This window comes from Stenella coeruleoalba, assembly GCF_951394435.1.
Source record: "Stenella coeruleoalba genome assembly, chromosome: 13".
In the NCBI taxonomy this organism is placed as follows: domain Eukaryota; kingdom Metazoa; phylum Chordata; class Mammalia; order Artiodactyla; family Delphinidae; genus Stenella; species Stenella coeruleoalba.
In genome coordinates this window covers 79,855,778-79,927,866 of record NC_137159.1, presented here as the reverse complement: position 1 = coordinate 79,927,866, position 72,089 = coordinate 79,855,778, and the positions used below count along the sequence as shown (strand labels likewise).

Sequence of the window (72,089 nt, the reverse complement as noted above, 5' to 3'; positions counted from 1 at the left end):
GAGTCAAGATGAACAAGGCAAGGGAATCATAATAAGAGCTAAAGTTTTATTGATCACTTAGAGTAACTTATTCCTTCAAGCCTTTTAATAAATTTAGGAGTAGACTCAGCTATCATAAATGAGGTTGTTTTAGGTGTCGGAGTGACTAGATCATGCATTTCCACGTGATTACAAGAGGTTTGGGTTTTTATCTTGAGCGTGGTGTTCCAGACAAGGACATAATACGATCAGGCTCACATTTTAGAAAGACCACCCGGTTTTGTGTAACAAGTAAAAATCTGATTAGTAACTCCCTTATTTGAAATCTGTTGTTCACTTTTTTCATGGTATTTTGTAAGAAGTGGATGGATCATGGGTCAAAATCTAAATGGACTGCCTGAAATGTAGTAAGTCCTCAATAGATGGTGGCCTTTCTGTTTGTGTAATATTCCATGGGCTGTCTTTGGCTCTCCCCTAATCTCATCTCTGGCTGCTCTCATTTTGGTATTCAACATACCACCTGCTTGGAGTATATTTCCAGAGGAAGCATCACTTTCCTGAAGTTTACCTGCTGAACTCCTAGGAGACTTTTATAACAGTGGGGGCTGGAAGAGAAGCCATAGCTGGAAGAAGAGTTTTCATCACTCCCATTTCAGGATTAACAGTTAGAGGGGTTCAGGAGGACATTTCCCAAAGGATTCACTGAAGAATCAACCAAAGAAACTGTTGGCTGTAAATGATTACCAGGCCTAAAAATCATGAGATCATATGATGATGTGAAAAACGTTCTGCCCTCTTTTCCTCTGCTGACTGCCTACTTTTCAGCCCAAAGGGGTCAGCCAGAGCAGTGTGAATACGGGTGTAGGTTAGGGAGAAAGAAATAAAGCTAACTAGATACCTTCCATCTTTACTAGTTCAAATTAGGGAGAAAAGAGGCTTTAAACTAGGGATAATGAATTTATCCAAGTTGTATTTAGTATCTGGAAGAGAATGATTTTTTTAAAACAATTGAGAATATGGTGACAATTAAAAATGACCATGGAGCTTGTCTGTTTTCTATGAGTAATCATACAATTTGGGGAACTGCTTGTGTTTTTATGAAATGGCAATTGAAAAAATTTCCTTACTGAATATATTTTATGAGAAAGTAAGAAACAAAACACAGTTATATATTCATTATATTCTATTAATTGTATTCTTTCTAAGTCCTAAAAATAGAATTTTTGAGTACCAAACTTAATGGGCTTGGATGGAAATGGAAAAAATGAAAAAAGATGATAAACTCTTAGACACATAGCAGTAAGGTGAAACTTGAGACCTGAATTTTCTTCAAGTGATTATGCTGGGATAAAAAAAGGGAAATGCATAATTCATGCATGTCTCACCAAGACTGTATTAAAGATTAATCATAGGGGTCACAAACCAAAGATGCAGTGATTGGAACACGGAGAAAGATGGAGAGTTTGAAGCTCTTTACCTTTTTACACATCTTGCTTCATATACTCAGCACAACCCACGTTTTCAGCCCCTTCTTTCCATAACTTCATGCTGCATTTCAGGTCCTTTAGGGAATAAGTCAAGCCTGGGTAGCCATTCTATCTTTGCAGTATTGTCTCTTGGCAAGCTAATCTCCTTCCTAATCCCGCCTCCAAGCCCAGACCCTGCCCCACTCCAAAATAACCCAAACAAAATCTTCATTTCAGTTACCCTGGCAACTCATTGCTCTTAGCTTTGCCTGACACAGACTTTTTTTTTTTAACATGTTTATTGGAGTATAATTGCTTTACAATGGTGTGTTAGTTTCTGCTTTATAACAAAGTGAATCAGTTATACATATACATATGTCCCCATATCCTTTCCCTCTTGCGTCTCCCTCCCTCCCACCCCCCCATCCCACCCCTCTAGGTGGTCACAAAGCACCGAGCTGATCTCCCTGTGCTATGCAGCTGCTTCCCACTAGCTATCTATTTTACGTTTGGCAGTGTACATATGTCCATGCCACTCTCTCATTTTGTCCCGGCTTACCCTTCCCCCTCCCCATATCCTCAAGTCCATTCTCTAGTAGGTCTGTGTCTTTATTCCCATCTTGCTCCTAGGTTCTTCATGACCATTTTTTTTTTTTTTTTAGATTTCATATATATGTGTTAGCATACGGTATTTGTTTTTCTCTTTCTGACTTCACTCTGTGTGACAGTCTCTAGGCCCATCAACCTGACTACAAATAACTCAATTTCGTTTCTTTTTATGGCTGAGTAATATCCCATTGTATATATGTGCCACATCTTCTTTATCCATTCATCTGTCGATGGACACTTAGGTTGCTTCCATGTCCTGGCCATTGTAAATAGAGCTGCAATGAACATTGTGGTACATGACTCTTTTTGAATTATGGTTTTCTCAGGGTATATGCCCAGTAGTGGGATTGCTGGGTCGTATGGTAGTTCTATTTTTAGTTTTTAAAGGAACCTCCATACTGTTCTCCATAGTGGACACACAGACTTTTGACACACTATTCCCTTCACTGGGTGTATTTTCTCTCTCACTGCTGAGATTTCATTCCTCAAGACTCATTTTTTTCTATTCTTATAACACTTTATTCTTACTTACAATGAAGTAGTTTGCTGCTTTACATCATAACAGAGTCTTTCTGCTTATCCTCATAGACTGTAGGTTTCTTTGAATAATAAAATGTAACGAAGGGGGTTAGACTTTTATTTACAAGCACTTGCAAAACACCTCATTTAATCTTCAAAATGACCCTATAGCATATATGATCGTCTCCATCTTACAGATGAGTTCACCTGCTCAGTAAGTTAATCAACTTCTCCAAAGAGATGCTGCTGGTAAGGATATAAATTGAGACTTTTCTGACTCAGAGTTACTGCTCTTTTCACTATATCACCACATATTGAGATCATGAGTCAGAGTTTCTTTATTTTTGCACCTGGACTTTGTACTTTCTGCATCTGGATCGCTGTCTCCCTCTGTCTCTCTCTGTGTGTGCTTCCCTGTCTATCTCTTCTGGTTACTATTTATATTTCCTTAGAACTTTACAAAGAGTTTACCATACATATGAGTGTATAAGGGGCTCACAAGAGGAGTTCACCTGAAGAATGACGTGGGAAGCTGCAGGAGCAGACATGATGGTCTAAATAGACATAGACAGAGACTTGCCACTCTAATGACCAACCAGTATAACAACTGGCCACTGTGGTGCCAGGGAGCTGATTCAAAGGGAGGACCCACGCGTTCCAGCCTACATCTCAGTAACACCAGACACTAGGCAGGTAGGGCAGCATCTGTAGCTATTTCACAGGTCAAGCCCATCATCCAGGATACTCCCAGAGAACCAAAGCTCTGTGAAGATGGACAGTGTTCTACTGGTTAGTGAAGGAAGCAAACTACAGCCCTGTTAGCTCACCCCTAGTAAACCATTCCTCAACTACCTACATATGGGGAGATAGAGTGGTAACCATTCAGCTTATAAGCTTGTATAGACTCTCTGCAAATCACTTTTCCCTCTTGTATAATGAAATTATGCAAGATTAGCCTTAGATTTGTTTTCTTGACCAAAAAAAAAAAATTGAGGTTCTATTAAATAAATGGCTGTTTGTCTTTTTTTTTTTTTTAACTCTGTTTTACTCTAAGGAAAATTAGTAGAATCTCCCATCTCTACAACACCGTGTTTCTTAAAGGGCCTTTATACCTATAACTATGTGACAATGGCATCTCTGTCCATATTTTTAGTTGAGGAGACTAAGGCCCCAAGAGATAAGATGGTTCCAAAGTCACGGAACAAGTTAAAAACAGAGCTGAGGTATGATCCCAGGTCTCTCGACATTTCTTTTAATGTTCTTTGCATCCCATCTCTGTTGATTAAAAAGAAAGAAAGAAAAAGAAATAGTACAAAGAATCATCCTGCTTGAGCTTTTGACAAGGCTTATACCCTGTGGAGTTATTAAATGGAAGCTCAACACCTGAGCTATTTTTGATCACTTGATGGCCCTAGTGACAAGGGTTTGAACAGTTCAGAATGAGACTGGTTAGGGGAACAGCATCTCTTTTTACATGAATCACAGCCATGAACATTTTCAGCATTTACCTACATCAGGCACACACATGAAAGACTCTAAGAAATCATATATGAAAGCTGGTGTTTTTTAAGCCCCTTCTGAATATTTGTGAAAATTGATGACACTAAAGGACATTGTTTTTCAAATTAAAAAAAAAAAAAGGTTTGAAAAGGAGATGGAAGGGTCTTTTACTCAAGGTAGAAAGAATCCATTAAAAATCTATTTTCTTGTTTTTTTCAGCATGCCTGATGTGATAGTGATCATTTATTCAGTTTCAGATGAAGTCCAGAAAGTTGCCACTTTACAGTCCGCACATTGGAATCTTTAGACTTCTGTCCTTCAACTGACATTCAAACTAGCAATAGGAATTTCTCTGAGGTATAGGTGTGTTATTTGTGACTGTGAATGTCCTCAAGTTCCCCAGTCCTCAGCGGTCACCTTTCTGCTTAATACCTAACTGCACGATATGAGCTTCTACCCTATGTGACTATAAGGGGCCCCATCTTTCACTGGATTCTCCTCCCTCAGTCTTTCTGAAATCATCAGAGTGCTTCCATATCGCCAAAATCAGTCTTCTGGCATGGTTATAACATGCTATGAAGAGCTGTCTGCTCTACCATTAAAACAGTCAAACAAATAACAACAAGATGAAACAGGTGTTTTGTATCCCTGAGCCCCATAATTTATCTGCTTATGTATTCCCATTCCTGAGTTAGTTCGGATCTTCTCTGTCATTAATGATTTCTATTTCTACAACATTGTGTAGTTTTCTTCATATTGTAGTCCAGATCAATTAATTTCATTTTTTTTGTACTAGAGAAGTTTTCTGATTGTCAATCACTATGCTATTTATGCCTATCTTTTTGCAAGTATAGTAAATCTTATTATTGTGAGTGGGAGAAGCCTTGATAATTGGGAATACATCTTCAATTTGCTGAGACTTATCTACATTAACTTCAACTCTCCCAGGCTTGATTGAGGGTTTCCTGCTCACTCTACAATCTTGAGCTGCTTCCCAATTTTATCTACTTTTTCCCCATCTCTTGAATTAATTTTACACTCTGACTGTTTCCCCTATAACACTTCTCTGTAAATAGCTTGACTGTCATTAGCTTTAATTGAGACTAGTTTGCTAATCTCAGTTCTCTGGCTCGGTTATAAGTCAGGGTTCAATCAAGAGAAAGAAACTGCCTAGTATTTACTATAGACAAATTTAATGTAAAGAATCATTATCGCTAATTAGAAGAAGGAAACTATAAACAGGCAAGAGTTAAAGGAAAAACAAAACATGGAAATGATCAACTTGGGAGGGAGTGAAGAGTTCCTTTCCAAAACTAGGATTCAGACCCCGCAGAAGGTTTAGGTGTTGCTCCCAACATATGCAAAATTTCTGTATGTTGCTCTAGGCCATCACTGCTCAACAGTCACTGGACAAGTAGAAAACATTTCTCCTGGGTGCAGGGAGGCTGAGGCTTGGGAACCAACTGCTGGGGTGCCTGCAAGGCTCCCTAGAAATTTACCCACAGGGAGTCACTGAAACCCAAAGGGAAATTTTTCATTTTGACAGTTCAGCCCCCATATTACATTATGCTTATTTTAATAGCCCTGTTCCTTTAATAATACTTCCCACAGGGGCTAAAATAAGCTGGCATCATCCATATTCTCTCTCTGTTTCATTGTGAACCATTCTGTGAATTGTTCATCTTTTTTTTTTTTAAGACAAAGAAACAGAAGCCAAATATGCTGTGGAACGTGTCTGCTTCACTCATTCAAAGTAGCTGAGAATGATTTAAGCAAACATTTGATCTTCTGAGAGCAGTAAAAGCCCTATGTTCAGTCATCCCAGTTTGACCCATGAGAATCTGCCGTAGTCAACTAACCAAGAAGCATTTATTTTTTTGTAGACTCAAAGTACTGTTTTGTTGCTGTTGAGGACAAGGGAGAAGTAAAGACATCAATCAACAAATTTACCAAAATTTGTCAGCCTTCAGAGCCTGTGCTCTTCTCTAAGTGCATGGCTAGAATATAATTTTTTAAATCAAGAACTTCACATCAGGGAGAACAAATGATGTCCCACTTCCCCTTCCCTCTCCATGTCAGGATATTGCTAGGTGTTTATTTATACTTCATTTCCTCTTATCACAGAAAAGATACTGCTTATGGAATTATATCAGGCATATTGGATTGGATTCAGGGTCATTATTAGAAAGCACCAGCTGTTTTGTATTGGACAAATCAATTTACATCTTCAAATCTGTTAAATGGGGAATTTATATCTAATTCTCTGATGACTGTTATAGTCACATATCGTTAAGAGATAGTTTCTGTTTCCCATGATAATATCTACCAGGAACCTCAGGATCTGCTTCAACTCCAGCATAAAGAAAGGTTGGAATAAATGGACCTACATGACATAAGGGTTTGAAAGATTTCTATATTTACTTGCAATAGTAGAAAATTAACTCTAAGCAGACTGAAAATTATACATATTTCTAATCCTAGAGCAACTACCAAACGTGCAAAAAAGTATAGTTTACAGTCAAATAGATAAAATGGATTTATGAAAATATTCAAATACACATGAAGGTAGGAAGAACAGAGAAGCAAAATCAAGATGACTAATAATAAAATGATTAACGTAAGTTCAACCTTATCAATGATACAAGTGGATTAAATACTCCACAAAGAAAACATTTACATAAGAAAAACCTCAGGACCCAGTTGGTTTATCTGATGAATTCCAATAGTCCATCCTCTTTTTAAAAAATGAGGGAACACTCCTGGACTCATTTTAAGAGGTCAACCTAAGTCTGATGATGAAACCTGATACATACATTATAAACAATACAAAAGAAAGAAGAGAAGGGAAAACAAATTAAAGGGAAACATCCCTCATGGACACAGATTACAAAAATCCTACAAAATAGCAAATAAAAAACATTTTTATTCGCTATATAAAAAAAATTGATATACAAAAATTGATATATAAAACAGATAATGAATCAAGATCAGAAAAGGTTTATCAGAGGAGTAAAATATTGCTTTAAATTTTGAAAAAATAATTAATTTAATTAATCATATTAACAGAATAAAAGGAAGACGAATATGATTACTCAATAGATGCAGAAGAACTATTTTAAAAAGGTAAAATGCTCATTCATGATGAAAACAAAAACAAACCTCTCAGCAAAGTAGGAATAAGATGGAAGTTTCCCAGCCTAATGAAAGATATCTTTGAAAAAGCTACAGCTAACATCAACCTCACTGGCGATTCTGTTTTTTCCTAAAGATCGCATCCCTTCTTAATATTCCTTTCCCTCAACGTTATGCCCTTTCAACTAATCTCTGCTTTTTCCTAAAGAATTCTCTCCAAAGGTTAGTTTATATATTTTGTCTCTGTATTTTCATTATTTTTTCTCTTCTCAATTCCTTACAGTCTAACAACTTCACCCATCAGTTCATGCTGGGAAGCTCAAATCTGTCAAATGCTCCACAGCATTTATTTTTCTCATGCTTGGCAATCTCTAGGCACTGGCTGGGCCTCCTCAGCTATCTTCAGCTCTGGAATAGTCTAGGCAGATTCTGGAGTCTTGCTTTCCTCAACTCTAACCATACCGCCACATCTTTGTCATGTTAGTTTTTTCTAGCCAGTAAGAAGGGAAAATTCAGTAAGACCAAATTGATTCAGCTAGCTTAAGCTGTGGTTGTGTGACGTCAGCCAACTGGAGCAACAAGATTTCCTTCTGTTGATTGGAATCTTCCCAGTTCTTTCCTTCTACTTAGTTCGAGATCCTTTCATGTAGATCTAGCCCACTGCATTCATTGCCTCTTAATTTGCATACTCACAAACGCTTTAGTCTCTTCCGGTCCATCATTCACATTTCAAATCACCAGTCTGATGGATGGTCCTTTATCCCCTCTGCTGCCTCTGCTTACACATCTGTCTTCCATTGCACTTCAGATAAAAAAACACACTCCTTACTGGAACCAACTTTGTGTGCCCCACAGAACCCTGAATGTAATTCTAGCTTCATCTCTAACCATAATGTTCTAGCCATTTCCCCCAGCCCACTCCTGCCATAGTTTCTTTGCAATTACAAGTGTCTTCACCTAAAATTTCTTTTGCCATTTTATCTAATTTCTAATTTTCCTTCTGATTTTAGCACAAGTATCACTCAGGGAACACTTCCATGACCTTCCTGGCTCAAATCTTCTATCAAATATTCTCACAGCATCTTGAACCTCTCCTTTGTAAAACTTATCAGAATTGCAGTTTTATATTTATGGTGTAATTTTTTGTTTGTTCTCTATCGCCAACCAGACCATTTACTTGAAGAATTCAGTGGCTATGATGTGTTTACTTATCATTGTACTCGATAATCTAGTTAGGGTTGATAATCTTGATAATCTAGATAGTCCCTTTATTCAGAAAGGGACTGTCTATCCACCTGTCTCTCTGTCAGTATTTCTGCCTTTTCCTAGGACTTCGTGATGACTCCTTGTTCAAGGACTGTTGGCTTACCTGGTTCTTACCAGTTCCTGAGTTTCTTAGTTTGATTCCCTGCCTCTGTCACTTGATTGCTCCTCTTTTGATGAACACCAGCCCTGCCTGTGCTGGTTTTCTCCCCTCAAAGCTGGATCCTCTGACCCACATCATTTGTAGTTCTCATCAACTTAAAGACTCTTTCTCACCTTCAAAATCACGTGTTTTTTTGAGGCACTTGTTTAAAATCTTTAGGATAAGGGGCTTGCACCTGAGACACACTCAGAGCCACCCTTCCAGTTCTCCTCAAGACCACCTTCTCTGTTCTTTGATTCAGAGCCTCCCTGCCTTTTCATAACCTTCAGGAAAGTTCCCAGTTTCCTTACTTGCAATTGCAGCATTGTGGAACTTTTACCCTTTAAAGCACTATCACAGCTCAAATGAGGAATCCAACTCCATATGCCGAAATCTCATCAGCTCAGCACATAGACCTTGCATATCTATTTAAGATGAAGCTCTTGAGACTGGCATGAGCATCTCAGAGTTTTGGGAGCTTAGTCAGTGAGTGGGAAGCAAGCTATAGAAAGCTGATATCATTAATGATCAATGACAAATCTCTTAAGAGCATCTGAGGAGCTCAGTCTTAAAAGGCCCTCTTTTCTAATATTTTATTTTGTTTTATAAGTAGCGATTTTAATGATAAGAAATTTAATTTTTTAAAATTTATATCTTCCTGTGTTACACTAATCGAATGTGGAAACAGTCTGGGAGTTTTCTTCTTCCCTGTACTCTCTCAGTAGGATATCAGTGATGCTGAAAAAAAACAAAAAATAAAAAAACACACCAAGCAAACTTGAAGGGTTTGTGATCGTCTGGAACACAGAAGCCCAGCAAATAGCATATTATAGTTGTGCTTCTACTTCTAGAAATCAAAATAGTTAAAGGAGTCTACAAGACTCTGCCAGTTACATAATCTCAGGCAAGTGATTAATTCTTTTGGCTTCAGTTTCCTCATCTGTAAAATGAGAATATCACAGTACTGCCGTAGAGGGATGCTGTGAGAAGAAGTAAGGGAGTTCACGTGTGTAAGTGCTGAGAACAATGCATGCTATTTTCCTGCTTCCTTTTGTTTACAAGTCTGGCATTTCCCATCAGGGTGTCAGATTCATCAGATCTATTCATTTTGGTTCACCTCTGACCCTGACAGGAGGCCTTCGTATAGACAACAACTTGTCCTTGAGGAAAATGCGCACAAATCATCAATTAGAGAATTTGCAATGAATATCCCCTGATGTGGATCTGAGACTGTATTCTGTCTTTAGTTGGAGCATATGCTGTGCATCTCACAGACTTTCAAACTCCCAGATGCCCAAGGAATATTCAGACCATTAGTTCCCTTTCCTTCTTGGCTGACTGTGAAATAAATATGCTGTAGTGAAAAAGCACTGGACAGGGATCCAGCAGGTATGGCTCTGCCAATAAGTCTTTATTTTGATTCTTTCAGAGCTTCGTTTCCTCTAATGTGAAACCAAGAGTCCATGTCACGCATTTGCAGAAAGGCTTTGAGCATCAAACGCAATCATTACATACATGCAATTTGAAAATAGCAAAGTTTTGTATAAATTTGAAAGCTAATAATACTGATTAGTAACACTGTTAACTGTTATCATTACAACTAAAAGCAGAACACACATTACCCCGTCTATACTGAGGGTGCCTATGAGTTGCCTCTTCTCCAGGTTTGAAGATAATGTGATAGAAGGTTGTTAGTTTCCCAATCAAACTCTGCCACAACAGCGGTAGAGCCATGACCACAAAGAAAGCATATGGATCAAGGTGTCCTGATCCTTCCAAGAGAGGTAGATGCTAAAAGAAGTACTCACTGTGCAGGCTCTGGAAGGGATTCTGATCAACCATCCCCCTACAGCAATTAAACTTGAAGTTGGGTCCTGACAGGTACAGCAAAATTTGTGGAAGCTGAAATTTTACTGTGATCCCAAAGACAGAAACAACCTGTTACCATGTGAGATCAAGACTGGATGACCTTTGAGGCCTTTCAAACTCTTACATTTTTGGATGCAGTAACTTTATAACCATGAAACAACAGTGACAACAGCTAGTATTGTTCTTATATACCGCTTTACATGTCAAGCACTATTTTTAAGTGCTTTGCGCGTTACTCCTTCAACCAACACAACAACCCTATGAGGCAGGTACTACTAGGATCTCATTTATAAATGAGGAAGTGGACGCACAGAGAAGTTAAGAAACTTGCCCAAGGAACAGAGTCACCATCAGCAGAGCCAGGATTTGAACCCAGGTAGATTGCTTCAGTGTCACAATCCTCACCACCACTTTCCAGTCTTGGAGTCAAAACTGAATCTTTCCATCAAAACTAACTTCATCTCTCTTTTCTCAAAACTAACGTCATCTCTCTTTTTTCTACTTCTTTGCTCAAAGGAGATATAGATTAGATCATCTTCAAAAAAGACCTTTTTCTCTAAGAACATGCTGCTTTTAAGTCTGCTGTTATCACAATGTCTCAGAAAATGCATCCTTCTAAATAAGCAGGTTCAACCATTAAGTCAACAGATAGTGAGCACTGGATTTCTTGGTTACTGTGCTGGGGAGAGAGGACTGAATAGGACGTACTGACGTTTCTCATGACTCACACAATCCATAAGGGTAGAAAGAAAAAGTACAATCATAGTGGAAAATTAGTGGTTCTACAAAAAGTCATGTTTATAATGTCATAAAGACCCCAAATCCAGAGCACTCTGCCTCTCATGGGAATGCCTCATAAAGGATGTGGATTGACTCAAAAGCATTTCTCCCACTGGCGAGTGTCTCTAGTGTGACTGACTGTACTTCCGTAGTGATGAACTGGTCCTAGATAATGGATCCTTGAGATCCAAGGAACTCCTCAAGTGAAATTATCATACAAAAATTGGAGAAAGCATTCTCTAAAAGAGGCTTATCCCCAGTGGGACTAGTCAAAGGTGACAATAAGCAAATGGCACTGTATGCTGTCCTTGTAATTTGAGATGAGTTTGAGATACCCCAGACCCCATGATCTACATGAGGAATACTCAAAGGATCACAGAACTTGGGTCTCTGCTGGGCCTCCAAGTTGACCTCATTTAACATCTGAGGAAGCATGCTGGTGATTCATACATTCTCTGTTTGAGGTCATTTAGTGTCTAAGAGATGACTGTCCTGTAAAGTGTTCCTGGATATACTTAAGTTTTAGAAATAAGTACAATGAGCCAATATATTTCTCTCTGTAACATAACTATTGGCCTTTGGGTCTTCTTGGAATGAGATAAGTATCTATTTTACTTCTTATTTTTTATACTCCCCACCTTCCAAATCAACATTTAACTAATTAACATACAAATTTATATATTCATTTAACACACAGGTATAAGTGCCCACTCTAAAAGTCTATCTAGTTAGTATGGGTGGAAGAGGAAGCTGGGCAGAGTCTTGCTACCCCCAGGGAATTTAACAGCTTCATATCTGATTCTGATTTGTTTTAAGGCAAAGAAAATATTAAAAGGGTGGAAAATGTCACAGGTGTCAGATGACATAGAAAAGGCTGAGTAACATGCCATAGGTGAGAGCGGATGGGGAAGGACTCTGGAGCTTTAAAAGGACAGGGAAGGTGGCCCCTCTGATATCTGTACCATTTTCATAGGTACAGAAGCTCTCCTTCCCTCTGGAAGCAGAAGGACAGTCTTTTTGTCCTCATCACAGAATTGTATAAATATTTTACCCGTAGTCTGGCTATAACACTCATGAGCTTGCCCAACTGCCCTGACCTCAATCACAGAAGCCTCCACCCAAATATTTGATTTCCCGACTGCTTGTTTTGGTGATAATTTACTTGGGTCTAGGGCACTTTGGGTGACATTTTCTTGTCACCCAAAGGAAGGAAGATTTTCCTTGAGGAAGGAAGTTTCCTTACTCAAAGTGAAATCATGCATTTAGCATAGGCAGACTACAAATCGCTCTTGAAATTCGTTACTTCTCTTGAATCTCAGTTTTGCACTCCTCAGTTCCCTGTTTTTCACCAGCAATCTCCAGCCCTAAACTTCATTCTGGGTTTTGCTCAGCTGATGTACTGAATCTAGAATACACACACACACACACACACACACACACACACACACACACACACAGAGTGTAAATTTACTTCAGATTCCCAATTTCCTTTAAAACAAAGAAATAGCAACATTACTTCAATATTGGCTCTCAGTATTTAAATGGTTTTCTTAATGACTATTTCTAGAGTTAGTACCCAGTATGATATGGTGAAGAGATGACTATGTTTGGTATTTAATACATGACTTTTTATTTTAAAAAGTTACAGGTGGCTCTATTATTCCTTGATGGGATTAAATAGCACAAATTCCTTGATGGGATTAAATGGCTCCTGCAGTTGCTTCCATCTTTCTAATTGAGGGATTTCTGCTACTCACCCCCTTCATCCCTTTCTCAATTTGGCATTTTTACAACTGGAATGAAGACAGGAATTAGTGTTTTGAAATACTGCATCTACAGCTTATTCATAACACAGTTCAGCAGGAAGAAGGAAAGGTCAGATGATTTTAGGCTTGCAATTTGGATAACTAAGAGCTCTAAGTTGAATTCCCTAAATTGTACTGGTCCTTCTTTATTACTTATTAAGGCTTGACATGATTGAAGCATCGAATGACATATTTTAAAGCTTAGGAGCTTCTGTAGTGAAAGGTCTGGGGTAAAATGAAAATTCACCTTGATATTCTACATCAGCACCAGCATAAGTCCAGTGACGACAGACAGCTATGTCTACTGGAAAGTTTTGCTGAATTTGCCTTTATTTCATCCTCACTGTCACTGTCTTCTTTCAAGACTTTTCATTTCTCTCCTAGATTGGTAAAAAATACCAGTTGCTACTTCTCTTCAGTATTATTTTCCATTTAATTTCCATATTACTATCAAATATTTTGAAATTACAATCCTAATGATTCTCTCACCTTCTTAAAGCCATTGAATGGTTGTTGCCTTCACAATAGAGTTCAAACTCCTTAGTAGAATGTACTACAGTGTTAATATTTCATGTCCTAATGAGCTCTTGGACTTCTAATCTCACATGTCCCTTTAAACATCTTGAATTCTAGCTATGCTGAAGTAGTGCTCAAACATTACAGTATCCTCCTGTCTCTGTGCTTTACATGTGTTGTATCCTAGCTACTTGAAAATACTTAATCCCCTTTCCTCTTACCTAAGAGCTATGGATCCTATAAAAGTGTCCTTTCCGTTGAGTGGTTTTGTTTTCATTTTTGTTGTTGTTGCTGCTCTTTTTTAGTTTGAGTTGGGTGTTTTCCCATTTTGTTCTCATCACTCCTTGGGCTAGTCTGCATCATTGCATCCATGACACCATATTATAATCCTCCACCTATATTTCTGTCTTCCATGGTAACCTGTAAGCTCTGTGAGGTCAGGGACTATGCTTTATTTACTTTATTCCCTAGTATATTGCACAGTACCTTGCACACTGAAAGCCAGGTGTGTTGAATGACTTAATAGATTTCTGAGTTAACCAATTAATGAGATGGTCATTTTTCAATATGTAAAAGCTGGTTCAGATAATAGCACTTTATTGCTACACTCCCCATTATGGAAGCCTTGAATGCCAGGATGGTGTCCATGCAGATTCTTGGTTTCTCCTGGGTGTCCTGCCATTCACTCAGGACAGATGATGTTTGGCTGCAAAGTCTTTGATCCACATCCATTTTTTAAAAACTATTTTAGTTAAGTATAGAATTAGAATTTGATCATTTTTTTTCTCTTTCAGTGATTCAGAGATAGCATTTCACTTTCCTCTTTTGAATAATTTTTGTGGTCATTCTTATCTTTCTCTGTACAGAAACAAAGTTGCTTTTAAGATTTTTTTTATTGCTGATTTTCAACAATTTCATTATGATATGCTTTGGTGTGACCTTATGTTTCTTCTGTGGAGTTCATTGAAATTCTTGGACATATGGTTTTATAGTTTTTATCAAATATTAATAAATTTCAACCATTGTTTCTTCATATATTTTTTTCTGCTTCATCCCCCTTTCTGGGACTCAGACATTTCAGACTACTTGAAACTTTCCTATGGTTTATTGAAGCTATATTTATTTTTTGTGGTCTCTTTTTTTCTCAGTACTTCATTTTCAGTAAATATTATTGTCAAGTCTTCAAGTTTACTGATCTTTTCTTCTGAAATATTCAATCTCCTGTGAATCTGATCCTGTTATCTTTTATAATTTCAGATGTTGTATTTTTATTTTTTAAAGTTTCATTTGGTTCTTTTTTATATCTTTTCATTATGTTAATGATTTCCCTTAGAGTGTTATTGGACTCAAGTCATATTAGACTTGATGATGGATAATATGTACCTATTTATAACATTTTATCTTAATCATGTACCATCTTGTTTTTAGATATGCCTCTTGAAATATTGTAAACACTTGAAAAAAATGTGTAGCAATGCCTTACTGTACATGAGGCTGTCATGTTGTTCACAGGCTTCATTACTTTCTCTCTCAATCAGATATAGAATACCAGTAAACAGTTGTAGAGGAAATACATAATTTTTAAAGTATAGTTGATTTACAATATTATATTAGTTTCACATGTGTGACATAGTGATTCAATATTTTTAAAGATTATACTCCATTTAAAGTTATTACAAAATAATGGCTATAGTTCCCTGTGCTGTAAAATATATTCATATTGCTTATCAATTTTATACATAGTAATTTGTATTTCTTAATCCCATACCCCTATCTTGCCCCTCTCACCTTCCCTCTCCCCACTGGTAAGCACTAGTTTGTTCTATACTTGTGAGTCTGTTTCTGTTTTGTTATATACATTTATTTGTTTTATTTCTTTCTAGATTTCACATGTAAGTGATAACATAGAGTGTTTGTCTTTCTCTGTCTGATTTATTTCACTAAGCATAATACTCTCTAGGTTAATCCACATTGTTGCAAGTGGCAGAATTTCATTCTTTTTAAAGGCTGCATGATATTCCATTGCGTGTGTATTTGTATGTATGTGTATATCTATAAATATCATTTCTTCTTTATCTGTTCATCTGTTGATAGACACTTAGGTTGCTTTTATATCTTGACTATTTTAAATAGTGCTGCTGTGAACACTGGGGTGCATGTATCTTTTTGAATTAGTTTTTTCATATTCTTCAGATATATACACAGGAGTGGAATTTCTGGATCATATGGTAGCTCTATTTTTAGTTTTTGAGGAACTTCCATGTTGTTTTCCACAGTGGCTGCACCAGTTTACATTTCCACCAGCAATGTATGAGGGCTCCCTTTTCTTTTCATCCTTGCCAACATTTGTTATTTGTGGTCTTTGATGACAGCTGTTCTGACAGGTTTGAGGTGATAGCTCAGTATAGTTTTGATTTGCATTTCTCTGATGATTAGTGGTGTTGAGCATCTTTTCATGTTCCTGTTAGTCATCTGTATATCTTTGTTCATTCAGATCTTCTGCCCATTTTTTAATTGAGTTATTCATTTTTTTGATACTGAGTTGTATGAGCTGTTTATATATTTCAGATATTAATCCTTTATTGGTCATATCATTTGCAAACATTTTCTCCCATTCAGTAGGATGTCTTTTTTTTTTGTCAATGGTTTCCTTTGCTGTGCAAAAACCTTTAAATTTAATTATGTTCATTTATTTTTGCTTTTATTTATTTTGCCTTAAGAAATAGATTAAAAAAATGTATATTGCCACAATTTATGTCAGAGTGTTCTGCCTATGTTCTCTTCTAAAAGTTTTTAATGTTTCTGGTCTTACATTTAAGTCTTTAATCCATTTTGAGCTTATTTTTGTGTATGATGTTAGGGAGTGTTCTAATTTCATTCATTTACATGTAGTTGTCCAGTTTTCCCAGCACCACTTATTGAAAAGACAGTCTTTCTCCACTGTGTATTCTTACTTCCTTTGTCATAGGTTAATTGACCTTAAGTGTACAGGTTTATTTCCGGGCTCTCTATGCTGTACCATTAATCTATGTGTTGGTTTTTGTCAGTACTATGCTGGTTTGATGACGGTACCTTTTTAGTATAGTCTGAAGTCAGGGAGGATGATATCTCAAGCTTTGGTCTTTTTTCTCAATATTGCATTGGCAATTTGGGATCTTTTGTGGTTCCATATAAATTTTGGAATTATTTGTTCTAGTTTTGTGAAAAATGTCATGGTTATTTTGATAGGGATTGCATTAAATAGGTAGATTGCTTTGGGTAGTATGGGCATTTTAACAATATTAATTCTTCCAATCCAAGAACAGGGAATATCTTTCCATTTCTTGGTATCATCTTCAATTTCCTTCATCAGTGTTTTATAGTTCTCAGAGTATAGTTCTTTCACTGCCTTGTTAAGTTTATTCCTAGACATTTTATCCTTTTTGATGCAGTTTAAAAGGGATTATTATCTTGTTTTCTCTTTCCAAAAGTTCATATTTAGTGTACAGAAAAGCAACAGATTTCTGTATATTAATCTTGTATCCTGCAAGTTTATTGAATTTGTTTATTAATTCTAATAATTTTTTTCATGGAGACCTTAGGGTTTTCTATATATAGTGTCATATAACCTGCAAATAGTGACAGTTTTACTTCTCTCCCAATTTAGATGCCTTTTATTACTTCTTCTTGTCTGATTGCTGTGGCTAGGACTTCCAATACTATGTTACATAGAATTGGCAAGAGTGGGCATTTTTGTTTTGTTCCTGATTTTAAAGGAAAGGCTTTCAGCTTTTCATCACTTAGTATGATGTTAGCTGTGGCTTTGTCATAAATGGCTCTTATTATGTTGAGATATATTCACTCTATACCAACTTTGATGTGAGTTTTTATCATGAATTGGTGTTGAATTTTGTCAAATGTGTTTTCTGTGTCTACTGTTATAATCGTGAGGAAATAACTCTTTTATTTATGATTGCTACTGGCAAATACATATATTGATCATAATGTAGTCATATTAATCAGAATTGGGCTAAATGTATTCTTTAATTTGTAGACCTATATATCATTTATTAAGTGTTTTCATCTAAATTTTCTCATTTGATAGCAGCAACAGTCCTATGGTATATAATATCCTTTTCTAGGTTCTAATTATGCTCTCCTTTTCATTTGGGGAACAAGAAATCAGAAACAATAAGGAATTGTACAATGTTTATTATTTTACCATGGTCTTTTGATACCTAATGCACACTTCTGTTTTAAAAAATGTTACAATATAGCAGTAACTGTATTAATAGGAGGTAAATAATAGTAAGAAAATATTACCCATTTTATTGTCACACCAAAAACAATTAATGACTAATGTTATACATGCCCCCTCTTTGCTTTTGTTCATGTGTCTATGTCATGTTTATAGCAAGGATAAATCTTAGTGAGATATTTTTGGTTTGTTTTCCTTTGTTCATGTTATGTTAACCTTGTATCATTTGTTCAGTGATCTTTTCATACAATAGCATTGTCTCTCCAGACATGAGTCATAATGTGAGTTGTTTGTACAATAGAGGTTCTATTTATTGAAAATTTGATTTGGAGCAATCTGAAAATTCTATGACAAAAGTGTGAATTTATAAATAAGAAAATAATACTCTGAAAGCCCATATAACTTTAATATATAAAAGCAACCCTCATTCAGAAATTATTGATTCTTTGTTGGCACAAATTCTAGTAAACTTGGTTTCTAGATTTCCTAAACCATATCACATTTACAACACAAAATGTGTCAGTGATAACTGTGTCATTTTCACTGAGTATTTATTGATTAGTTGATATAGGTGAAGCCCTGCAGTATACTCTGCAGCTACAAAAATGTAGAACACATGGTCCTATCTTCAAAGATCTCAGTATAAAGTTAGAGAAACTTCACATATATAAAAATACTAGTAACAGTAAAAAGTAGAATACTCAGACATCAAAAAACAGTTACAGAGGAATGTTTCCAGGTATTAGAAGAGGGAATAGAATGAAAGAATTAAAGTCTATAATTAAAGAGTGACATAAAATCTAAAACAAAAACAAAAGCAAAACAGATATCACCAGGACTTCCCTGGTGATGCAGTGATTAAGAATCTGCCTGCCAATCCAGGGGACATGGGTTCAAGCCCTGGTCTGGGAAGATCCCACATGCCACAGAGCAACTAAGCCTGCAAGCCACAACTACTGAGCCTGTACTCTAGAGCCCGTGAGCCACAACTACTGAGCCCACGTGCCACAACTACTGAGACCCGTGCGCCTGGAGCCTGTGCTCCACAACAGAAGCCACTGCAATGAGAAGCCCGCGCACTGCAACGAAGAGTAGCCCCCACTCACTGCAACTAGAAAAAGCCCGTGTGCAGCAACAAAGACCCAACACAGCCAAAAATAAATAAATTAATTAATTAAAAAAAAATAAAAAAACCAACACAGCATTGAAATATGAGGCCATGTTCTTTCCATTCACTGAGAAACAACATGACCTCAACTGTTTCACCTCATCTCTTTTTAAGGATGTCATCATAAAATTTATATACAGAACTTGGTTAAGAAAGCTAGTTAGGCCCATATAGTACAAACAAAATCAGCTCCATAGCAACAGTAATCTAACATAGTGGTTACAAGGGTCAAGGATGGGCTCAAAAGTCATACTGCCTGGGATTGACATCCCAACTTCATCAACTGCAAACTTGGACCAAGTTTTAACCTGTGTCTTGATTTCTTCATCTGAAAGGGAAAATAAAATAAGAATACGTTCATTGTGGAGTTATTGTGAAGACTGAAACAAAAATTGTAAAGCATGTAAAACAGTATCTGATACACAGGTAAATTTCAATACATGCTATTACTTAATAATAATACAAGCAACTGTGTCAATAACACTTACCTATGTACCAGGCACAGTTCTAAATTTTTACATCTTTTAACTCACTCAGTCCTTGCATCAACCCTAGGAGGGAGTTACTGCTATTATTCCCATTTTCCACTTGAGAAAACCAAATCTCAGAGATATAAATAATTTGCTCAAGGACTACCTACTTAAGTAGAAGAGTCATCATTTTAGCCAAGTGCTTTGTCCCTAGAGCCCTTTGTAATGTTGCCACCACAATATTGTTCATAACAAAACATATAAATATTGGAGCCACCTGAAAATATATTAAGCCACTGATTTCCTGAGGCAGTGATCATCTCTTCACCAAAGGATTCAAAAAAAGGCATCCAGTTAGGTGGCTGGACTATATAGTCTGCGTAGCTGCTAAGTATTTATTAAGTTAGTGTTGGGCCATGGTCAATCAACAGTAAAAGAATGTTTTATTTTTATTGTTTAAGGATGTAGGTATGTTTATACCCACTGAAGAATGTATACTCTCAGAAATTGCTTAAATGTGGGGTGTAAAGCTCCAGTTATCTCTCAAAAATATATCTATAATTATATATATGATTTATATATAATTTTATATATACAATTATATGTAAATTTTCATTCTCCATATATACAGAAAAAATTTCTTCACCAATCCAGGAGGTGCTTTAGTTTATTGTTTTAACACACAGGCTCTAACATTAGACAAATCTGGATTTGTGATCTAGCTGGATCACCTATTTGTGTAAATTTGTCATTGTGAAATGGGGGAAATAACAATATATACACGATAAAATTATTGTTAGGAATCACTGAGATAATTCATTAAAAAGTATCTAACATAGCGCATGGCAAGTGGTAAATACTCATTAAGCATTATTATTCCATTTTGTAAATGAAATGTTAATTTATTAGTAAGTGCAAAGGCAAACACATGGGAATATTTGTCAATAGCAATTAATTTAATAATGAACATTATTCTTTATTTTATGCTTTTTATTACCAAATATAAAACCCATACAGAAAAGTAGACAAATCGTGAATGTACACTGTGTGTGTGGGGGGGGCAGGGGTTGGGGATGGGAAGAGATCCAGTGGTATGAGAAAAGCTTAGTCTGAGAATCAGGATATCTAAATCCAGATTTTAATCTGTCCCCAACTCACCCTGTGACCTGGAAACAATTACTTTCTCTCTCTGAATATTTATCTTATCTCTAAAATGAAAGACTTGGGCAGGTTGATTCCTATTTCAAAGTTCTGGAACTAAGTGGTTGAGAGACAAGAGAAAGTATAAGTTTAATGCATATAAAAAGGCTAGAACTGGTTTAGATAGCACAGTGGATTCCTGAATCCGTAAGTTAAATAAAGGGACATTTGGGCCATTGCCACTCTCATTTGAGAACTTTGTCCAGTAAACAGTTCCACTTGGACAGTAGTCTTGGCATTTCATGTCAGGTCTAAAATTATGAAATCATATTTTCGTGCCAAAGGGTAAAAGAGCTTTCCAAGCTAGAGCATTGCCAAAGGTGTCCTAATAAAGATATACAGCCCAATCAGTGAGTTTTAACCCCTTCAAAGCCTTTTAAAAACTTGACTTTGCTTTCATGTATTGCAAAATTAAATGTTTATTTCTGTTGACAATGAACTCCTTCAAGTCCTGTTTTCTAGGTAATCTAATGGAAGTTAGAGCTCAGTCACAAGAATATGTTTGTAATATTAAAAAAAGATGAGGTAGCACTTTGCAGGCTAATATATCACTTTCCTTAAAATATTAAAAAATATATTCAGTTACCTAAAAAGAACCTTTATGGAGGGGTAATCAAGTACTGTCAAGGGAAGCTTTGTTGCATTCCTCTATTTACCCCTGAAGTTCATCTTTCCCTTTCTTTAGATTTCTCCTTTTTAATTTCAAAAACAAACATAAATAGCTTTATTGAAGCATAATTGACACACAATAAATAACTCATACACAATTTGATCAGTTTTGACAAATGTATAAACCTAATGAAACCATCACTACAACCAACATAGTGAACATATATGTAAACCCCTTTTGAAATCCTCCCTCACCACTCATTCCCTGGTTCTTTCAATCAGGTACAACCGATCTGCTTTCTGGCACTATAGACTAGTTTGCATTTCTAGAGTTTTACAGAAATGGAATCGTATTGTATGTACTTTTTTTGGTCTAACTTCTTTCACTCAGCATAATTATTTTCAGATTCATCCATGTTTTGTGTGCATAAATAGTTCATTCATATTTATTGCTGAGTAGTATTCCATTGTATGAATATACCCATAATTTGTTTAACCATTCATCTGTTGGTGGATATTTGAGCCTTTCTCAGTTTTTGTTTATTGCAAATAAAAACTGCTATACACATTTGTGTATAGGTCTTTGTGTAGTCATACGCTTTCATTTTTGGGGGGTAAATGCCTAACAGTGGGATGACTGTATTCTATGATAGCTGTATGTTTTACTTAAAAAAAAAAAAAGATTGTGAGTAAAGGCAATTTTATTTATTTACTTTCAGTCTGGATGTTTTAATTTATTATTATCTTTTTTTTCCTTTTTTCACTGATTTAGAACTTCCAGTGCAATGTTAAATGGAAATGGTGAGAGATAGACGTCTTTGCCTTGTTACTGCTCTTACAGGGAAAGCGTTCAGTCATTCTCCATTAAGTATGAGTTTAGCTGTAGATTTGCCATAGATGCCCTATGTCACTTTGAGAAAATTTGTTTCCATTCCTAGTTTTCTGAGAGTCTTTATCAGAAAAATATTAGATTTTTAGTAAATGTTTTTCTTCATTTATTGAGAAGATCATATGTTTTTTTCTCTGCTCTCTCTTTCTCTTTTGGAGAGGTTGTTAATATGGTGAATACATTGAGTTTTGTGTGTTATACCAACCTTGAATTCCTAGGGTAAACCTCCACTGATTATGGTATATTATGCTTTTAATATATTTGTGTTTCAGTTTGTTAAAACTTTGTTAAGAAGTTTTACATCTATAATCATGAGGGATATTGATCTGTAGTTTTCTTTTGTTGTAATGTCTTTGTCTGCTTCTGTTATTAGGTTAACACTGGTCTCATATAATGAGTGTGATGTATTCCTTTCTCTTCAATTTCTGGCAAAGTTTGTGTAGAATTGGCATTATTTCTTCCTCTTAGGTAGAATTCACCAGGGAGACCTTCCAAGCCTAGAATTATTTTTACTGAAAGGTTTTAAACTACAAATTCAGTTTCTTTAATATATATAGAACTAGTCAGTTTATCTATTTTTTCTTGAATGAGCTTTCATAGTTTGTGTCTTCCAAGATATTTTTTCATTTCATCTAAGGTATCGCATTTATTGGCATTAATTTGTTAATATTACATTATTATCTTTTTAATATATGCAGAATCTGTAATGGTGTCACCTCTCTTGTTTCAGATCTTAGTAATTTGTGTGTTTCTTCCCTATCTTTTCTGACTAATCTGATTATAGGTTTATCAATTTTACTGGTCTCAAAAATTCATCTCTTGGCTTAATTTATCTTTCCCATATGTTGTCCTTTTTCCTATCTTAGTTTTTTCTGTTTTGATCTTTATTACTTCCTATCTTTTCATACTTTGTGTTAAGTTTGCTTTTTAAATTCAATTCCTTAAGGTACAAATTGAGATCATTAATTGGAGGTATCTCTTCTTTTTAAATATAGGTGTTTATTACTATAAACCGCCCCTCATTTCCCTTGATATATGACAAGAAATAAAAGTGAGGTTATAAAAACAATGAATAGTAAAGAATTAAAATTTATCATTATTATGGGAGAATGATCATAGCAATTAGTTCATCTTAGGAAAGTTTTAAGGTTACTTGCAGTATATCTGATTTTACGATGAAGTTTAAAATGTGTTCAAAAGTGTTACACTTCTTTAAGATGGAGGAAGCCCCAGGAATAAATGTAGCAAGGTTAAATACCAATGAAGAGAGCACATCTCAGTAAAATTAGGTCTTTTTTAAAAATATAATTTCCATTAAAAGTCATTTTCATTTGTTTATGTTTCAATAAATGTATATATTTTATGTGTTTTAAAGCATCAATAAATATTAAAAGCAAGCTGATGTTTACAGTTAACTCATCTATACAAGTGTTAACTGTCCTGAAAATTCCTGAAGGGAATCTGAGCTAACATACTTGTCTTAAATATGTCATCCTCTTAAAACAGTTGATTAATAATTTAAGATATATGGTATTTTCACTCAAAGTTGCCCATGTAAAATTTGTTAGTTAAATGCAGTACTGTTAGGGAACACTTTTTTTTTTCCATAATTATGATAACCCATAAAGTAATTTAGGAGAGAGAGGCAGACTCATGGGGTGATCAATTAGGACATCATACATATGACACCCAAACTAATTGTCAACCTGCTACTAAAACATTAGACCAAATAATCACCAGTCTGACCATTGGGAAGAGTCTTCACTCTTCACTTGGACCATCATTTACATTCCTCCAGTGACAAGATGTTCACCATTCCCACCTTCGGTCAACTCTGAAGGTCAAGTTTCCCCCTTTAGATTTTTAATCTCTATTTTTTCCTTTCATGAAGTGGGAATAATACTAATCTTGACTACTCCACTGACTTATTTTGAGGCTGAATTTAGGCAATAACTAAAAGTCCACTGGAATTTGTATGAAAGGACACAAATTTGAGGAAGGATTGACTGTTTGAAGTAAATTCAGTACTACCATGCACTTGTCTTACTGCTCAAATCCCTCAGTTATTTTATTTTTAACCTGTGTGTGTTAGGTTACAGAAATGTAGCTTGGATTAGTCTTTCTGACTAACTCCTGATTTGAGATCAAACAAGGAAGGAAATGTCACTCAGGAAAGCAATATGATTGCATGGACAGGAAAAATCGGGTAAACTTGCTCTCCTGTTTGTGTCACTGGCCTCGTTTGTTTCAGAGCTGTGATATAAGACACTTAAAGCACTTGATCAATTTATTTCTTGATCAGTTTTAAACGTCCTAAAGTGTAAACAAAACACCTCTGAAGGGACTGAGCAGCCCTAGTGACAGGAGCCGAAGAAGCAGTGCAGGTTGTCCCGTTTCCCCTCCCCCTTCCCTTCTCCGGTTGACTTCTTGGGTCCCCTCACTCCACAGTCCCGATCCCACCATGTCCCAGAAACAAGAGGAGGAGAACCCTGGGGAGGAGACCGGTAAAGGAGAAGCAGGACACACAGGAGAAAGAAGGTACGCTCCCTGAGAGAGCCAAGGAGGCAAAGTTAAAGGCCAAATATCTAAGCCTAGGACAAAAGCTTGGAGGCTCCAACTTCCTCACGAAGAGACTCCAGAGAGGGCAAAAGTACTTTGACTCAGGAGACTATGACATGCCCAAAGCCAAGATGAAGAATAGGCAGCTACCAAGTACAGGACCAGACAAGAACCTGGTGATGGGTGACCACATCCCCAGCCCACAGGATCTGCCCCAGGGAAAGTCCTCGCTCATCACCAGCAAGCTTGCGAGGTAACTGGGGCCCCCTTCTGCTTCCCTTCCTCACCCACCGGACTTTTATATATCATAGGCAGGGATGCAATGGGCACCTAGTTATATCTTCTCAACTTGCTAGCCAGAAATGACTGTGATTCTCCTGGAGGCTGCTGAGAAGGTAATGTGGGCTGAAGAGAGGTTCTGAGTTCATTTCTTTGGATAAATGGAGATTTTCACACCCTCATGTGGCCCAGGTAGGGGCTCAGAAATGGGAGACTAGGATTGGATAATGCTGCAAACTCTTTTTCTTTTGTACAAGAAACTGGGGAGATGTGATTTCTCCTTTTGGAAGAGAATATCCCCAAATTGGTTAGCCTAGGCCTTGGGAATAATATGACAGGTTTAACGTCCCAAGGCTAACCTGACGTGGTTGGGAAAGGTAGATTGAATGCGATCTGTTTTCTGTGCTTTAAGTGTTTTGCCCCTTGGGCTGCTACTGCTTCATGTTTCCATTATGACTGGTTTAGAGAAGCCTCAAAAAGAAAAACTGATTTCCTTGCCTAAAACTATAGTGCCCACTTAACCTCCTTTACTCAGTCAGTGTCTTTTACAGTTTGCCCTGGCTCTTAAATAACGTAAAGATTGGAGGATATAATTCACATAAAATGGGCACGTTCTCTCTCTCTTCCAGCATGTTGCTTTTTGAAAGTATCATGGGATAGTGGAAAGAACACTGGTTTGGGAGTCAAGATATCTGGGTTCTAGCTCCACTCAGTTTAGGCAGAACGGACGTGTAACCTTGGTCAAGTCATTTAACCTCTCCGGATTTCTATTTCCTCATCTGCAAAACAGAGTTGAATATAGGTGATTTTGATTCTGATTCTAAAATCCTGAAAAAAACTGTGCTGTTCATTGTAAAGCCAAAAGTGAGGAAGGCCCATAGGTGAGCCTACAGAGGGGAGCTATTTGAAGACTACATGGGGAGAGAAGTTGAGGTTTGGGGGTTATAAATTCAGGCGAGAGGGGGCTCATCAGGATCATGGTCTTGAGGGTCAAGAAAAAAAATTCTAAGCAGCAAAGCTCTTGCCTCTGCCCTCACCTGCTTTCCTACAATCTGGGCCCTTGCTGCTAAAAAGCTGCGCTGACAGCCAAGCTGTGGGCCTGGAGAAACATGCTCAGTCGTGCACAGGTGGAGTCCCACATTTCAGATGTTGTCAGCTGCCAGGCGTATTGTTAGGGAGACAAGAAGAAAAGGGATGAACTGAGCGAGCCTCCAGGGCTTAGTGCTACAGCAGGGCTGGGGCAGCAGGTTCTCAGGAGATGACTCACCTTGGAGGAAGCTGGGGAAGGTGATTAGGGAGAAAGGGAAGAAGCACTGAGAAATCTCTGCCTTCCTAGAGCTCAGTCACCCAGCTCCTGTGCTCTGAGAAGCAGAGTGCTGATCGTGAACCAGGCGGAGGAAAGGGGCTGCAGAAGGCCAGCATCGTCAATCTAGTTATCAGTAGCTTGGCCTGAATGTTACTGAATGCAACCTGCTAGTGATCACAGAGACGGCAGGGTGGGAACTAGCTAGCCGTTCAAGAGAGGAAGATTCTATAATCCTCTCTCGCCCTCTCAGCTCACCACTTCTGATACGCCACACATCTGGCGCAATGAGAACAACTGATGAACTTGCTGATGCACATGGAGGGGGTTGGGGGTGCCTCCACTTCTTTCCTGACCAGCCATTCACTTTTCAGGCCATCATTCCAACTGGATAGGAAAACGTTGGTGAGGAGGGAATGGAAAGAGCAGGATCCTGTGATTCCCTGGCCCCCAAACTCCTTGGCTGTCGCCTGTAATTGTATATAATTTTTGTGTTTCTTGCTCCATTTCCTTATGCTGTCTTCCTTAGTCTAAAATCCATGTGGAAAGGGGAAAGTGTTGCACATCCTTGTATAGTTTCCTCAACTGTCCCAGACATGTTGTACACAGATATGTTGTGTTTATTATATATGTAAATATATATATAATTTTGTATGTTTTCATCTCCAATCTTCTCGCATTTTGTACTCTTTTCTTTTCTGTCTGAGCTGTCTTCTCTATCGGTCAGTATGACTCCTCAAGACCGAGGCCACAGCGAGTCTGGTTTTTAGGAAGGAATAGAAGAAATAGGGAAATCAGAAAAATTTTTGGTCTCTTTCTCCACCTGGTCATCTTCAAGGCTAAGAAATCAAAGAAGCAAAAGCTACCCTCTCTATATGCCACCTGTTTCCACAGTGTGAAGTGCATAGTTTCCATGGCAAAGAAGGGTCATTTCAAAATCCAAATCCAAATTGCTCTGATTAAACCTAGATTATTAAGTCCACTCAGAAGAACATGTGTGCTGTCTGGCCCTGACCTCCGGGAAGTTACCACCTGATCACTGTGTGCCCCCAGTCCATCTCCGCTGCTGCAAGTGGCTCTGACCATGCCTCTGAGACCAAGCCTGCTCTGAGCCAGGCAGTTTACACCCCTGAAAACCTCCAGTTATTTTGATCTTGTCTAAATAATTTTTTTTCTGTTTTTGTTTTCATGGATATCTCCAAAAAGAGAACATTTTGTTTTGAAGATAGGAAAAGACTGAAATTTTCTCTCTCTCTTTTGTTTTAAACAACTCGCTGGATAAGATTGAGACATATGCCAGGTAGCCCTGATTGTTAAGTGCGGAAGAGTGATGGGGTAGAGACTGGGGTGGAACTTAGGGCTCTTTCCCTTCCTACTTGACAGTGTTTTCTTTTTCTTCTGTGTTGGTCCGCAGCGGCCAACTTGAATGATGCTGCCCGGGGCTCTGCCAGATACTGAGACGTTGCCCCCCTGGGTCCTGTGCTGGCTCCTGGCCCTCCCTGCTTTTGCAGCCAGGGGTCCGGAGGTGGCTTGGGTGTGGGCTGGAGAGGCAGAAGCCCCTGCCCTTGTTGAGAGACGTCTCAGTGAAATCCTGGGGGTGGGGGTGGGAATGGGGGTGTGAGAGGGTGGAGTGGAGATTTGGGGGAATATGAATTAGGGCTTGGAGTTGATAAAAACATTCTTGACTATCCTCCTGCTTAACCACGTGGCTTCTGTGGGGTGGGTGTGAGGAAGAGGACATAAAGTGGACTAAAGATGAGAGACTCTGATTCAGCTCTGTAGAAGAATGCCTTGTTTGCTTGGATGTGGCCGGGGACCTGGTGTCAGATAAAGGAAACTGTCCGTCTAAATATGAAAGATGCAGACAGCTCCTCTGCAGAGCAAGCTGAGAACTCGATGTTAATTGTTCATAAAAAAAGAAAAAAAGAACCTCTAAGGGGACAGTCTATTAGGATGTTTGCCTAGTCACTTCCTGCTTCATGCCCACATCCTCCTATAACCGGTTGTTTCCTCGCAAGAGTAAGTCCCTGCTCAGGTATGGACAAAAATCCCCTTATTTTTCACCTGAAATTTGCCGTGGAGACACTTAGTTCACCTTGCGTAATCCCACTTTCCTTATTACTTCTTTCTAGCAGTCTTCTGTCTAGGACGGTAATCCCACAGCAGGGGCCATAGTCTCAAGATCTGGGTGTGTGTATGTTTTGGGGGTGGGGAGATGGGGCTTCAGGACAGGATTTAGAAGTTTAATGCCCAAGAATCTTGGCTGTAATTTTTACAAACTATTTATTTTTTACTGTTATGTGAAGAGGACATAATATAAAACTTACAGAATTGTTGAGCAATGTTATATAAGGCAATATAAGGCATGTCGCGCAGAATACATTGATCTGTCTTGGGAACAGGACTTCCGTTTTGTAATTGAACGGTTCTTAATTGTTGAGTATAGTAGTACAGAGCTTAAAACAGCCTCTCTCTTTTCTCTCCATCTATTGATTCTGGTGTTTTCTGGGGTGAAAGAAGGTATATCTAACTCCTCTTGGTTTTATGAATCTTCTGAAGCTTTGTGGAGAGCCATTTGTCACTTTCCTCTGTTGCTGATTAGCCAAGGACAAAGGAAAAGGAAGTAAAGGAAGGGCAGAGAGATCACGTCACCCTCTATTGGAAGTTGGCCCATGTTTCTCAGCTAACTTTCTTTTGATTGAGAGTCTTATAATTATATTTGGGGCTGGACTCCAGGATACAGAGTGATGATTATTTGTCACTGATAATTTAGTAATTATCATTTTGCCTGAATGGAGAAGAACCCAAACATTTGCTGGGCACCTCAGGAGGAGGCAGTGAGTGGGGCAGCCATCCTTCTGAAGGCAACTTCTCCACGGCCATGTTATAACAGTAGCTCCTGTGTGGGTTCTCACGGGCGCTTAAAAAAATCTCCAAAGCCTTTGAAAATGTACTTTCCCCCATTTTAGACCGGTTTAAGTTATTTATTTTTTAGTGATATCACAAAGGACAAACTCCACGGTTTTTATTTCTGAGCCAGATGGGTACATTGTATTTTTTTTTCAATATGAGGCAGCAAAATTATTCTCCAAGCAGCAAGATTATTATGCTACTCGTTCATATTCATCATGTTGGGATTCCCTTTCTTGCTTTCAGTGTAATTAGTTTGGTCTGTATTTCTGGATGCTGAGGAAATGCACAATAAACATGGACCCTTGCAAGCATTTTAAAAATACCGTTTTCTCTAAAATTCTTATATCCAAGGAAGCGTGTCTCATTCTCCCTTCCGTTTATTAAGAATAAGGACAGCATTTCCACTCACTGCAGTGTTAGCAGGAGATCTTCTAGCAGCAACTGCGTCTTACATTATTAATAGCCTCACAAAAACTGTGCTGTTGCCGTGGTGGGTACGTATCAATTTGTACCAGGGTAGGACGTTTTCTCAGACATGAATAAAAAACCAGTTCAGGATGCAGGATGTGTATAATGATATCAGGACTCACAGTGTAACAGACTCATCAGCATCCTGGTGATGTGGAAGGAACACTGAGGTGGGAGTCTCGGGTTGGACAATCAAGTCTGCCATTCATATGTGGTGTGAGCTTGGACAGCTGCTTGATATCTCTTAGCCTCAGTCTTGGCATTTGTAAACTAAGGAGATACTCTTCGTGCCCTGCTCAGATCCCCTCATATGCATTTTATCATTCTGGATACAAGTCCCCTCACCTCCTGCATGCTTTGTTTCTACTGGCAGGGCCTGCAGTTTTCTACAGGGGACCACCTTTGACTCATGGTGCCTCTTGCTTCATCCTTACTCACAAAAGTGCCAGGAGTTTATCTGTTCCCCACTAGGCCTCCTCTAGCCTATCCAGTGACAGGCTGATCTAGTAGTATGAAAGCCCAGCTGCCTTGCCGTCAGGGTGAATACATTCTGAAGGTATAATATCCTCCAGGGCTTCCTATGCTATTGCTGGGACTATACCTGAAATCTCAACCTTGCTTGATGTCTCCCCTCCCTGCTCTTCTCTCACCTCCTTACTTGTTTCCCCAGGGAATCGTTTCTTAAAAACCACTTGCACTGGGCTCCCCTGGTGGCGCAGTGGTTGAGAGTCCGCCTGCCGATGCAGGGGACGCGGGTTCGTGCCCCGGTCCAGGAGGATTCCACATGCCGTGGAGCAGCTGGGCCCGTGAGCCGTGGCCACTGAGCCTGCGCGTCCGGAGCCTGTGCTCCGCAACGGGAGAGGCCACAGCAGTGAGAGACCCGCGTGCCGCAAAAAATAAATAAATAAATAAATAAACCACTTGTACCTAAACCCTCATCTCAGGGTCTGCTTCTTTAGAACCCTGCCAACCTCATTGAACCAGCTGTTCAAAGTTAAATAAATGTTTAATTAGCACAGTCTTCTTGTTCTTTTAATATTTTGATAGTGCTTTAACAGTTGCCCAGTTCTTATAATGAGACTATGGAGTTCATCAGTCTACATACCTGTGTTGGGGGGGTGAGTATAATTGGCCCCTTGAGGTCCCGATTCAAGTGAAAAAGTGTTACTCTTTCACTTCTTAATATTATTTGTTTCATCATAGCAATAGCTTGTAGTGGAAAGGAATTACTATTGCATTTTACAGAAGAGAAAGTTGAAACTCAGAAAGCACACATTCCGTAAGTGAAATCATGCAGTATTTGTCCTTCTGTGATTGACTTATTTCACTTAGCATAAGGTTCCCAAGGTTTATCTGTGTTGTTGCATATGGCAGGATTTCCTTCTTCTTTATGGCTGAATAATATTCCATTATGTCTATCTATCTTGATCTATGTATCTATAGATATAGATATAGATACGCCACATTTTCTTGAGGTATCTAAAGTAGTCAGAATTACAGAAGCAGAAAATAGAAGGGTGGTCGCCACGGTCAAGGCAGAGAGAGAAATGGGAAATTGCTATCGTTTGATGGGTCTAAAATTTCAGCTATGGAAGAAGAATAAATTCTAGAGACCTATTGTACAACGCTGTGTTTTCAGCTAACAATACTGTGCTGTACACTTTAAAAGATGTTAAGAGAGCAGGTCTCATATTATCTCCTGTTACCACAATTTAAAAAAAGAAAACAAGAGACACATCCCTTGTCTATATGTCTACAGAACTTGGTTGCTCCATTGGAGCTCACGTGTCCCAGCTCTGAGCTCAAAGTCCTCTCCACTGCAAACTAGTCTGTAGGTAAATGATGTCCTTGAAACCTCCTGATTTCCTGGTCCACCCCCCATCTGCTTGGCATTGTTTCCACTGAAACCTCAATTTCATGTTTAATTCTGAGAAACTTTTCAAATGATGACTAAGATATTAGCTGTTAGGGACTCAGGGAGCATCGATACTTTAAGAGGGTGCTTTAGGTATCCAAAGATTTAATATTCAAAGGAATCAAAACTGGAATGATACTGGACAAGATTATTTTTTTCTCAAGTTCTAAAATCATACAGTATATGTAATGGAAAGAACATGGGAACCATATTTTTGCCTATCTTCATGTTAGAACTGAGATTCATTCATCTTTAGAAGGAAACCATTTGGCATTTTCTTTTACGACAAAACCGTTATGATTTTGTTTGTTCTTGTAATTTGGTTACTGAACATCAAATTTTCTGAAGAAAAACTGACACTTTGAAGAAGGCAGTTTGCAAAGTAAAGAAATTTTCATATGAGAAGAGTGGGAGAGAGTCAGTTAAGGTTCAAAGAAACCTTTATTTTAACTCTCACAGCAGGAGTAAAGCACTCAAGGGGTTTAGGTTCCAGGAAGGAAACATGCAGTCTTCTCAGACTGAAAAGAAGAAAAGTCAAACTCAGAGTCACTCAGAGGTTTCAAAGAGGTAATTAGCACCTTTCTTCTTTGTAACTGACAACTAAGTGACTTCCTAATCAGCCCAGATGTTAGGAAAAAGATAAAGGTTTTAAAGCTCTGGCTCGACTCTTAGAGTGTGAAGATTACCCTGGGGAAGCTGCTTTCTAAGGCAGATTTTGAGCCTAGTGTCTGTAAGCTCTGTTTTCTCTTGTTGGCCGGTAGAGCCCAGGAATCTCCATGTGTAACATGCAGGGAGACTGTTTCCATGTTCCTCACATCTAGAAACAGAGCAGGTGACGTATTATTTTAATACAGGCCAGTATTCCAGTAAGGACTCTTTACAGCAGAATCCTATTGTTACCAACGCTGTTGCCCCAGAATCGTACCTGCCCCTCCCTGGAATAGAAAATAATTACTCTTACCTAAGTTTCAGGAAGGAGCTGCAAAGAGAAAAAATGAATGAGAACCAACTAGGCCCAAGATGGCAGAAGATTTGACTTCCAGCGGACCTTGAGCCTCATTATACACTCATTGTAATACATTAGCTAAGTGACACACCCACCAGCCCCTTGACAGTTGCTATGACAACAACCAGAAAAGCCCATGCAAGGACTGAAAAGGAGAGATGCAACAATTCCAGGTCCAAACCACACCCGCGTTCTCAGTTACCTCATGAATATTCCTCCTACTCTTTCCAACTCCCTCCCTTTTACCTCGACCTTCCCTCTATAGAGTTGGTGGCTCTGCTAGAGTTGGGTTGAGAAGCTGATTTGTGAATTAGGTTCCTGCTTCTCCTTTGGCCATTGAATAAAACTTGTGCAGTTCCAGTTTCAGTATCGGTTTTGTTATTGGCTGCACAGATGTATAACTGAATCACTTTACTGTACAGCAGAAATTAACACAACATTGTAAATCAACTATATATCAATTAAAAAAAGAAAAAAAAAAAGAACGTCCCTGGCTGAGACAGGGGGTCTCGCCTGGCTAGGACATTGCCACGGGTCCTGTCAACCAATTCAGTAACAATATGATGTTTGTATTGTTATTTTTCCCTCTTAATATCTTGTAATAACTTATAGGTTTGCCAAGGAAAACAGATGTGACAGGAAACAAAAGTGCCTGTGGTGAGAGGACTTTACTGTTTTCTGAGAAGCAGTTGAAATAAATGAAGATACATAGAGAAGAAAATAATTCTGAACAAATGCTAACAGCCATCAAATATGATATTTAAATGAACTCCTATTCAGTTTTTTTTTTCTTCTGTGTAGCTTCAAGAAAACAATTGAAGATCAATGACTAGAGTAATGACTCTTCAGAGACATGGGTTTCGAATAGAGTTGTCTCCGCTGAACTGCCTCAAATCAAGTGAGTTCCAGATTCCCGGGAGATTTGCAAACATTAAATAACCAACCAACCGGCAAGATGAAATGGTACAAGGCCCACGGGTAATTCGTGTTCCCTCACTGCCCATGTGTCCTTCCAGACAGCAAGACAGTGGACATCTCAACAGAAGAAGAGCGCCCACTCACATCCACACATATACCTACTGCATAGAATTGCTTCTCTTTTTCTCTCTATAATTGCGTCTTTTGCTAAATTTATTGAGGGATCATAATTTCCAGAAATGCAACAAGGTCAGATGTAAAAAGTAGTTATATGGTGGTGCAATAAAAATTAACTAATAATGAAGTACTGCCACTTACACCCATCAAAATGGAAACATTTACAGCAACTACAATATTTATTTTTGTTGGGAGTATAGTGAAAATACTACTCTAACAGCTGCTGGTATAAATACATATTGTCACATCTTTTTTTATTAAGCTATCTTAAAGATGCTATTGAAACCTAACATGCATATACTCTTTGATCCAGCAATACTGTATTCCTTGAAAGGTATCTTATAGAAACCAAAAGACCAGTAAACAAAGATCTATGTACCAAGGACTTTCTTGCATTTTTATGCATGTAGAAATGTATACGGAAAAATGCCCATCAATGAAGAATTGGTTATACAAATTGTGGTGTGTTAACGCCAGGAAATAAAGCCATTAGAAAGAATGGGTTAGAATTATTTCTGTTGGGACTTCTCTGGTGACGCAGCGGTTAAGAATCCACCTGCCAATGCAGGGGACACGGGTTCGATCCCTGGCCTGGGAAGATCCCACATGTTGCAGAGCAACTAAGCCCGTGCTCCACAACTACTGAGCCTGCGCTCTAGAGCCGGCGAGCCACAACCACTGAGCCCGTGCACCACAAGTACTGAAGAGCCCGTGCTCTGCAACAAGAGAAGCCACTGCAATGAGAAGCCCGCATACTGCAATGAAGAGTAGCCCCCTCTCGCCGCAACTAGAGAAAGCCCGCATGCAACAATGAAGACCCAATGCAGCCAAAAAATAAATAAAATTTTTTAAAAAAAGAAAGGGAGCATTAATTTAAAAAAAAAAGAATTATGTCTGTTTACTGGAAAGAATGTTTACTAGATATTGAGAAAAGCAAGATGAAGAAAAATGTGTATAACAGAAATTTAGGTTTATATATTTGTGTGTATATACATATAAGTATATAGTGTGATATACATATTATATATATGTAATGTGTGTGTATATTGTGTGCCTTGGTATATCTAGGTGTGGAGACAAGAATGGAAGATATAGATATTAACATGTTTTACCTAAAAGGGCACTGGTGTAGAGGGAGAGGAAAGAGGAAGGAAGGAAGGCAAAAAAATGAAAGTGAAAGAGTGAAAAAACGCAAGACTGCATTAAGTAAATAGTATACATGATATGGTTCCACATTTGTATAGTATGTAAAATATACATGTGTAAAAAAAGTACAGCATCTTTTTCTGAGAGATGGGGAAATACTATATGCATATTTTATTAGCCATGTTTTAAAATCTAAATGATGAATAACATTTTGAGGAAAAAGTCAGCAAATAACAGAGCAGATTCAGCTCAATGGTATATTTGCTTGTTTAGTTTTCTACAATCTTTCTCATTCCAGCTCTGATTTAATGCAATTTGCAATGAAAAGTACAGCATAATCAGAAAAATAATTGAGGAAATTACAGGATGTGGAATTTAAATGCACTTTTTACAATTATTTTTTATAAGCAATAACAAAACCCTCAATTTGGGTATCTGACAAGGCGCTCGTGACTGAAGGGTTTATGCATCCAAGCAGAACATTATCAGTATTTTATTGAGTTGGGTCTCTTGATGAATTGACCTCATTTATCTCTACGACAGAGCAAAGAGATTTTTTTTCACTTGGACAAACATTCAGGCATTGTTGGGTATTGTCAAACTCAATAAGTCAATGGTAATTCCAGGGGAAAAGTTATTTATTTTAATTGCACTCTAGCATAGGACTTAACAGAAAAAGGTCTACAGGATAAGAGATTATTGCTTCAACCTTTCCATCTTGTTTTGTTTAATTTAACACTTCAGCGAACTTCCCGATAGTAGCATACTGCCTTAGACATTTCTAACTCCTTTTAGGTCTTTCACAGTTTTCACTGAATACCACAAATTAAGGAGTTCAGTGTGGGTCAGGATATATTATTTCTGAAACCGTGGGTATGGATCTGATATTTCACTTATCACCAAATCTATCAAGTAATAATTGTTTCCCCAGAGCTGTTAAACACAAGGACAGTTTGTCAGTGGCTCTACCTATACTGGTATGTCTTCTAGCGTAAAAACTTCAGACAGAAATGAATGATCTCCTATGGCAGTGAGAGTGTATACCTTCACCTGTCAGTTCCACCCGCTTCCCAATTATTGCCCCAGGCCTGTAAGTTCTCCCTCAGAAAAGGACCTGGCTGGCTTTCACCCTAACCCCTTCTTGCAGAAGTTCTTAACTCAGCTGTAGAACTCCCCTCAATGTGAAACATGTCATGGAGTCTTCCAGTCCCAGATGTAGATTTCAAAAACACAGTTTCTCAGATTTAGATAGAGAACATTTAACTAAAGGGAAAAAAACCTTAAGTCTTTTCAGTCCGAGGCTAGTAATGTGTCCCAGGTTGAGGAAAATAGGTCAAATATTGATTAAAACCCCAAATATTGTTTTTCCTTGTAACTTTAATGCATCCTTCCTTCCTTCTTTCCTTCCTTCCTCCCTCATTCCCTCCCTCCCTTCCTTTCTTGCCTTCTGACATTTAACAAGCATACGTGCCAGGTGCTAAGCTGGTTACTGAATATACTGGTTTCCTATTTCTGCTGTAACAAATCGCCGCAAACTTAGTGGCTTAAAACAGCAATTTTTTTTTGCTTTTACAGTTATAGAATTCAGGAATCCAGACTGAGTCATAAACAGCTAAGTCAAGGTGTCAGTAGGGCTGTGCTCCCTTGGGTGGCTCCAGGGGAGAATCCGTTTCCCGTTGCTTCTTCCAATGTCTGATGACTGCTGACGTTCCTGGGCTTGTGGCCATGTCACTCCAATCTCTTCTCCTCTTGTCACATTGCTTTTGGCTCTTCTGTGTCAATTTTCCCTCTGCCTCTCTCTTATAAGGACATTTGAGATTGCATTTAGGGCCCACCCTAATAATTCAGAATAATATTCCAATCTCAAGAGCCTTAATTTAATTTCACCAACAAAGTCCCTTTTGCCGCATAAGGTAATTTTTGTAGGTTTTAGGAATTAGGATCTGATTATATTCGAGGACCAATATTCAGCCTACCATACTGGAGACACATGAAATACAAACCATGTACCTGCCCTCAGAAAAGCTCACATGAAAACCATGTAAACAGATTACCTAAATCTTAGAAAGTTTAATGTGAGACACAGACTCTGAGGGCATACTATTTTCCTGCTAGGAAATGATTAGGAATTAATGGCTTCCCAATTATTAAATTCAGTTTCAATCTGAATAGGGATCAATGCCAACTTGACTATATGAATCAAAAATTAAAACTCATTGCAGATGGAGATGTCCTTTCATGTCTGTGGTGGGCTGAATAATGAACCCCGAAGATATCCAGGCCCCAGTTCATGCAGCCCATGTTTGATACTTTATATGGTAATGGGGTCTTTGCAGCTGCAATTAAACAAAGGATTTTGAAATGGGAAGATTATCCTGGATTATCTGAGTGGGCCCTATATGTAATGTAACTGTCCTTATAAGAGGGAGGCAGAGGGAGTTGTGAAAGCAGATGAGAAGGCAAAGGGATGATGGAGAAAGAGAAAGATTTGTGATGCTGAGCTGTTGCCTCTGAAAACGGAGGAGGGGAGTTCGTAAACCAAGGAGTGCAAGGAAGACAGCTCTAGAAGCCGGACAAGGCCAGGAAAGGGGTTCTTTCCTGGAGCCTGTGGAGGGTGTAGAGCCCTGCGCACACCTTTCCTTTATCCCAGTGAGACTGATTCTGGTCTCCGACATCAAGAACTGGAAGCGAATACATGTCTGGTGTTTTAAGCCACCAGATGTTTGTTAATTTATAAAAGCAGCCACGGGAAACCAATACAGTGTTTACAGGCTCTGAATGTTTTCTGCAACTCAGTGTAGCAGAAAGAGCCTGTTCTGAGAGATTGGAGACAGAATCCCAGAACAGCTAGTTACTCACGAACTAGGGACCATAGGCAACTGCATGCTTCCGAAGCCCAGGTCCTCTGTCTACACTGTAACCCATGACTCTCCTTTATGTTTTAATGTTATCTACATAAAAATAATCTATATTTAACCTCCAACACATAATAAATTTCCAAATATCAAATTAGGACAATAACATTGATACAATGCTCATATTCGTGGGTCAGGTTCTGGACTAGAAAGAGGACATGAGACAATCTGTTCAGAGTAGAGGAGATCATCTCATTATTATCCTTTTTCTGGATCATAATCCAATTCAGGAACACACTTTGCATTTACTTGTCATGTCTCATTAGTCTCTTTTAATCCAGCACAGTTCCTCTGTATTTCCTTGTTTTTTTTTTTATTGTTTGGCACTTTTAAACAGTACCGCGCGTTGTTTTGTGCTGTATCCCTCAGATCAGGTTGGTCTGATGTTTCCTCAGGATTGCGTTTAGGTTATGCGATTTTTGGCAGGAAACCCACAGAAGCAATGCTGTGTCCTTCTCAGTGCACCCTATCAGAACGCACATGTTGTCAGTTGATCTTGTTTAGGGATTTGGGGTGAACGGTGTATGGGAATTCCTCCCAATTTCATACATCTAAATGAAAAAATTCAAAGTTAAAAAAGTCCCTACTTTTCAGCATAGGATATAAATTAGTGAACTGGTATAGTTTTAAATGTCTAGTGTATCATGTAAAAAGTTGAAAGAGTTAATGCCCCTCGAAAATGGCCTACCTATCAGCATCGTAAAATCTTGGACACAGAAACAGTGGAGGTGTTTCAGGAGCAGAACTTCATGGGTAAGAGTCAGGGATCCAGCAGATCAGACCTGCTGATTTGATCTCTGCCATTTAGTGGCCCACTGATCCTTGGCAATACATAATAATAATAATGACAATTAGTTAATTTATTGAGAATTACTGTGTTCTAGGTGTTGTTTTGAGAGATGCACAATTATTCCATTTAACTGTTGCAACAACATATGAATTTTATATTATTATTATTCCCACTTTTAGATGAGAGAACTGTAGCCTAGAGAAGTTAAGTCACTTCCTCAATAGCCAACAGCTAGGAAGTATTAAAGCCAAATTCAAACTTATTCTGCATCCAGGTCCTATGCTTATTACCACTTTATTACACTTCACTAAGATTGCTAACCACAGTTTTCTTATCTGCAAAATGGAGATGATAATCACACCTGTGTTATAGTTATCTGTGATTTAATAAAAGGAGGCATTTGACTTTATGCCTCATGGTAGGCATATATAAAAGTTAGTTTTATTATCCCATACTGATTATTGTACCTTGGCTTTACTGGTGGGAGAAAATGAGGCTCAGAGAATTTAAGTAATTGCCCAGACTAACACCATGAGGATATACACTTAAACCACTGTCTCATCCATGCTTCTTTCCATCATGCATGACCTCTCCTGGAAAGTGATTATTATACTAAAACCCAGGGGGCAGATTTTATCATAATGATGTAGTATATCCTTTGGTATAAATTAAAGACATAATTTCCTTGTAATCTCATTAGTGATCACTCAGCAGCCGTTTACTAAAGAGGCAATAGTACCTCTTTGGTTCCAGGAGCGGATTCAGAGCACTTATTGGTAGTCTTGCTGCTGGAAGAGAAACGTGCCTTGTCAATCACTCACCAACCGCCACACTCTCCCGGGAGCTCTGACTCAGCGCCCCCTCTTAAGAAAGTGGCAAGCATCACTCCGCATATTCTGGTGAGAGACTGGTCATAATCCCAGATCTAGACGTAATTTGTGTCCTTACACAAGCCACTTCCATTCTCTGGGCCTCAGCTGCCTTAATAACCAAAAGAGGAAGTTGGAAGAACTTTTTAGACTTTCTCTTAATAATTCTCTATCTTAATAATTTTAGATATTCTGAAATGCTGATTATTAATGTTCCCATTAGTTTGACTTTTTGAAAAGGCATTATAGATATCAGTCAACTGATAATTAATCTTGTGCTTGCTACAGTGTTAATACATGAAATACATATTCATGTATTTCGTAAATTAGCGTTTTGGATGGAAAGTCTGGGGTTTTTTTTTTTTTTTTTTTTTTTGGCGGTACGCGGGCCTCTCACTGCTGTGGCCTCTCCCGTTGCGGAGCACAGGCTCCGGACGCGCAGCCTCAGCGGCCATGGCTCACGGGCCCAGCCGCTCCGCTGCATGTGGGATCTTCCCGGACTGGGGCACGAGCCCGTGTCCCCTGCATCGGCAGGCGGACTCTCAACCACTGTGCCACCAGGGAAGCCCAGTCTGGGGTTCTTAAACATGCTTTTCTTGTGCTCTCTTGTCATTTGGCTGATTTTTTTATTGCATTGTGTACACTCGGGCTTTATCTGTCTACTTGCTAAAAAATCCAAGTTATCTGCAGTGTCTCAAATGACCTTGCATTAACCTTGTTTACCATAAAGTGAAAGTATGTCCGTAGAAACTCTCTGTGCTTTTAACACACTTGTTAACTTTCCCCAGTATTATCAGAGGGCACAAGAAATTCACATCAGTGTTCAGTAAAGCACCGTTTTTAATTTTGATTGTTCTTATATGGGTAAGTAAAGACCTCAGGAAGAATACATTAGCTGTGAATTTCCACCATATGCCACGCATTCTAACAAGATGAAAATCAGTCCAGCGTGGAACTGAGTAATGAGAATATGTGACTTGCTCTTATCCCAATGAGTATGTTTCCAGTAGTATTAGCTTGAAATCAAGGCCAAAGTAATACTTCCAAGATCCCAAATACACTGAACTATTAATGACATTTTAATACAATTGTTCTATTGTTATATTCTTCAACAGATTAGCTTGGTCTCCTCTTTAGTATGTATTTAAACTTGAGTTTTATTCTAAGAAATTTTCTTGTTGAAAAGCTAAACTGAGATAAATTTTCTTTCATACATTAAACTTCTTGTTTTAGTTTTTAATTTAATTATTTTTCCTGTACAATATTATATTATTGGTTTGGCCCAAAGGTTTGTTCGTTTTTTCCCTAAGATGGCTCCAGTAGCACTTAGTTGTCTTTAAGTTCATTCAAAACAATTTTGTTAGATTGTATGGGATAGCTGTTATATCAGTGTGCATTTAAAAGAAGACTTATCAAAACTGGTGAAGTTTTGTGTAACCATTTTAATATTGAAGATGGAAGAAAAAAGCAACATTTTCTGCATATTATGCTCTATTACTTTAAGAAAAACGCAACTGAAACGCACAAAAACTTTGTGCAGTATACAGAGAAGGTGCTGTGACTGATCGAACATGTCAAAAGTGGTTTGCAAAATTTGGTGCTGGAAATTTCTTGCTGGACAATGCTCCACAGTCGGGTAGATCAGTTGAAGTTGATAACAATAAAATCAAAACAATAATTGAGAACAATCAACGTTATATCACACGGGGGATAGCCGACATAATCAAAATATCCAAATCAAGCATTGAAAATCATTTGCACCAGCTTGGTTATGTGAATTGCTTTGATGTTTGGGTTCCACAAAAGTTAAGCGAAAAAAACTTTCTTGACCGTATTTCTGCATGCGATTCCCCACTGAAACATAATGAAAACGTTCCATTTTTAAAACAAATTGTGACAGGTGATTAAAAAGTGGACACTGTACAACAAGGTGACAGAAGAGATCACGGGACAAGTGAAATGAACCACCACCAACCACACCAAAGGCTGGTCTTCATCCAAAGAAGGTGATGTTGTGTATATGGTGGGATTGGAAGGGAGTCCTCTATTATGAGCTCCTTCCAGAAAACCAAATGATTAATTCCAACAAGCACTGCTCCCAATTAGACCAACCGAAAGTGGGACTAATTCTGGAAAAGTCAACAGAAAACACGTAATCTTCCATCAGGATAACTCAAGACCGCATGTTTCTTTGATGACAAGGCAAAAACTCTTACAGCTTGGCTGGGAAGTTCTGATTCATCTGCTGTATTCACCAGACATTGCACCTTGGGATTTCCATTGATTTCAGTCTTTACAAAATTCTCTTAATGGAAAAAATTTCAATACCCTGGAAGACTGTAAAAGGTTCCTTGAACAGTTCTTTGCTGAAAAAGATAAAAAGTTTTGGGACAATGCAATTGTGAAGTTGCCTGATAAATGGCAGAAGGTAGTGGAACAAAAGGGTGAATACGTTGTTCAATAAAGTTCTTGGTGAAAATAAAAAGTGTCTTTTATTTTTACTTAAAAAACTGAAGGCACTTTTTCACCCACCCAATAGTTGCAGGTGCATAACATAGTGCTTCAATATTTATGTACAGTATGAATTGATTACCATGATAAGTCTAACAACAATCTGTCACCATACAAAGCTATTGCAATATTATTGATTATATTCCCTAATCCAGACTGTACATCCCTGACTTATTTCTTTTGTAACTCGTATCTCTTAATACCCTTTACCTATTTTGCTTATCCCCACACCCCACTCTCTTCTGGCAGTCACCAGCTTTTTGTCCACATCTGTGAGTCTGTTCATGTTTTGTTTGTTCATTTGTTTTGTTTTTCAGATTCCACATGCAAGAGAAACTATATGGTATTTGTCTTTCTCTGTATGACTTATTTCATTTAGCATAATACCCTATAGGTACATCCATGTTGCTGCAAATGGCAAGATTTTGTTAATTTTTGTGGCTGAGTATTATCCTATTGTATATGTATAAAAGTGTGTGTGTGTGTGTGTGTGTGTGTATGTAAATAATGCTGGAATGAACATAAGGCTGCATATATCTTTTCAGATGAGTATTTTTGTTTCTTTCATATAAATACCCAGAAGTGGAATTGTTGGATTGTATGGGAGTCCCATTTTTAATTTTTTGAGGAAACTTTATACTGTTTCCCATAGTGGCTGTACCAATTTACATTCTCAGCAACAGTGTACCAGGGTTCCCTTTTCTCCACATTCTGGCCAAAATTTGTTATTTCTTGACATTTTGATAATAAGCCATTCTTAAAGGTATGTTGTGATATCTCATTGTAGTTTGATCTATATTTCCCTGATGAATTGTGATGTTGAGAATGTTTTTACATGCCTACTGCAATCTGTATGTCTTCTTTGGAAAAATGTTTATCCAAATCTTCTGCCCATTTTTTAATCCTTTTTTTTTTGATGTTGAGATTTATGAGTTCTTTGCCTATTTTTTATATTAACCCCTTATCACATACATCATTTGCAACTATCTTCTATTCAATAGGTGGGCTTTTTTGTTTTATTAGTAGTTTCCTTCATTGTGCAAAAGCTTTCTATTTTGATGTAGTCCCATTTGTTTATTATGCTTTTGTTTCCCTTGCCTGTGAAGGCGTATCCAAAAACACTTTGCTAGGATGATGTCAAAAAGAATACTGCCTATGTTTTCTTCTAGAAGTTTTAGGGTTTCACATATTACATTTAAGTCTGTAATAGCTTTTGAGTTTATTTTTGTATATGATATAAGAAAATAGTCCAGCCTGATTGTTTTGCATAAAGCTGTCCAGTTTTCCCAAAACCAGTTATTGAAAATGCTGTATTTCCCTATTGTATATTCTTGCCCCTTTGTCCTAGATTAATTGACCATATAAGGGTGAATTCATTTCTGGGCTGTCTATTCTGAACTATTGACCTATGTGTCTGTTGTTGTGCCAGTTTCATACTGTTTTGATGTCTGTAGCTTTTTGTATAGTTTGAAGTCAGCAAGCATAATGCCTTCAGCATTCTTTTTCTTTCTCAAGATTGTTTTGGCTATATGCAGTCTTTTGTGTTTTCATATATATTTTAGGAGTCTTTGTTCTAGTTCTGTGAAAAATGTCATAGGTATTTTTTTAGGGATTATATTGAATCTGTAGACTGCCTTGGGCTGTATAGCCATTTTTTTCTGTTGTTGTTGTTGTTTTGCCACCTTTAACTTTTAATTATTTTTTTCTTATTTCACATCTTTATTGGAGTATAATTGCTTTACATTGTTGTGTTAGGTTCTGCTTTATAATAAAGTGAATCAGATATATGTATACATATATCCCCATATCCCCTCCCTCTTGCATCTCCCTCCCACTCTCCATATCCCACCCCTCTAGGTGGTCACAAAGCACAGAGCAGATCTCCCTGTGCTATGTGGCTGCTTCCCACTAGCTATCTATTTTACAGTTGGTAGTGTATATATGTCAATGCTACTCCCTCACTTCATCCCCTTCCCCCTCCCCATGTCCTCAAGTCCAAGTCCATTCTCTACATCTCCATCTTTATTCCTGTCCTGCCCCTAGGTTCATCAGAACCTTTTTTTTTTTTTTTTAGATTCCATATATATATGTGTTAGCATACAGTATTTGTTTTTCTCTTTCTGACTTCACTCTCTATGACAGACTCTAGGTCCATCCACCTCACTACAAACAACTCAATTTCATTTCTTTTATGGCTGAGTAATATTCCATTATATATATGTGCCACACCTCCTTTATCCATTCATCTGTCGATGGACATTATGTTGCTTCCATGTCCTGGCTATTGTAAATAGTGCTGCAATGAACATTTTGGTACATGACACTATTTGAATTATAGTTTTCTCAGGGTATATGCGAGATAGTGGGATTGCTGGGTTATATGGTAGTTCTATTTTTAGTTTTTTAAGGAAGCTCCATACTGTTCTCAGTAGTGGCTGTAGCAATTTACATTCCCACCAACAGTGCAAGAGGGTTCCCTTTTCTCCAAACGCTCTCCAGCATTTACTGTTTGTAGCTTTTTTGATGATGGCCATTCTGACATGTATGAGGTGATACCTCATTGTAGGTGTGATTTGCATTTCTCTAATGATTAGTGATGTTGAGCCTCCATTCATGTGTTTGATGCAATCTGTATATCTTCTTTGGAGAAATGTCTATTTAGATCTTCTGCCCATTTTGGGATTGGGTTGTTTGTTTTTTGATATTGAGCTGCATGAGCTGCTTGTATATTTTGGAAATTAATCCTTTGTCAGTTGCTTCATTTGCAAATATTTTCTCCCATTCTGAGGGTTGTCTTTTCATCTTCATTATGTTTCCTTTGCTGTGCAAAAGCTTATAAGTTTCATTAGGTCCCATTTGTTTATTTTTGTTTTCATTTCCATTTCTCTAGGAGGTGGGTTGAAAAGGATCTTTCTGTGATTTATGTCATAGAGTGTTCTGCATATGTTTTTCTCTAAGAGTTTTAGAATGTCTGGCCTTCCATTTAGGTCTTTAATCTATTTTGATTTTATTATTGTGTATAGTGTTAAGAAGTGTTGTAATTTCATTCTTTTACATTCAGCTGTCCAGTTTTCCCAGCACCACTTATTGAAGAGGCTGTCTTTCATCCATTGTATATTCTTGCCACCTTTATCAAAGATAAGGTGACCATATATGCATGGGTTTATCTCTGGCCTTTCTATCCTGTTCCATTAATGTATATTTCTGTTTTTGTACCAGTACCATACTTTCTTGATTACTGTAGCTTTGTAGCATAGTCTGAAGTCATGGAGCCTGATTCCTCCAGCTCCATTTTTCTTTCACAAAAAATTGCTTTGGCTATTCGGCATCTTGTGTGTTTCCATACAAATTTTGAAATTTTCCTTCTAGTTCTGTAAAATTGCCATTGGTAGTTTGATAGGGATTGCAATGAATCTGTAGATTGCGTTGGGTAGTATAGTCATTATCACAATGTTGATTCTTCCAATGCAAGAACATGGTATATCTCTCCATCTGTTTGTATCATCTTTAATTTATTTCATGAGTGTCTTATAGTTATCTACATACAGGTCTTTTGTCTCCTTAGGTAGGTTTATTCCTAGGTATTTTATTCTTTTTGTTGCAATGGTAAATGGGAGGATTTCCTTAATTTCTCTTTCAGAAGTGATTTCTGTGCATTAATTTTGTATCCTGCTACTTTACCAAATTTATTGATTAGCTCTAGTAGATTTTTGGTAGCATCTTTAGGATTCTCTATGTATAGTATCATGTCATCTGCAAATAGTGACAGCTGTAGTTCTTTTCTGATTTGGATTCCTTTTATTTCTTCTTCTTCTCTGATTGCTGTGGTGAAAACTTCCAGAACTATGTTGAATAATAGTGATGAGAGTGGACAACCTTGTCTTGTTCCTGATCTTAGAGGAAATGGTTTCAGTTTTTCACCATTGAGAATGATGTTGGCTGTGGGTTTGTCATATATGGACTTTATTATGTTGAGGTAAGTTCCCTCTCTGCCTACTTTCTGGAGGGTTTTTATCATAAATAGGTGTTGAATTTTGTTGAAGTCTTTTTCTGCATCTATTGAGATTATCATATGGTTCTTATTCTTAAATTTGTTAATATGGTGTATCACATTGATTGATTTGCATATATTGAAGAATCTTTGCATTCTTGGGATAAACCCCACTTGATCATGGTGTATGATCCTTTTAATGTGCTGTTGGATTCTGTTTGCTAGTATTTTGTTGAGGGTTTTTGCATCTATGTTCATCAGTGATAGTGGCCTCTACTTTTCTTTTTTTTGTGACATCTTTGTATGGTTTTGGTATCAGGGTGATCATGGCCTCATAGAATGAGTTTGGGAGTGTTCCTCCCTCTGCTGTATTATGGAAGAGTTTGAGAAGGATAGCTGTTAGCTCTTCTCTAAATGTTTGATAGAATTTGCCTGTGAAGCCATCTGGTCCTGGGCTTTTGTTTGTTGGAAGATACTTAATCACAGTTTCAATTTCACTGCTTGTGATGTTTCTGTTTATATTTTCTGTTTCTTCCTGATCCAGTCTCAGAAGGTTGTGCTTTTCTAAGAATTTGTCCATTTCTTCCAGGTTGTCCATTTTATTGGCATATAGTTGCTTGTAGTAATCTCTTATGGTCCTTTGCATTTCTGCAGTGTCAGTTGTTAGTTCTCCTTTTTCATTTCTAATTCTGTTGATTTGAGCCTTCTCCCTTTTTTCTTGATGAGTCTAGTTAATGGTTTATCAATTTTGTTTATCTTCTCAAACAACCAGCTTCTGATTTCATTGATGTTGGCTATTGTTTCCTTCATTTGTCTTTCATTTATTTCTGATCTGATGTTTATGATTCCTTTCCTTCTGCTAACTTTGGGGTTTTTTTTTCTTCGTTCTCTAATTGCTTTAGGTGTAAGGTTAGGTTGTTTATTTGAGACGTTTCTTGTTTTTGGAGGTAAGATTGTATCGCTATAAACTTCCCTCTTAGAACTGCTTTTGCTGCATCCCATAGGTTTTGGGTCATTGTGTTTTCGTTGTCAGTTGTTTCTAGGTATTTTTTTATTTTCTCTTTGATTTCTTCAGTGATCTCTTGGTTATTTAGTAGTGTATTGTTTAGTCTCCATGTCTTTGGACGGACTTTTTGCAGTTTCTTTCCTGTAATTGATATCTAGTCTCATAGTGTTGTGGTTGGTAAAGATACTTGAAATGATTTCAGTTTTCTTCAGTTTACCAAGGCTTGATTTGCGACCCAAGATATGATCTATCCCGGAGAATGTTCCATGACCACTTGAGAAGAAAATGTGTTCTGTTGTTTTTGGATGGAATGTCCTAGAAATATCAATTAAGTCCATCTTATTTAATATGTCATTTAAAGCTTGTGTGTGTGTGTGTTTTTTTTTGTTTTTGTTTTTGTTTTTTTTTTTGCATTACATGGGCCTCTCACTCCTGCGGCCTCTCCCATTGCAGAGTACAGGCTCCGGATATGCCGGCTCAGCGGCCATGGCTCATGGGCCCAGCCACTCCATGGCATGTGGAATCCTCCCGGACAGGGGCACAAACCTGCGTCCCCTGCATCAGCAGGCGGACTCCCAACAACTGCTCCACCAGGGAAGCCCCTGTGTTTCTTATTTAACTTCATTTTGGATGATCTGTCCATTGGTGAAAGTGGGGTGTTAAAGTCCCCTACTATTATTGTGTTACTGTTTTATGGCTGTTCGCACTTACGTTATGTACTGAGGTGCTCCTACGTTGGGTGCATAAATATTTACAATTGTTTTATCTTCTTCTCGGGCTGATCCCTTGATGATTACGTAGTGTCCTTCTTTGTCTCTTGTAATAGTCTTTGTTTTAAAGTCTATTTTGTCTGGTATGAGAATTGCTTCTCCAGCTTTCCTTTGATTTCCATTTGCATGGAATATCTTTTTCTATCCCTCACTTTCAGTACGTATGTGTTCCTAGGTCTGAAGTGGGTTTCTTGTAGACAGCATATATACAGGTCTTGTGTTTGTATCCATTCAGCCAGTCTATGTCTTTTGCTTAAAGAATTTAATCCATTTACATTTAAGGTAATTATCAATATGTATGTTCCTATTACCATTTTCTTAATTGTTTCTGGTTTGTCATTGTAGGTCTTTTCCTTCTCTTGTGTTTCATGCCTAGAGAAATTCCTTTAGCATTTGTTGTAAAGCTGTTTGGTGGGTCTGAATTTTCTTAGCTTCGCTTGTCTGTAAAGGTTTTAATTTCTCCGTCGAATTTGAATGAGATCCTTGCTGGGTAGAGTAATCTTGGTTGTAGGTTTTTCCCTTTCATCACTTTAAGTATGTCCTGCCACTCCTTTCTGGCCTGCAGAGTTTCTGCTGAAAGTTCAGCTGTTAACCTTATGAGGATTCCCTTGTATGCTTTTTGTTGCTTTTCCCTTGCTGCTTTTAATATTTTTTTCTTTGTATTTAATTTTTTTGGTAGTTTGATTAATATGTGTCTGGCATGTTTTTCCTTGGATTTATCCTGTATGGTACTCTCTGCGCTTCCTGGACTTGACTATTTCCTTTCCCATATTATACAAGTTTTATACAATTATAATCTCTTCAAATATTTTCTCAGTCCCTTTCTTTTTCTTTTCTACTTCTGGGACCCTATAATTTTAATGTGGTGCATTTAATGTTGTCCCAGATGTCTCTGAAACTGTTCTCAATTCTTTTTATTCTTTTTTCTTTATTCTGCTTTGAGGTAGTTATTTCCACTATTTTATCTTCCAGGTCACTTATCCGTTCTTCTGCATCAGTTATTCTGTTATTGATTCCTTGTAGAGACTTTTTAATTTCATTTATTCTGTTGTTCACCATTGTTTGTTTACTCTTTAGTTCTTCTTGGTTCTTGTTAAACCTTTCTTGTATTTTCTCCATTCTTTTTCCAAGATTTTGGATCATCTTTACTATCATTACTCTGAATTCTTTTTCAGGTAGACTGACTATTTCCTCTTCATTTTTGGTCTGATGGGTTTTTACCTTGCTCCTTCATCTGCTGCATATTTCTCTGTCTTCTCATTTTGTTGAACTTACTGTGTTTGGGATCTCCTTTCCTCAGGCTGCAGGTTCGTAGCTGCTGTTGTTTCTGGTGTCTGCCCCCAGTGGGTAAGGTTGTTTCAGTGGCTTGTGTAGGCTTCCCGGTAGAGGGGACTGGTGCCTGTGTTCTGGTGGGTGGGGCTGGATCTTGTCTTTCTAGTGGGCAAGGCTGCATCCAGTGGTGTGTTTTGGGGTGTCTGTGAACTTAGTATAATTTTAGGCAGCCTCTCTGCTAATGGGTGGGGTTGTGTTCCTGTCTCACTAGTTGTTTGTCATGGGGTGCCCAGCACTGGGGCTTGCTGGCAGTTGATTGGAGCTGGGTCTTAGCATTGAGAAGGAGATCTCTGGGAAATCTCTCACCAATTGTTATTACTTGGGGCCAGGAGGTCTCTGGTGGTCCGATATCCTGAACTTGGCTCTCTCACCTCCGAGGCTCAGGCCTGACACCAGGTCAGAGCACTGAGACCCTCTCAGCCACATGGCTCAGAAGAAAAGGGAGAAAAAAAAGAAAGATAAAAATATTTTTTTAATTATTAAAGTAAAAATAAAATAATAATAAAAAGAATAGAGCAACCAAACCAATAAACAAATCCATCAGTGATAATAAGCACTAAAAACTATACTAAGATATACATAAAAATCAGGAACAAATCAGTTATAGACAGCAAACCCCCAAGTCTACAGTTGCTCCCAAAGTCCACTGCCTCAATTTTGGGATGATTTGTTGTCTTTTCAGGTATTCCACAGATGCAGGGTACATCAAGTTGATTGTGGGGATTTAATCCACTGCTCCTGAGGCTGCTGGGAGAAATTTCCTTTTCTCTTCTTTGTTCACACAGCTCCTGGTGTTTAGCTTTGGTTTTAGTCCTGCCTCTACATGTAGGTCACCCTCAGGCGTCTGTTCCCCACCCAGACAGGAGGCGGTTAAAGCAGCGGCTGATTGGGGGCTCTGGCTCATTCAGGCTAGGTGTAGGGAGGGGTATAGTAGCTATAATTGGAATATGGGGTGAGCCTGCAGTGACAGAGACCTACATGACATTGCAACAGCCTGAGGTACACCATGTGTTCTCCCTTGATTGGGACCCTTGTAGTGGCATACTGCACAGGCTCCCCGGGTGGGTGTGGATAGTGACCTGTGCTTGCACATGGGATTCTTGGATGGCTGCAGCAGCAGCATTAGCATTTCGTGCCCGTCTCTTGGGTCTGAGCTGGTAGCCCCAGCTTGCTCCTGTCTCTGGAGCTCGTTTAGATGGTGCTCTGAATCCCCTCTCCTCGCGCACCCTGAAACAATGGTCTCTTGACTCTTAGGCAGGTCCAGACTTTTTCCCCGGACTTCCTCCCAGCTATCTGTGGCACACTATCCCCCTTCAGGCTGTGTTCACACAGCCAATCCCAGTCCTCTCCCTGGGATCTGACCTCCAAAGCCCGAGCCTCAGCTCCCAGCCTCCACCCACCCCAGCGGGTGAGCAGACAAGCCTCTCAGGCTGGTGGCAGGCACCGATCCTCTGTGGGAATTTCTCCATTTCACCCTCTGCCCCCCTGTTGCTGCACTCTCCTCCATGGCTCCAAAGCTTCCCCCCCACCAAACCCCCCTCTCTGCCAATGAAGGGGCTTCCTAGTGTGTGGAAACTTTTCCTCCTTCACAGCTCCCTTCCAGAGGTGTAGGTCCCATCCCTATTCTTTTGTCTCTGTTTTTTCTTTTTTCTTTTGCCCTACTCAGGTACATGGGGATTTTCTTGCCTTTTGGGAAGTCTGAGGTCTTCTGCCAGCATTCAGTAGGTGTTCTGTAGGAGTTGTTCCACACGTAGATGTATTTTTGTTGTATTTGTGGTTAGGAAGGTGAGCTCCATGTGTTACTCCTCTGACATCTTGAAGGTCCCCCCCCCCAACCATTTTAATAATATTAGTTCTTCCAGTCCAGGAGGGTGGTATATCTTTCCAATTGTTAGTGTCATCTTCAGTATCATTCATTAATGTCTCATATTATTTTGAGTAAAGTTCTTTTACCTCCTGGGTTAGGTTTATTCCTAGGTGTTTTATTTTTTTTTGATGCAATTGTAAATGGCATTATTTACTTAATTTCTCTTTCTGATAGTTTATTGTTAGTGTATAGGAATGCAACAGATTTTTGTATATTAATCTTGTATCCTGCAACTTTACTGAATTCATTTATTGGTTTTAATAGTTTCTTTGGTGGTATCTTAGGATTTTCTATATATAATATCACATCATCTGCAAACAGTAACAGCTTTACTTCTTCCTTTTCAATTTGAATTCCTATATTTTTGTCTGACAGCTGTGACTAGGGCTTCCAATGTTATGTTGAATAAAAGCACTAAGAGTGGATATCCTTGTCCCGATCTTAGAAAAAAATGTTTTCTCTTTTTCACCATTGAGTACAATGTTAACTGTGAGCTTGTCATATATGGCCTTTATTTGTTGAGGTATGTTCCCTCTATACCCAATTTGTTGAGTTTTTATCATAAATCGATGTTGAAATTTGTCAAAAGCTTTTTCTACATCTGTTGAGATGATCATATGATTTTTTTTATTCTACAACAAAAGTGAATAATCTTTATTAACATTTTGTTAATGTGGTGTACCATGTTGATTGATTTGTGGATATTGGATCATCTTTGCATCCCTGGGATAAACTCCACTTGATCATGGTGTATGATCCTTTGATAATAGTTTGTTGAGCATTTTTTACATCTATGTATGTCAGTGATATTGGCCTGTAATTTTATTTTGGGGGTACTTTTATCTGCTTTTGGTATCAGGGTGAAGCTGCCCTCAAAGTTAGTTCAAAAATGTTCCTTCCTCTGCAATTTTTTGGAATAGTTTGAGAAGGATAGGTGTTAACTCTTCTCTAAATGTTTTATAGAAGTCACCTATGAAGTCATCCAGTCCTGAACTTTTGTTTGTTGGGAATTTTTTATTACTGATTCAATTTTATTATTGGTAATTAGTCTGTTCGTATTTCTATTTCTTCTTGATTCAGGCTTGGGAGATTGTACATTTCTAGGAATTTGTTCATTTCTTCCATGTTGTCCATTTTATTGGCATATAATTGTCCATAGTAATCTCTTATGATCCCTTGTGTTTCTGTGGTGTCAGCTGACAATGAGTCAGCTCTGAGTTTTGTTGATCTTTACTCTTTTTTGTCTCTGCTCTGATGTTTATTATTTATTTTCTTTTACTAATTTTGGTTTTTCTTGTTCTTTTCCCACTTCCTTTGGATGTAAGGTTTTATTCTTTATTTGAGACATTTCTTATTTCCTGAGGTAGACTTTTCCCCCTATAAACTTCACTCTTTTAAGAGTCTTTGCTGTCTCCCATAGATTATGGATCATTGTGTTTCTATTTCCTTTGTGTCCAGGTGTTTTATTTAAATTCTCTTTTCTTTTTTTTGTTCATATTTTTCTTCTTCCTCTACTCTATCTTCCAGATTGCTGATCTATCCTTCAGCATCCTCTAATATGCTGTGATTCCCTCTAGTGTGTTTTCCTTTCAGTTATTGTAGTCTTCAGTTCTGATTGGTTCTTTTTTATATTTTTGATCTCTTTTTTGAAGTTCTCAGTGAGTTTCATCCATTTTCTCCTGATTGCAGTCATCTTTATGACTATTTCTTTGAACTCTTTATATGGTAAATTGCTTATTTCCATTCTGTTTAGTTCTTTTTCTGAACTTTTGTCCTGTTCTTTTGTTTGGAAGGTATTCCATTGTCTCTTCATTTTGTCTAACTCTCTTTTTGTTTCTACCTATTATGCATATCAGCCACATCTTCTGGTCTTAAAAGAGTTACCTATGTACAAAGTACTCTGTGGGGCCCAGTGGTACAACCCTCTCTGATCACCAGAACCAGGTGCTCCAGGGTTGTTCACTGAGTGGGCTGTGTGCACCCTCCTGTTGTGATTGAGCTGCAATTTCTGCAGGGTTACTGGGGGGTGGTGTTGGCCACCAATGTGATCTTCTTGCTTTCTTTAATGAAAATATTCATTGGTATTTTAATTTAATTTATGAATTGGAGTCCAGTGAATATTGAATTTTCTAAGTCTTACATTTTATTTGGTGAAGAATATAAATGCTCATTTTTAAACAAAGAATTGCTGATATCATATTCCATGTATGGAGTGTTCAGTTAGGTCTAGGCCTTGGGGAGAACAAGGGATGGATTTAGAACACACGGCAGCAATTTTGTGACCAACTTGCTATCATCCAGTAAGAGAGAGAAGAGTTGCAGCAAATTAATTGAATACAAAGTAGACTGTATTATATATATATAACTTGAGTGGTTCATGGATTATTTTGAGAGCTTAAAGGAAGATCAAACTGTTTCTAGTTGGCAGTCAGGAAAAGCTTTGCAAGTGAGCTAATAATTGAGTTGGACTTTGGAAAATATAGCAAATGTGAACTTAGAAAAAGTCTGAGTAAGGACACTTGAAGGATGATAGATAGATTAAGAAGCAGCACAAAGGGAGGCAAACACAAGTGATGGTTTGAAAATTGGGGTTACAGTAGCCCTCCCTGATCCACAGTTTCACTTTCCACAGTTTCAGTTACCCACAGTAAACTCTGGTCCAGAAATATTAAACAGAAGTTTTCAGTAATTAACAACTCTTAAGTTTGAAATTGTAGGTCTTCTGAGTAGCATGATAAAACCTGGTGCTGTCCTACTCTGTCCTGCCTGGAATGTGAATTAGCCCTTTGTCCATTGTATCCTGCCCATTAGTTACTTGGTAGCCTTCTCAGTTACCAGATTGACTGTCATGATATCACAGTACTTGTGTTCAAGTAACCCTTGTTTTACTTAATAATGACCTCAATGTGCAAGTGTAGTAATGCTGGCAATTCAAACATGCCAAAGAGAATCCATAACATGTTTTCTTTAAGTGAAGATGTGAAAGCTTTTGACTTAATAAGGAAAGAAAAAAATTATATGCTAAAGTTGATAAGATCTAAGAACAAATCTTCTCTCCATGAACTTGTGAAGAAGAAAAGAGAAATTCTTGCTAGTTTGGCTGTTGCATCTCAAAATGCAAAAGTTACGGCTATGGTGCATGCTAAGTGCTTTGTTAAGATGGAAAAGGCATTACATTTGTACAATAGGGCATTTTGAGAGAGAGAAATAGACCAAATTTGCCTAACTTTTATTACAGTATATTGTTATAATTGTTACATTTTATTATTAGTTATTGTTGTTAATCTCTTAGTGTGCCTAATTTATAAATTAAACTTCATTACAGATATGTATGTGTAGGAAAAAACAGCAAATACAGGGTGTGGTACTCTCCATGGTTTCAGGCATCAACTGGAGGTCTTGGAACATATTCCCTGCAGATGCAGGGGACTACTGTACTTCAGTTTTATTAAAACATAGATGGGTGGTACAACCACTAGGGAGACAGTATAGAGGTTCCTTGAAGAACTAAAAACAGAGCTACCATATGATCGAGCAGTCCCACTCCTGGGGATATATCTGGAGAAAACCATAATTCGAAAATATACGTGCACCCTAGTGTTCACTGAAGCACTATTTATAACAGCCAAGACATGGAAGCAACCTAAATGTCCATCAACAGAGGAATGGATGAAGAAGATGTGGTACATATATACAATGGAATATTACTCAGCCATAAAAAAAGATCAAAATAATGCCATTTGTAGCAACATAGATGGACCCAGAGATTATCATACTAAGTAAAGTAAGTCAGACAGAGGAAGATAGAAAGACAAATATCATATGATATCATTTATATGTGGAATCTAAAAAGATGATACAAATAAACTTATTTACAAAACAGAAACAGACTCACAGATTTGAAAACAAACTTATGGTTACCAAAGGGGAAAGGTGTGGAGGAGGGATAAATTATGAATTGGGGATAAACATATACAGACTTCTATATATAAAACAGATAATCAACAAGGACCTACCATACAGCACAGGGAACTATACTCAGTATTCTGTAACAACCTATATAGGAAAAGAATCTGAAAAAGAATGGATATATGTATACGTTTAACTGAATCACTTTGCTGTACACCTGAAACTAACACAATATTGTAAATCAACTATACCCCAATATAAAATAAAAATTAAATTTAAAAAAAAGGAAGATCTAAAGAGAAATTCTAAGGGAAAAAACGTTAAATATATACATGAGAGGCAGTACTCAGGAACCTAGTAGTTAGAAAGAATAAACTCTAACCCCAAATTTTCTACTCACCCCTGACACTGTGCTTGGTATTACCAATTGGAAATATGTATTTGACAGGAAAGGGAGAACAGCACATGTAGAAGCAGGGAGGATGGGCATGATAGAGTTTGGGCTACCCAAATTTTTCCCCTAGATCAAACTTCTTAATAAAACACAGTAAAGCAGGAATGCCTTTTTAATACTCTTACAGGTGGAAAGAGTATAAAGCAAATTCTGGAATGGTGATTACTTGCAAACCAATGTCAATGGAATTGCTTGGAGTGTTGAGTGTTTATTTTTGAAAGATGCCCAATGAAAGGAAAAATCAGAATGCAATTTCAAGAGGAGAATAGGTTTTGTGAACTCTGTCATCTCTTCATTTTGCCTCTATGCAAAGAAAATTTTATCTTATGTTCCAAGTCACAGTACATTTGTCCTCAGATAGTTTTATGCCATTGTCACCACCACCAATTTTCTGTCAAAATGTTTACGTTATCTGTGGGTCTGTTTCAGAAACTGACAAAAATTGTTAGGCTGAAGGAAAGAAATTTCAGTGAGTTTAGTACATGCTTTGGCTTCCTTACCAAATTCAAATGTTGCTTCCAAATTATATGACATTGCAATATTATGCCAGTTACATCATTTGGAAGATCTATTTGAGAATATCAAATTTAATTGTTTTGTTCTTCAGATGTTTGCAGACATTGACTTTGGAGAAGGCTCTGATTGGAGATTTCATTAAACTGGGGAAGTTCACAGGTAAGACAAAATGTTTCCATTTCTCTCTCTTTTTTTCTGACTTTTGTTGCAGAGCCATCCATGTTTATGTTGATTTTCCTATGGGGAGTGATTTATTTCAGGCTAACTTGTGATGAATATCTTTTTCATGATTAAAAGGAGTGCTTTTTAACCTTAGGCTATGGCAGGTATATAAAACAGAAATGAAGCCTAAGATTGACTTGTTTGCTTTTTAATCCTTTTTCCCCTCTACAATTTATTTTTTAATAAAAATTCAGTAGTTCTCAAGAACTATAGTTTGGATAAATCAAATTTCTTCGTTCCGAAGCCCAATGTTTAACACTGTCGATGACATGAACTGTTGAATAGACTCAAGGGAGTTGCTTATCTGAGTATCTATTTAATCCTGACTGTGCTTGTTCACTGTTCACATGCTATAACCTTGGGCATATATCTCTTCTTATCAATACAAGGAGGGACTCTTCCATTTGGGAACTTATGGAACAACTAGAAATAATTAATAGCACTCTTTATGTTTGTATATGAGATTGGTCCATGTTCTATTTTGTATAGAATATCTTTAATGGTTTTGTAATCATGATTGTATGTTTCTTATAGAAGAAACCATGTGATGTTATTTGGATAACCTAAAAGCAAATTCTGTTAAATGGGAGATCTTTGTTCATTAAAAAAGAAATGTATTAAGTGAAAGGAGCTAGATTCATATCACAGAACAATAACATACGTGTTTCAAAGCGCTAATTTAAGCAGAAATGCATATGACAAATTAGTACATATGTGAGAATCAACGGAAATGTAGTTCCAGTTTAAAATTTTTATTCCACTTTTCTACATTAATAACAGTGAATAGAGCAGTGTTTCTTATACTTTTGCCACATTCTTTGGATTATCTTTGATTCTGGCCCACATTATCTATTGTATTGTCTTATTCTGGTGCATTCCAGAGGACTACTACTATGGGTATTACTTACTAATTGCTGAGATTCCTCTGACTCTGATTGTTCAGGGTTCAGTAATTAGCATATGGAGGTATTCTACCTCTGGTGTGTTTCTACTGTCCTGGATCTCTTTGATTCACTTCTGAATTTCCAGTGCAGTTAAGTCTTGATATAAATCTTTTCAAATACACTCTAATGACTGTAAAAGTTCTTTGCTATTGGAGGTTAGAATTTAACATTCCCAGAAAAAACTATCTTCCGAGGGCTCCATTTATGACCCTTCTTTGTCTTTCAAGAACCCTTTTGTCTCTGCTTACTTCCTTACCTGTCATCACCTGAGCTGTGGAAGGCTGCAAGGGAGAAGAGGGCTAGAGTTGCCAGCTTTAGCAAACGAGAACCCCTGGGAGGGGCAGAGACTGTTTCTGGTGGCACCTCTGAGCTATCCGTTAGATACCCAACTGGAGATGTTGAATAAAAATTAGATATCTGGACTTTTTCTTTTTAAGATTTCCAAAACAACAAAACATTTATCTTGAGATTTGAGAATAATGGGAAAATTAAGTAATAGGAATTGGACCCTCATGGGGGTCTTCTGGGAAATCGGAAGCACCACCCTCTTCTGCAGGTCTATGCTTCTCCAGTTTAGCAATCAATTCTTTCGCTGGATTGAAGACGCCATTGGTCTGCTGGTCACAGACATAGCAGCCCCGGGTGGGGCGGAAATGCTGCAGTGCACAGCTCTCGCAGAAATAATGCCTGCCCTTGGTGACAACTGGGTTTTGGAAGGTCTGTCGACAGATGAAACACTTGAATGGTATTTCCTCCTCATCACTTCCCACTTCATAGTTTTCGTCCTCATAGACACCATTAGTGATCCTCATCAAACTCACGTTCCATCTGCCACCCATGCTTGTAATCTGAATGGTCCTGGAGGAGTTTGCAGCTGTCTCTGAAGCCGCAAAGACCAGTCTCCTTGTAACCCATTGAATTCAGATATTAGATATCTGAATCTGGACATTGGGGAAAATTTCTGGTCAAATTGGGAGCCATTGGAAGATTAAAGGCGTGAAACTAGATTAGAGGACCAAGCGACTGAGTTGAGATAAGGGAACCAAACATTAGCTCTGGACAACAAAATAGACGGTTTAAAATATGTGTAACTAAGTTAGTTCATTATGTGTTATAAACCTGTAAAAGTCTGTATATTCATATTGGCCTAAAACCTTATTTTCATTTTATTCTGCTTTGGGAAAATAGAGGATCAACTTAATTTGGATTTGCCTTCAGTACTGAGACGTGTTCTAACACCTTATCAGGATGGTTTCTATAGGGGGTGGGACACTGCAGTGAGCCCTTAGCAACCTGAACCGGTGTGATAATGGGCTGGAATACAGCAGGTTTCAACTGTGTACCGGGTTCTTATTCATATTCTATAGGGAAGGCTGGCTTTACTAACGGGAACTTTAAGTAATTTTTCTGTTTTTGAAGCACCGAAACCATCTTTCTTATATTATTCATTCAGGAGCTTTTTCTCCTTCTGAAGGGAAATGTCTTGGCAAATGTGAATGTGCTTCCATTTTCTTTCTTGTTAATTCTTTTCACATGATAAATTGCAGGGAACTGTTCTGAAATCCCTTGAAATTGAAAAGTCAGCCTACATGAATGCTTAGGAGCAAAGGTTTTAAACGTAATAATTCCATAGATACTCAGCTGAGAGAATTTTCAGAAACAGCTGCAGTAGACTGCTACCTCTATGGGTACACGTAGATTCATTTGCATACCTTTCAATACTTCTTGCTTAGGTGGTCAATCTGAGTTATCTAAAATGATTGCAAAGCCTCCAAGGATTATTTAAAATATTTGATATTTTTGGAAGTTAAGGTCATTCACTAGGTAACCTTTTCTTTAATATTCAGTAAGTGAAAACAAAGACATATTTTTGGATTTCTCCTCATTTCCAGTGATACAGAAATGAACTATATCTGTTTCCAACCTGGCCTCCATGCCCCTGTGTGCACCAGGTCATAATGGAGGTCCTCAAGTCATTATTTTTTTCATTTAAAAAGGAGTATATATTCATAAAACATTTAAAAGCACTTTCAGGGACTTCCCTGGTGGTGCAGTGGTTGAGACTCCATGCTCCCAATGCAGGGGGTCCAGGTTCAATCCCTGGTCAGAGAATTAGATCCTGCATGCCTCAACTAAAGATCCCTCATGCCGCAATGAAGATCCCACGTTGCCACAACTAAGACCCGGCACGGCCAAATAAATAAATAAATATTTAAGAAAAAAAGACCTGTATGCAGAAAATTATAAGACACTGATGAAAGAAATTAAATATGATACAAATAGATGGAGAGATATACCATGTTCTTGGATTGGAAGAATCAACATTGTGAAAATGACTCTACTGCCCAAAGCAATCTATAGATTAAATGCAATCCCTATCAAACTACCACTGGCATTTTTCACAAAACTAGAACAAAAAATTTCACAATTTGTATGGAAACGCAAAAGACCCTGAATAGCCAAAGCAATCTTGAGAACGAAAAATGGAGCTGGAGGAATCAGACTCCCTGACTTCAGACTATACTACAAAGCTACAGTAATCAAGACAGTATGGTACTGGCACAAAAACAGAAATATGGATCAATGGAACAGAATAGAAAGCCCAGAGATAAACCCATGCACATATGGTCACCTTATGTTTGATAAAGGAGGCAAGAATATACAGTGGAGAAAAGACAGCCTCTTCAATAAGTGGTGCTGGGAAAACTGGACAGCTACATGTAAAAGAATGAGATTAGATCACTCCCTAACACCATACACAAAAATAAGCTCAAAATGGATTAAAGACCTAAATGTAAGGCCAGAAACTATCAAGCTCTTAGAGGAAAACATAGGCAGAACACTCCATGACATAAATCACAGCAAGATCCTTTGTGACCCACCTCCTAGAGAAACAGAAATAAAAACAAAAATAAACAAATGGGACCTAATGAAACTTCAAAGCTTTTGCACAGCAAAGGAAACCATAAAGAAGACAAAAAGACAACCCTCAGAATGGGAGAAAATATTTGCAAATGAAGCAACTGACAAAGGATTAATCTCCAAAATTTACAAGCAGCTCACGCAGCTCAGTATCAAAGAAACAAACAACCCAATCCAAAAATGGGCAGAAGACCTAAATAGACATTTCTCCAAAGAAGATATACAGATTGCCAACAAACACATGAAAGAATGCTCAACATCATTAATGATTAGAGAAATGCAAATCAAAACTACAATGAGATATCATCTCACACCAGTCACAATGGCCATCATCAAAAAATCTAGAAACAATAAATGCTGGAGAGGGTGTGGAGAAAAGGGAACCTTCTTGCACTGTTGATGGGGATGTAAATTGATACAGCCACTATGGAGAACAGTATGGAGGTTCCTTAAAAAACTACAAATAGAACTACCATACGACCCAGCAATCCCACTACTGGGCATATGCCCTGAGAAAACCATAATTCAAAAAGAGTCATGTACCAAAATGTTCATTGCAGCTCTAATTACAATAGCCAGGACATGGAAGCAACCTAAGTGTCCATCATCGGATGAATGGATAAAGAAGATGTGGCACATATATACAATGGAATATTACTCAGCCATAAAAAGAAATGAAATTGAGTTATTTGTAGTGAGGTGGATGGACCTAGAGTCTTTCATAGAAAGTGAAGTAAGTCAGAAAGAGAAAAACAAATACCTATGCTAACACATATATATGGAATCTAAGGGAAAAAAAAAGGTCATGAAGAACATAGGGGTAAGACAGGAATAAAGACACAGACCTACTAGAGAATGGACTTGAGGATATGGTGAGGGGGAAGGGTAAGCTGGGACAAAATGAGAGAGTGGCATGGACATATATACACTACCAAACGTAAAATAGATAGCTAGTGGGAAGCAGCCGCATGGCACAGCTCGGTGCTTTGTGACCACCTAGAGGGGTGGGATAGGGAGGGTGGGAGGGAGGGAGACGCAAGAGGGAAGAGATATGGGAACATATGTATATGTATAACTGATTCACTTTGTTATAAAGCAGAAACTAACACACCATTGTAAAGCAATTGTACTCCAATAAAGACGTTAAAAAAAAAAAGCACTTTCAAATTATTTAAGCATTTTGGACCTTTCATTAATTCACAGTAAATTTTCATGGGATAATTTAAAATATCAAAATAATTTTGAGTTATCAGAAATCCAAGTATTGAATTTACATGTTTGCATGCGCATACTACAAATAAAAACCAAAATCAAATAAACTTACACTACTGAATGTATGTTGGGGAAAAGAATAGTCACACAATCTCAAATAATTGCCCCCCGCCAAATTATTAATTATGATGAGAGAAAGCTTCTTTTACAATGAAGAGATCTGGTAGATACTAAATTAACCGAGGGATAAAACTACATATTACTAATAATGGGCAAAATGCCATTGTGTTCCTTGTGATGAAATACTTTGGGAAGCATCCTTGCTGAAAATGCTTAAAATCTAAACAATGGAACATCAGACAAGTCTACATGTGGACACAACACACGTGGCTTGTCTCTTTAAAAAATGTCAGTGATGTGAAAGAATAAAAAAGAGAGGGGTATTCTAGATTAAAAGAAACTAAAGAAATACCAAAGGGTCATTTATAATCCTTTATAATATTAGACTCTAGATAGAAACATTTGAATATAAATTGCCTATTGAATATCATTGTATCAATGTTAGACATCTGGTTGTGATTATAGTATTTTGGTTATGTAAGAACATACCTTTGTTCCTTGGAGATATATTTAGGGGAGAAATGGAAAAATATCTACAACTTACTTTCACAAATTTATAAATGAATACAAACCCCCGTGCAGGTAGAGAGGGATAGATGAAGAATATGTGGGAAAATGTTAACAATTCGTGAATCTAACAATATTGGTGAAGGGTACATGAGTATTCATTGTCCTATTCTTTCAAATTTATTGTAAGTTTTAGATCATTCAAAAAAAGTTGAGAAAATAAATTATATACATGAGAAAGGAAAATAAATAGAATTGAAAAATATACCTCTCAATATAAATGAATCTAATTTAAGGAAATCACTTTTTAATAGATATAGTAATTATTGTTGTGATGTTTCTAATAAAAGCTTATTTTAATATAGTGCTTACACTTTACCAAACACCCTTTTGGGGATCATTTAATGCTCAGAAACTCCAGTGGTGTCATGCTAAATGATCATTGCTATTATCACTTTTTAGAGATGGAGAAACTTGATTCTGTAAATTTAAATTCCTTGCCCAAGATTTTACAGATTAAAAAAACAGGAAACTGTAACTCACACCCAGGTCACTCAATTCTAAGTATTTTCTGTGTTTTACTCACTAGATTCTTGTGTGTATACATTTATGAGTTTGTGTTTTTTCAATAATTAAAAACCTTTGAAAATTACATGATTCGTTGTTAATTTTAGTGGGTATGCTGTAGGACTAATGAAACACATAATGTAAACTCAGTTTCTGTATGAGGGAGAAATATCCAGCATTTCCCATTACTCTGCTGCAAATGAATGGAATTGGGATCACAGAGCCAGATCACAAAGGATTTTTGCTTCAAGAAAATGTCGTCTTTGCAATTTGTGTGTGCTCTTTTAATAGTGACTTACATCTGCTCTTTTTATTTACACATTATGCCCTGGTGACAGTTATAACTTTAATTCAAATACCTAAATTGTTATAGTTCTTGAGAATTTCACATTTTTTAAAATTGAAAAACATTACTCCAAATTCAATAAGAAAACCTTATTTAAGTGTTGAAACTTGCAAAGAAATGTCTATTTCCTCCATACACTCTGCAAGTCAAATGGTTCCCAGGAACAAGTTCCTGTGATTGTTTTTTATGACAATGTGTTTTGTAGTTTCTTTAATGATTAGATGATAGACATATTTATCTTGTGAAAAAGTTGCCATTAGCTGGAATTTGTTTGCTTAGCAATTTTATCTGACATTTTCCATTACTTCAGCAGATTCATATTAAGGCCAAAAGCTCAGTCTCTCTGCACGGATGCCAAATCAAATCTCAGAGGCAGAGTTCTGGGTGAGGTAGAAAAGAATAGCTTTATTGCTTTGCCAGGCAAAGAGGGATGCAGCAGGCTCCTGCCCTCAAAAACTATGTGTCCCAACCTGGGAGGATTCGATGAGAGGTTTTATAGCAAGAGTTCAAGTGTGGGGTTGCTGATAAGAATCAGGTGTGAGCAGGGTTTGCAATCCTTAGTCTCATCTAATGGTCAGTCTCCTAATCTTGATGAGTTTCTCTGGTCCCTTTAATCTTGTCTCAGGTGGTTTCTTGACTGCTCCTCCCTGGATTAGCAACTGTTCGAATCTGCCCTTTGGAACCCAAGGAAGGTCAAGGGAGGCTGGAGTCTTGCCTACAAGAAATGGGGGACAAAAAGGCTTTCATGCCCAGGAACCCCACAGGGTCCTTCTCGGTTTCAATATTAACAAAGGCATACAAGTTACTGTACAAGTCAGTGTCTTATGGAACTAAGCAAAGTGGGCCTTGAGATATGGTTTTTCCTTTGTAATTGTATCATTGTATATCTTGACTCCGGCTTATATGGTTTATGAGCAAGTCTTTAATTATATACGGCAGTCTCAGGCTTCATCTGCAAGAGTTGCAGTCATAAAGTGATTGACATAGATGCTCTGTTGCCTTTGGGTTACTGTCCAATGGTTTCAGGGAAGGTTGGCCCACTCCTGCACTACTGCTACCTTGTAGGTGAAAGTATCATTACATGGCTTGATTTTTTTACTGCTGTGCTTTATCCATTCCTCTTTTCATCCCTTCATAAAGAGTTTACTGAATAGTCAAAAATAGAAAATAAAATTTGGAAAAAGAAGCCTAAGGAGGGAGGACAGTTCTAAAAAATACTAAAATATGTTAATAGCTCTGATAATTAAAATAATAGGATACCGATATAAAAAAATCACTATAAGCAGAGGCATGGCTAACTCTGAAACAGTCTGTAGTTTAATAATAATTCAGCATAAAGTAAACAAATTTGATCAATAAGTAAATAAAAATATTCAATAAATGCTAATAATAGAGTGACTGGTCTTTGGGAACATAAATAAATATAGACTCACATAACAACATGTGCTAAAACACATTTATATGGTTTAAAGGGTTAAACATAAAAAGAAAAAACAAACAAATAATAAACAACTGAGAAAAAAAAGCAAGCACATGGAAGTTTATATGCAGAGAATTTCTTTGGTTTAAAAGCTGGGGGAAGAAAATAAAAAGAGACAATAAGTAAAGTTTACTAGGTAAACATTAAAGACTTAAATGCTAAGAAAAAAGGTGCAGAGCAAATAATTGTTGGCTAAATGTTCCCAGACAATAGGAGTAACAAAGAGTTAATGTTATAAAGACCATAAATCTATTGAGAACAACAGATGTCAGAGGGCAAAGCTCTGATAAAGTCATTTTGATTTTAAACAATCCCTAAAAGAAATTGGAATAAAGAATGGAAAACTTTCGGAATTTTCTTTAGCTGATTATCTGATGTAGCCTCTGCAGAGCTGGTAATTCTGAAGAGCTAGACATTTGCAAGCCAGCTTTCAATATTTTTTGTGTTCCAAATAACTAATTTTGAACACCTTGGCTATTTACTAAATCCCATTAATAGTAAAATGTAGATTACCTATGCGTGTTGTAATGTAAGGAAAAGCCAGAAAAAAAGAGTCTGGTGAGCATTGTGTGAAGCCTCTTAAACCAAATTATATCAGGAATCAGGAATAACTGCTCTTTCTTTCTTTTTTTTTAACATCTTTATTGGAGTATAATGGCGTTACAAGGGTGTGTTAGTTTCTGCTGTATAACAAAGTGAATCAGCTATACATGTACATATATCCCCATATCCCCTCCCTCTTGCGTCTCCCTCCCATCCTCCCTGTCCCTCCCCTCTAGGTGGTCACAAACCACTGAGCTGATCTCCCTGTGCTATGTGGCTGCTTCCCACTAGCTATCTATTGTACATTTGGTAGTATATACTGGTCCATGCCACTCTCTCACTTTGCCCCAGCTTATCCTTCCTCCCACCCCATGTCCTCAAATCCATTCTCTACATCTCTGTCTTTATTCCTGTCATGCCCCGAGGTTCTTCATAACCTTTTTTTTTTTTTTTGATTCCATATATATGTGTTAGCATACGGTATTTGTTTTTCTCTTTCTGACTTACTTCACTCTCTGTGAAAGACTCTAGGTCCATCCACCTCACTACAAATAACTCAATTTCGTTTCTTTTTATGGCAGAGTAATATTCCATTGTATATATGTGCCACATCTTCTTTATCCATGCATCTGTCAATGGACACTTAGGTTGCTTCCATGTCCCGGCTATTGCAAATAGAGCTGCAATGAACATTGTGGTACATGACTCTTTTTGAATTATGGTTTTCTCAGGGTATATGCCCAGTAGTGGGATTGCTGGGTCTTCTGGTAGTTCTAGTTTTAGTTTTATAAGGAACCACCATACTGTTCTCCATAGTGGCTATATCAATTTACATTCCTACCAACAGTGCAAGAGGGTTCCCTTTTCTCCACACCCTCTCCAGCATTTACTGTTTGTAGATTTTTTGATGATAGCCATTCTGACTGGTGTGAGGTGACACCTCATTGTAGTTTTGATTTTCATTTCTCTAATGATTAGTGATGTTGAGCATTCTTTCATGTGTTTGTTGGCTATCTGTGTATCTTCTTTGGAGAAATGTCTGTTTAGGTCTTCGGCCCATTTTTGGATTGGGTTGTTTGTTTCTTTGATACTGAGCTGCGTGAGCTGCTTGTAAATTTTGGAGATTAATCCTTTGTCAGTTGCTTCATCTGCAAATATTTTCTCCCATTCTGAGGGTTGTCTTTTCGTCTTCTTTATGGTTTCCTTTGCTGTGCAAAAGCTTTGAAGTTTCATTAGGTCCCAATTGTTTATTTTTGTTTTTACTTCCATTTCTCTAGGAGGTGGGTCAAAAAGGATCTTGCTGTGATTTATGTCATAGAGTGTTTGGCCTATGTTTTCCTCTAAGAGTTTTATAGTGTCTGGACTTACATTTAGTTCTTTAAAACAAAAAAGATACAGGACCACTAAACAGTGGGAATCTTTGTAACAGTAGAAGAATTCAGTGGAAAATGAGTAAAGAATCCTAAAATGTAATTTACAAGAGGGAAAAAGAGGTAAACAAACAAATAGAAAAATATTCAACCACACTATAATTAGTTAAATATGCTTTTTCTAAATATGAGATACATTTTCTCTTGCTTAATTAGCAAAAGTTTTGAAAAAGTAATACTATTTTTTCTGGTCTTCCATGAAATGGACAGTATTATGTGTTGCTTCTTTGCTGGAAGTTTAATTGGAAAATATCAAGAACTTTAAAAATGTGTACCTTTTTTAACTCAAAAATTAGAGTAAATATGTATTCTAAGTATATAATCTATAATAGTACAAAAGTTTTTTGCACAGAGATGCTTGTTCCATAACTTTTATCAATACTAGAAAATGATAGAATTCAACAGTATATACACTATTTGGGATGTTATATTATGATTTAAAATGGTGACTATAAAACAATAGGAGAATGGTCAAAAGATTTGAACAATTTAGCAAAAAAAAAAAAAATTCAGAAGAAAAATATATGTATGAAAAGATGCCCAAACTGTGTATTGTTCAGTGAAAGAAAATAAAATCATAGAGTACTATTTTTTAAACTATCATATTTTCAAGGACCAATGAACAGCATAGTTTATATGGTTCTTAAGGCTACAGGGAATATGGTACTCTCATATATTATACAACAGATTGCAGTGTAAATTGGTACAACATTTTCAGAGAGCAACTTGTCAGTACCAATCAAATAAAAAATATATAAAACTGCTGACCAGCAAATTCTACTTTTAAGTTAACTCTCATACAGAAAAACTCAGAGTTGACAAGGATTTTTATTGCAGTTTTGGAACATCAAAATGCTGTAGAGAACTTAAATGTCCATCGGTACATCAATTATGATACAATCATATTGAGGATTATTGTACAGTCATTGAATAGAATATGCTCAGTTTTACCTACAGACATGTAAGAATATCCATGATGGGCTGTTGGGTTAAAAAGCAAATTGTAGGTCAATACATAGAGCAAGATCCAAGATTTATGCTTTTTCTCTGTCTCTTTGTCTCTGTCTCTCAATCTTTCTCTCTCTTTCTCATCTATCTCTCCCATCTATCAATCTCTATATATTATCTATCTATCTATCTATCTATCTATCTATCTATCTATCTATCTATCTATCTTCTGCCTCTATCCATCCATTGCTATCTGGGAACTTATGCTAAGAAGCAGGAAGGTTAAGAGGTGAGCGATTTCTCATTGCAATTCTGTACTTATTTTTACCTATATAATTTTATAATCAAAAATAATAAAAGAGAAAAAAATCCTGATATTCTAGGGAGAAATATATAGTGTAATGATTAAAGATTTTATTATTAAATATAGAGAAGGATGTCAAATTGTTAAGTACATATAGGAAGATATACTATTTTACATTGTATTAAAGCTGTAGCTATGCAAAAATAACAAAACTGTAAGCATAAAAAATTACACATGGTTATACACCTGAGTACTAAACCTGCTTATTTCTGGGTCATGGGTATTGGGAATCGTGGGTGTTTTTTCTTTCTGTATTTTTCAAATATTGTATAATGAGCTAGAATACATAACATTTTATGGTGGTAAAAAACTTAAAACAATGTTCATAAAGGATTTATTTAATGTGTAGGATGTCTTGGTTTTTTCAGGCTGCCATAACCCAAACTGCAGATTAGGTGCCTTATAAACAGCAGAAATGTATTGGTCATGGTTCTGGAGGATAGAAGTCTGAGATCAGGGTGTCAGCATTGTCAGATGAGAGCTCTCTTCTGGGTCCTAGACTTCTTGTATCTTCACATGTCAGAGGAGGCAAGGGAGCTCTCTGGAGCCTCTTTTTTTTTTCTTTAGTGTGTAAAGGTACAATATTTTATTTAACCAGTCCTCTGTTGACAGATGTTCAAATTGTTTCCAGGTTTTCACTATTACATCCAATATTCCGATGATGGAGGCTCTTTTATAAAGAGCTCAAGAGGGCTCTACCCTCATGATTTAAGCACCTCCCACAGCCCCACCTCCTAATACCATCATTTTGAGGGTTTAGGATTGCAGCATATGATATTTAGGCAGACACAACCATTCAGAGCATAGTACCTGAAGTGCTATCTTAAGTACTGCAAGAGTAGGAGATAAAATAGATGATTAACACTTTCATAGACAGAACTCACAATTTATCAAACATTTCGTATTGTGTATAGTAGTTACAAGCATTGATTCTGGAGCCAGATTATCTGGGGTTTACATTCCATCTCCTGTACTAGCTGGTTGTATAAGCTTGAACAATTTTATTAATTTCCCAATGCCTCAGTTTCCTCATCTGTAAAATGGAAATAATGATAATACTTACCTCACAGAGTTGTGATGAGGATTAAATTATTGTGTACATAAGAATGCTTTATGGCTGTTGTTACAAATTTCCACCACCTGAGAGACTAAAACAGTACACATTTACTCTCTCATGGTTATGGAGATTAGAAGTTAGAAGTCAATACCACTGGGCTGAAATCAAGGTATTGGCAGGGCGGTGCTTCCTCTGGAGGCCCTAAAGGAGAATCAGATTCCTAGTACCTCCAGCTTGTAGAACTACATTCCTTGTATTCCTTGGCTCAAGGCCACTTTCTCCACCTTCAAAGCCAGTAGCTTAGCACATTGCTTCAGACTTCACATTGCCTTCTGTCCCTCTGTGTTAAATCCCCATTCTTCCCTCTTATAAGGACACTTGTAACTACATGAAGTGCTCGCTCAATAAGCCAGGATAATCTCCCAATCTCAAGGTCCTTAATTTAATCATATCTGTCAGGTCCCTTCACCTCATAAGGTAACATTCACAGGTCTGGGTATTAGAATGTGGCTATGGTTAGGAGCCATTATTTAGCCTACCACAGTATGTAGCTCTTAGGACTGTGTGCTAAGTGATAGATAAATGTGAACTATTACTATTTGAAAGTAGTTTGTGATAATGATGATATAAAAGGTCCACTAAGGCTCTAGGGAAGTGCATGGGAATTTAGAGTAAGCAGATATCATGGCTATCTGAGGTTATCACAGGTGGCATAATACAGCAGAGGGCACTAAGGATAGGTAGGATATGGGTTTGCAAAGATGAGGGTCACTACAGGTATAAAATGCTACGTTATTTAGCTATCTCCCTGCCCCTCCATCTGTAACCTAACACTTGTTAAGTACTCAAAAGACCAAGAGTTATGATCAGTGGACATGAATTTAATTTCTCTCTATTCTTAGCTATATGACTAAGTTCTTATCTTTTATTCTTCTTTATTTCTGAGTCTCTACTTCCTCCCCTTTAAGACAGAGATTGAAGTACCTCTCACAGGCCTCAAGATTAAATCAGATAACAGTTGGGAAGAGTATTTTGTAAAAGGTAACTTAGTCCATAAATATTAACTATACTGTTTGTTCCATATTATTATTATGTGGAGATTCCATTATTCCCAGGAATAATGAGATAAATAAAAAGTACCCATCGTCCATAAGAACATGGTAAGATTGAAGATTCACTCATTGTGAAGATCCAGGCTGGGCAAGATAAGAAGAAACTATGACTGTTTGAAAACCAACTGTAGTCTCTTCACTAAAACAGTAGATGCAGACAGATGGCAGGTTGGGGTGAATAGGTAAAATTCTATCCTAAATTAACCTACAAGCTAATTCAACAGAATTCTACATAATAAAATCATTACTTTGATTCTTTCCTTGTTTGCTCTCTTTCCATATTTTCTTCCATGTCTTAACACTTAAGTGTTTGTTTTGTTAACATTTTTATTGGAGTATAATTGCTTGACAATGGTGTGTTAGTTTCTGCCTTATAACAAAGTAAATCAGTTATACATATACATATATCCCCATATCTCTTGCCTCTCCCCCCCTTCCCCCTTCCTTTTCCCACCCTTCTAGCTGGTTACAAAGCATGAAGCTGATCTCCTGTGCTATGCGACTGTTTCCCACTAGCTATCTATTTTACATTTGGTAGTGTATATATGTCCATGCCACACTTTCACTTTGTCCCAGCTTACCCTTCCCCCTCCCCGTGTCCTCAAGTCCATTCTCTAGTAGGTCTGCGTCTTTATTCCCGTCTTGCCACTAGGTTCTTCATAACCTTTTTTTTTTTAAGATCCCATATATGTGTGTTAGCATACGATATTTGTTTTTCACTTTCTGACTTCACTCTGTATGACACACTCTAGGTCCATCCACCTCACTACAAAAAACTCAATTTCGTTTCTTTTTATGGTTGAGTAATATCCCATTGTATATATGTGCCACATCTTCTTTATCCATTCATCTGTCGATGGACACTTAGGTTGCTTCCATGTCCTGGCTATTGTAAATAGAGCTGCCATGAACATTCTGGTACCTGACTTTTTTGAATTATGGTTTTCTCAGGGTATATGCCCAGTAGTGGGATTGCTGGTAGTTCTATTTTATGGTAGTTCTATTGTAGTTTTTTAAGGAACCTCCATATTGTTCTCCATAGAGGCTGTATCAGTTCACATTCCCACCAACAGTGTAGGAGGGTTCCCTTTTCTCCACACCCTCTCCAGCATTTACTGTTTCTAGGTTTTTTTATGATGGCCATTCTGACTGGTGTGAGATGGTATCTCATTGTACTTTTGATTTTCATTTCTCTAATGATTAATGATGTGGAGCATTCTTTCATGTCTTTGTTGGCAATCTGTATATCTTCTTTGGAGAAATATCTGTTTAGGTCTTCGGCCCATTTTTGGATTGGGTTGTTTGTTTCTTTGATACTGAGCTGCGTGAGCTGCTTGTAAATTTTTGAGATTAATCCTTTGTCAGTTGCTTCATTTGCAAATATTTTCTCCCATTCTGAGGGTTGTCTTTTCGTCTTCTTTATGGTTTCCTTTGCTGTGCAAAAGCTTTGAAGTTTCATTAGGTCCCAATTGTTTATTTTTGTTTTTACTTCCATTTCTCTAGGAGGTGGGTCAAAAAGGATCTTGCTGTGGTTTATGTCTCAGAGTGTTCTGCCTATGTTTTCCTCTAAGAGTTTGATAGTGCCTGGACTTACATTTAGGTCTTTAATCCATTTTGAGTTTATTTTTGTCTATGGTGTTAGGGAGTGTTCTAATTTTATTCTTTTACATGTAGCTGTCCAGTTTTCCCAGCACCACTTATTGAAGAGGCTGTCTTTTCTCCATTGTATATTCTTGCCTCCTTTATCAAAGATAAGGTGACCATATGTGCGTGGGTTTACCTCAGGGCTTTCTATTCTGTTCCATTGATCTATATTTCTGTTTTTGTGCCAGTACCATACTGTCTTGATTACTGTAGCTTTGTAGTATACTCTGAAGTCAGGGAGCCTGATTCCTCCAGCTCCGTTTTTCTTTCTCAAGATTACTTTGGCTATTCGGGGTCTTTTGTGTTTCCATACAAATTGTGAAATTTTTTTCTGTTCTAGTTCTGTGAAAAATGCCAGTGGTAGCTTGATAGGGATTGCATTGAATCTGTAGATTGCTTTGGGTAGTATAGTCATTTTCACAGTGTTGATTCTTCCAATGCAAGAAAATGGTATATCTCTCCATCTATTTGTATCATCTTTAATTTCTCTCATCAGTGTCTAAAATTTTCTGCATACAGTTCTTTTGTCTCCTTAGGTAGGTTTATTCCTAGGTATTTTATTCTCTTTGTTGCAGTGGTAAATGGGAGTGTTTTCTTAATTTCACTTTCAGATTTTTCATCATTAGTGTATAGGAATGCAAGAGATTTCTGTGCCTTAATTTTGTATCCTGCTACTTTACCAAATTCATTGATTAGCTCTAGTAGTTTTCTGGTAGCATCTTTAGGATTCTCTATGTATAGTATCATGTCATCTGCAAACAGTGACAGCTTTACTTCTTCTTTTCCAATTTGTATTCCTTTTATTTCTTTTTCTTCTCTGATTTAGCCACTTTGGAAGTGGCTAAAAGTTCCAAAACTACGTTGAATAATAGCGGTGAGAGTGGACAACCTTGTCTTTTTCCTG

General features: G+C 37.5%; 1 pseudogene across 1 annotated transcript; it reads left to right on the top strand.

The window, feature by feature from the left end:
• Positions 1-24,614: 24,614 nt before the first annotated feature.
• On the top strand, positions 24,615-57,339 carry LOC307196057 (alpha-endosulfine-like; annotated as a pseudogene). Its single transcript has 3 exons — positions 24,615-24,965; positions 55,859-55,926; positions 57,161-57,339. The product of its transcript is annotated as an alpha-endosulfine-like (transcript).
• Positions 57,340-72,089: the final 14,750 nt, after the last annotated feature.